General features: G+C 47.0%; 10 non-coding genes across 10 annotated transcripts; all 10 read right to left on the reverse strand.

The window, feature by feature from the left end:
* Window positions 1-9,550: 9,550 nt before the first annotated feature.
* Window positions 9,551-9,622, reverse strand: TRNAW-CCA (transfer RNA tryptophan (anticodon CCA)). Its single transcript has one exon. It is a non-coding gene; the product is annotated as a tRNA-Trp (tRNA).
* A 5,458-nt stretch (window positions 9,623-15,080) lies between these two features.
* On the reverse strand, window positions 15,081-15,152 carry TRNAW-CCA (transfer RNA tryptophan (anticodon CCA)). Its single transcript has one exon. It is a non-coding gene; the product is annotated as a tRNA-Trp (tRNA).
* A 1,286-nt stretch (window positions 15,153-16,438) lies between these two features.
* On the reverse strand, window positions 16,439-16,510 carry TRNAW-CCA (transfer RNA tryptophan (anticodon CCA)). The gene has a single exon. It is a non-coding gene; the product is annotated as a tRNA-Trp (tRNA).
* An 18,205-nt stretch (window positions 16,511-34,715) lies between these two features.
* On the reverse strand, window positions 34,716-34,787 carry TRNAW-CCA (transfer RNA tryptophan (anticodon CCA)). The gene has a single exon. It is a non-coding gene; the product is annotated as a tRNA-Trp (tRNA).
* A 278-nt stretch (window positions 34,788-35,065) lies between these two features.
* TRNAW-CCA (transfer RNA tryptophan (anticodon CCA)) lies at window positions 35,066-35,137 on the reverse strand. The gene has a single exon. It is a non-coding gene; the product is annotated as a tRNA-Trp (tRNA).
* A 10,127-nt stretch (window positions 35,138-45,264) lies between these two features.
* Window positions 45,265-45,336, reverse strand: TRNAW-CCA (transfer RNA tryptophan (anticodon CCA)). The gene has a single exon. It is a non-coding gene; the product is annotated as a tRNA-Trp (tRNA).
* A 13,892-nt stretch (window positions 45,337-59,228) lies between these two features.
* TRNAW-CCA (transfer RNA tryptophan (anticodon CCA)) lies at window positions 59,229-59,300 on the reverse strand. Its single transcript has one exon. It is a non-coding gene; the product is annotated as a tRNA-Trp (tRNA).
* A 5,069-nt stretch (window positions 59,301-64,369) lies between these two features.
* On the reverse strand, window positions 64,370-64,441 carry TRNAW-CCA (transfer RNA tryptophan (anticodon CCA)). Its single transcript has one exon. It is a non-coding gene; the product is annotated as a tRNA-Trp (tRNA).
* A 280-nt stretch (window positions 64,442-64,721) lies between these two features.
* On the reverse strand, window positions 64,722-64,793 carry TRNAW-CCA (transfer RNA tryptophan (anticodon CCA)). The gene has a single exon. It is a non-coding gene; the product is annotated as a tRNA-Trp (tRNA).
* A 5,691-nt stretch (window positions 64,794-70,484) lies between these two features.
* TRNAW-CCA (transfer RNA tryptophan (anticodon CCA)) lies at window positions 70,485-70,556 on the reverse strand. The gene has a single exon. It is a non-coding gene; the product is annotated as a tRNA-Trp (tRNA).
* Window positions 70,557-72,089: the final 1,533 nt, after the last annotated feature.

A 72,089-nucleotide genomic window follows, 5' to 3' on the forward strand; every position in this document is an offset into this window, starting at 1 on the left:
GCTTGGCTTGGCTGGCAGCTGCGACTGCGATAGTGGCGCTAGTGTATCTGTGGCGCAAGTGTGGCGCAAGTGTATAAAAGCGGAGTACGAGAATAAACGGGGGTTCATTTCGTCGCTTGGGAGCTCGGTGTCTGAACTGCTTTCTCTGGCAGCGTTCCGGCGCGGGTGCAACGGCGCCCCCCCCTGCCTGGGCGAACACGACATGGTGTCAGAAGTGGCCGTCTACGACATGATGTCAGATGGTCAAGAATCTTCGCACTGAGCCAGGCACCTTCCTTCCACGATGTCGAAGACGCCTTCAATACGGCTGCATGGACTGCAGCAACCGCCACCGCTGGACTTTGACCGCACGTCAGAGTGGCCGGCGTGGATCGAACATTTCGACGACTTCCGATATGCAACGGGACTCAACGAATGCTCCGGGGAGGCTCAGGTACGAACGCTGTTGTACACAATGGGGAGGCAAGCTCGTGACATATTCAAGACGTTTTCTCTATCTGACGAAGACGCCAAGAACTATGAAACCGTAAAGAAAAAGTTCGACGGGCACTTCGTAAAAGAGAGGAACATCGTGTACGAAAGCGCCTGTTTTCACAGACGCGTACAAATGCCAGGAGAGTCGGTAGACCAGTTCGTCACTGCGCTACACGGCTTGGCGAAACGTTGCGACTACGGTGAACTAAAAGAACGAACGATCCGAGACAGACTGGTTGTCGGGCTCCGCGACGCAAAGCTCTCGGAAGCTTTGCAAATGGATTCTCAGCTAACGCTGGCTTCGGCGCTGTCGAAGGCTCGCTTAAAGGAAAGCGTCCAACAGCAGCAAAGTACTCTACGAGGACAGCACAGCCATCAGTCATCGGAAATTCGTGACCAGGACCCCAATGTGGACGCGGTGGTTCAACAGAGGCACAAGGGACGTCTGCATGGGCAACGAACGCCGGAGGTGCGGCAGCATGGGCAACGAACGCCGGAGGTGCGGTGTCCTTTCTGCAGTGGCGACGCCCACCCCAGGACAATGTGCCCAGCCAGAGCTGCCAAGTGTCTTCACTGTGGCAAGAAGGGACATTTCGCAAAGGCCTGCTTGAAGAAAGCAACGGCTTCCGCTCAACGAAAGGTACGCGTCTCAGCGGTCAACCAGGAAACTGGAGAGCTACGCGTCTCAGCGGTCAACCAGGAAACTGGAGAGACTTTCGTGGGATCAATAGATGCATGCAGAAAAGCGCGATTTGTTCAGGTGCGCATTAATTCTGTGCCCATTTTTGCAAAGGTTGACTCAGGTGCTGAAGTGTCAGTATTACCAGCAACGTTTCCGGGATTACCGTCCCGACTGGTAAAAACCGATGAAATCTTGCTAGGTGCAGGAGGCAGTAAGCTTAACGTACTAGGCAAATTCGTAGCAGAGATCGCATGGAAAGAGAAAACTGTGTATCAAACATGCTACGTTGTCAGTCCGTTACGCGACGTCCTTCTAGGATTACCTGCACTTGAGGTCTTAGGTATCGTGAAATTTGCAGACGCGGTCGAGTCGGGAAACCTGCAGTACGAGACGCGTTTTCCAGAAATGTTCCGCGGTCTAGGTACGATGCCAGGGCAGTACACCATCAGGCTACAAGCTGGCGCTATCCCGCATGCCATAAGCGCTCCACGCAGGGTACCAATTCCCCTGAGGGAGTCCCTGAAGTGCGAAATAGATAAAATCGAGCGTTTAGGCATAATCAGGAAAGTGGATGGGCCCACCGAATGGTGCGCCGGAATAGTTCCGGTAGTGAAGCCCTCAGGAGACCTGAGAGTTTGCGTAGACCTCACTAAATTGAACAAATGCGTAGTTCGAGAGCGATTTACGTTTCCAACTGTGGATCAAGTTCTAGGGTCACTGTCGGGAGCGAAATGGTTTTCAAAGCTCGATGCCAACTCAGGCTTCCACCAGGTGCGACTCAGTAAAGACTCGGAAGAGCTAACCACGTTCTTAACACCCTTCGGTAGATACTGTTTCACGCGACTACCCTTTGGAATTACCTCCGCTCCGGAATACTTCCAAAAGAGAATGTCTGAGATACTAGGTGGCCTGCCGGGGGTCGTTAATTTCACGGACGATGTCCTAGTGTTTGGCGAAAGCAAAGCTCAACACGATGAGCGTTTAAGTAACGTGATCACACGCCTAGCAAGGGCAAATGTGACATTAAACAAAGAGAAATGCTTATTCGGGGTTAGGCAAGTGCGTTTTTTGGGTCACATTTTGAATGAGGAAGGTATTCATCCTGATCCAGCGAAGGTCAGTGCTATGAAAGATTTGAGAGCACCCAGAAATGTTACTGAGCTTAGAAGCATTTTGGGCATGGCGAATCATTTGGGCCGCTTCCTGCCACATTTAGCCCAAGTGACTGCTCCCATGCGTGTTCTTTTGCACAAGGATAGGGACTGGGTCTGGGACAACAATCAGGAAAAAGCGTTCCAAGAACTCAAAGAGCTCATTTGTTCAGCGCAATGCATGGCTTTGTACGACGCTTCGCTACAAACCACTCTTTCAGCTGACGCATCGTCTTTTGGTCTGGGAGCAGTTTTGTATCAAAAGCAAAAAGACGGGCAACAAAGACCAGTTGCATTCGCTTCTCGTTCGCTCACCAAAACCGAGCAACGGTACTCCCAGATCGAAAAGGAGGCGCTGGCGTTGACGTGGGCAGCGGAAAGGTTTGATGAGTATATACGTGGTCTGGAAGTTGTTTTTGAAACTGACCACAAGCCCTTGGTGTCGCTGTTGGGTCACATGGCAATCGACGCTATGCCCCCAAGAATTCAACGTTTTCGTCTGCGCCTGATGCGATACAGTTTTTCTGTATTATATGTACCAGGCAAATCGCTAACCACTGCTGATACTCTTTCACGTTCGCCGTTAGCTCGTACGAAAGTGGAAAGCTGTTTAACTGTCTCAGAGGTAACCGCTTGCTCGAAAGCTTGTTTACTGGGTTTAGAAACATGCGACGATTTCTTGAAAAGAGTAAAAGAAGGTCAAGCAAAAGACGAAGTGTGTCGAAGCTTACGCACAGTGTGCAAAAAAGGGTGGCCCAGGAAACAAAATGTTCCCTGTTATCTTCTGCCATACTGGCAGGAACGTGCATGCATTACTTTGGTGAACGGGTTTCTGCTCAAAGGTATGAGGCTTATCATTCCTCAGACCCTTCGCAAGGAAGCGCTAAGGAAACTGCTTGACGGTCACCAAGGCATCTCGCGATGCCGCAGTGTGGCTAAAGGTTCTGTCTGGTGGCCGGGACTTAGCACTGAGATAGCGTCATTCGTGAAACAGTGCAGCGTTTGCGCGAGGCATGCGCCAGAACAGATCGAACCGATGATTGCATCGCCAACGCTCTCTTTTCCTTGGGAGAGAGTAGGGGTCGATCTGTTTCAAATTCAGAGACGGCAATATCTTGTCGTAGTAGACTATCTTTCGCGATACCCAGAGATTGCCATTCTTCCGTCAACAAAGTCTGCTACCGTGATAAGCCGAATGAAAAGCATTTTTGCGAGACATGGCATTCCCGAGTGTGTGGTGACCGACAATGGTCCCCAATTTGTCAGTGCCGAGTTCGAGAAATTTGCAAAACTGTATGGCTTCCGTCATGTCACCTCGAGTCCGAGGCACCCCTGGGAAACGGGGAAGTCGAACGTATGGTAAAGACGGATAAGAATCTCATTCTAAAATCGGATGACCGTTACTTAGCCTTGCTGGCTTATAGGGCCACACCTGGTGTTCTGAACGTCAGCCCAGCGGAGATACTGATGGGTAGAAGGCTTAGGACGAGAGTCCCAATGCTGCCTTCGCACCGCAATCCGGGACAATGCTGTCTGCAAGAAGCGGCAGCCAAGGACCGTAAAGTCAGAAAGGAGCAAAGCCGCCACTTCGACCGACGTCACCGGTCTAAAAATCTCCCAAAGCTGGAAGCAGGTGATGTGGTGTGGGTGACTGATCTCCGTACCAAAGGTACAGTGCTCGGAGCAGCACCACAGCCGCGTTCAAACGGAAAACGGGGTTGAAGTCCGTCGAAACAGGAGAATGCTTAACCGTCTCCCAAAAGACCGGGTAGATAGCGGGAACTACGAATTTCCGGATAGTCAGGAACAGCCCAGCAGGGCCGGATTGGTAACTGGAGTAGACAACCAATTTGACGAAGCTCCGGAAGCTTTGGTGCCTCTAACTCAGACGGAGACTGACGGTGGCAATTCTCAAGCTAGAATTGTAACTACGACCAGATTTGGAAGAGTTGTTCGCAAACCCATAAGGCTGGGCGTGGACGACTGATGCTGGAGTGACTGTGTTCTGTCGTGTTTTCTTGGGTGTGTTCCAATGTTATTTTGAAGTGTATGCATGTAAAGTTAATAGTGCTTGAAAAGGGGGATGTGCTGTTATCATCTGTTTTGGTTTGGTTTGGCTTGGCTGGCAGCTGCGACTGCGATAGTGGCGCTAGTGTATCTGTGGCGCAAGTGTATAAAAGCGGAGTGCGAGAATAAACGGGGGTTCATTTCGTCGCTTGGGAGCTCGGTGTCTGGACTGCTTTCTCTGGCAGCGTTCCGGCGAGGGTGCAACGGCGCCCCCCCAGCCTGGGCGAACACGACACTTGACAGGGGTATAACATCTGTAGTGTTTTCTGCAGTTCGTTTTCTTTAATTTTTTGTGAAATCGAATCGAACTGGTCCTATCAATCGCTGTGATTTTGATTTGCTCTTAGCATAGTTCCCACTGCAGTCCCAATTTGCAGTAATCGTTCAGATTTATCCTGTTGGTTTCTTCTGTCACTTTTGCTACAAAATATTCATCGTCAAGAAGCTGAACGTTCATTTTCCACATATCCCAAGCAAACATCCTAACTTCTTTCTTTGTTCCTATTACGCACTTAACCAGACAGTGGTCAGTAAAACACAGCGTTAGCACGGTATAAGTGCGCCATTTTGGGATCAAGTCGAGGGCTACATAAATCCGATCTAGGCGTGCGTGGCTTGTCCCCTTGAAATGAGTGTACTTCACTGCCTTTCACTCTCTAGGACTTAGGCCACGTCGACTAATTCGGCTGCTGTAACAATATCGGCTAATAAATCTGTGCTCTTATCTCGGAAAGCCGTGCCGCTGGTTTTGTCTGTAGAATTTAGTACACAGTTATAGTTCCCCAAAATAACGAGGCATTTTTCAGGGTCCACATATTGCTGAACCATAGCGAAAAAATTATATCTCTCATCCACTGCATTTGGTGCGTATATGCAAATAACCCGATATTCCCTTTGACAATAAATAAAATCACAAATAACGAATCTTCTAGAGGAACTTGATATGATGCTCTGCACAGTAAGACCCGGTAACTTTTTGACAAAGAGTACGCATCGTGCTGACAACCCAACAGCGTGGCTAACCACTGCCGTAGTACCTTGAGGTAAAACGCAGCACCATGCTCCCGGTCTCCTCTTATCCCTCGACTTTTGTCTCCTGAACAGCTAGTACGTCAATGTCATAATCTGTTATCAGCCGATACAACTGACTTTGTTTTCGTTTGCTCGCTAGTCCTCTGACATTCAACGTGGCTACACTTAGGGACAGTTCAGGTGCTATTTTTGCTCTATAAGGTAGGCCTAGAAGCATGGTGCTTACCTTTAACGTCTAGAAAACCGCTAGACGCCTCCGGAGCCGGCCGGTCTCGCTTTTCGGCGAGGGTGGCTTGTCGACAGGTTTTTTTTTTCCGCTGCGAAGTTAGGTCGCGGCTTGAAGGACGGCCGCCGTCCTTGCACCGCTTTCACAGGCGGCTTGTCAACACTGCTTGCATACGGCATGTCGTCGAGATCGCCGGCTGCGTCATGGGGGCGTTTATTTGCAGTTCCAGAATCCACTGAACTGACACTGCCTGGGGATTCCTGGCCCTTCACTGCTGCTGGCTGCTGCGCTTGACTGGATCCATCTTCGTTGATGTCCGACTCTGCCGATGATGGGTTTTCCACCACTTCACTTGCCCTGTCCGTGCTTTTATCCTGGGCTCCTTCGCTAAGGAGAGGAATTTTTGCTCCCGAAGAAGTCGCTATCTCACCAGTCCCCTCCGCAGCCTCGTCCGCCTCAGTCTCGTCCATGAGCTGCTCGGTGTCATCACTCGCCGCAGTTTTCGTCGCCGCGACGTAGGTACGGATGCACTGAGAGTCCTCATGACCAAATCGCCTGCAGATCGAGCAACGCGGAACATTGCACTCTCTTCTCACGTTGCCCGAGCCATGGCATCGCAGGCACTGCATCGGGCGACCAGGTGCGACCACTAATGCCAGTTTTCCACCGACCCATAACTGGTGCGGCAGGTCTTCTATTTTCATGCCGTTCTTCAGCTTCAAAAACACTGACCTCGTTGTGGAGCCCTTGTCACTCACCCCTTGCACTCGCCAGCGCTCTCGTCTGACATCCATTACAGTCCCAAAGGCCGCAAGTGCGGACCGGACGTCCTCGTCCGCCACTGCATGCAATAGCCAGTGAAGCCTCAGCTTCACCTGCTGTTCCTGCGGGACAATGACGACACAGCGTCGCATCTTCACCGTTAGCTCCTTCACGCCAAGCAGCCGTTTTCTAGCCTCGGCCCCATTGCGGGTGACTGCCCAAGCATGGTTAACCTGGTAGGCTCCCAGGGCCACCACATCCGGCAGTACGCCTGAAGGTACGAGATCATCTCGTAAATCTTCAACCCTGTAGCATAGAGAAAGAGATTGGTAAAGAGCGGACACTCCCATAGGGCCCAGCGGCCCATTTGACTGTAGTGCACCAAGCGGCCGGCGGCAACTACTTCCGGTCTTGCTGAAAGGCGCGTTATTTGAATGCTAGCATGGGCTGCGCCCTTCCCTGCCCTTTTGGTGCATTGTTTTGGTTTTACACGGTCTGCTAGTGTTTCTATTTATTTTCAGCATGCATAACATGAAAAATAGATTCTCAGTTCTCTAAATTGGCCATCAATGCAGCTGCGCCAGAGCTTTTGCAAAACAGTATTGCAGAAAAGACTCCAAGTGCTTTGTGAAATGAACATTTATTTTGCTGCGTATAAAACACACAAGAGACTCAACAGATATAGACGGATGCATTGACAAAACTTGGCACACATTAGGCGATGTGCAAAATACAGAAAAATAAAAATACATAAGGCGAGAAACAGCACTTAGGTAGACACAAAAAAAGCATAACATTGATTTCCAAATTATGGTAAATGATATGTAACAAAACAGGCATTATACATAAACTACACAGTCTCAGTCGCGGCTACCTTAGCAAGGGTAACTTGTATTGTTCAGGGCAGAGAGAAGTACTGACGCTTGGGGGAAGGCCACTCCGTTCACTCGTCGCATCTGCCGCGCTTCGGCTGCAGTCCGTGGGTCCATTCAGTGCTGTTGGAAAAGGAATGAACATGATGCAGAAGGTTGCAATTAAATGTAAGGCCACTGCACCGCGCACACAACTGTGCATGTGGGTGCGTACTGAAGACTTGGTGAGCAGCAGTTATGGTCCAGAACAGAAAAGCTGTGATTCGTAAAATTGTGACAAAAAGCTACTGTTGCAACGTAGAGGTCAGGAAATACATGCTAACCGAACCTATCTGAAAACGCATTTCTACAGTGAGTGAAATAACAGCCACTAAACTAACAACATTCCTCAAGAGCACTGAACAGCTGAAGCAATGAAGCTTGCTGCCTAATAAAACATTACTCACTTTAACGTTGTCCCGTTACATGCAACGCGACACCACGCAAAACTAGCCGTTTGCAAAACCGCGGCCGGCGGGCACGCCATGTTGGCTTGCCCTTCATACGCGACTTTGTGAAGCGCAGAAAACGGTGCTGAGCTAAACTACCCGAAATGCCTCGCAGTTTGACAAGAATGAAACATTTCACACTTCCGGTTGGCCTGTTAAACGCGACACCACGCAAAACTAGCAGTTCGAAAAATCTCCATGTCACGTCACCGCGGCGGTCAGCACGCCTTGTCATGCCGTTAGCTTGCCCTTCACGTGCGACTTTGTGAAGCGCAGTCGCCGCCGTACTGAGCTAAACTGCCTGAAATACTGCACAGATTGACAAGAAAGTCAAGAATGAAACGTTTCTCACTTTACCGTTGCTCTGCTAAACGCGACACTTAGCAAAACTAGCCGTTCGGCAAACTGCATCAGCATGGCCGCACCGGCCGGCGAACACGCCATTTTGGCGCAACGGCCTGCCTTGGTGCCTTCACATGCCACTTTGTCAAGCGTGACGATCTGAACTGTTAGAAATGAAGCTGTTTGCCGGGAACACAACATATTACACCTTGCCGTGGTTGGGAACCGCCAGAATTACGGCGTAACGAACTGCGCCTGAACAGCCGGCGCGCCTGTTCACGAGCTGCGAGACTTATTGGCACCGGCCGGCATGGTCAGCGTAAACTGCTTGAAATGCAGTGTAGTTAAGCAAAAAACGTTGCTCACCTTGCCGTCGTTCCGCGCAGCAGCCCACAAGAGGTCTGTGCCGCACAAGCGCGGCGAGGCACGAGCACACAACCGCTCCCTTCGACTTCTTGTCGTCTGCTAGTGCTCCGGCGGGCTACCGCTGCAGCGAGTGCCGTCGCGCGCGCGTCCGCGCATGCGCACGTTGGTGCCGCCATCCATCAATCGGCGGCAGCGCAAAAAGTCGCGCGTCATCTCCTGGGGCCAGTTTTCGCCGAGTGACCGCTCTTTACCAATCTCTTTCTCTATGCCTGTAGGGCCTTGCTAGCACGTCGCCGTACAAAAACACGGTGTTCTGAACGATGCGTCCGGTTGACAGCTGAGGCAGAATAAGCTGATAGTCGCTGCCTTCGTTATCTGAGATCCTGTTTCCGCGGCCAGTAAAAGCCGCAATCGCCGCTCCGTCGGAGCACATGATTCCGCGTCCCTACACGGCGGTGTCCGGAAGTAGAATGGTGCGCCACCGAGTCTTTTTTACATTTCTCAAGCGCAGAACACCCTCAGTGAAATGTTCGCGAACCGTGCGAACACCGACGTAAGCGTGTTCGAACTGTATTCGAGTTTTCTAATCAGCGTGGAGGCCCAGGATCATAATAATTTGCGCAGCCGAGTTTGGCTTTTTGCCTACCTCTGCGGAGTAGGTGTAGGTCCCCATATAGCACTCCGATTTTATTATATGCCGCATCTGAGGCAAAATTTAGAGCGCTGAAAGGATGACGCAAAAAAGAAGTGACCGCGGACGTGATTCGAACACGCAACCTTCTGATCTGGAGTCATACGCGCTACCGAGTCTCTTTTTCAGGCAGTGCGCTGTACACATTTCTCAAGCGCAGAACGCCCTCAGTGAAATGTTCGCGAACAGGGCGAACACCGACGTAAGCGTGTGCGAACTACATTCGAGCTTTCTACACAGCGTGGAGACCCAGGAGCATAATAATTTGCGCCACCGAGTTTGGCTTTTGCCTAACTCTGCGGAGTAGGTGTCAGGTCCCCGTATAGCACTCCGATTTTATTATATGCTGCATCTGAGGCAAAATGTAGAGCGCTGAAAGGATGACGCAAAAAAGAAGTGACCCGGACGTGATTCGAACACGCAACCTTCTGATCTGGAGTCAGACGCGATACCGTTGCGCCACCGAGCCTTTTTTTTCTTTATTGCCGGTCTACGACACAGTAAAATAAAACATGAAGGCTATGTCCATCACTTTTACAAATGTAGCCGAACCCAGGCTAGTGGGTCTGGCTTTGTCACATTAAAATTCTCCAAGTGTTACCAAGGGTTCTAGCCTTGGTAGCCACTCAGGAACACTGTCCTGCAACGTTTGTATTTCTACATAATTATGCATACTTTCCCGAAAACACATTCGCGTTGGGCGTGCGTCCGGATCACCATGATACCCAGCCATACGAGAACGCCAAATACTGTGGAGGCCCGCCAGCATGACTAAGTCAAACGGGAAATCATTCTCATTTTCTGTTGGCAAGAACCTTATCCCATATGAGTCTAACGGAAGCTCTTTTTTGATCGTCCTTTGTAGCACATCCCAAAAATAGACCCCTTCCCAGCAGTGCAGAAATACAGGGTCGATTGTTTGCGGTTGCTTGCATATAAGACACTGTGACCCCCATGGCCGAAACATCTGTTTTGCCGCCAGAAAGGTTTTCACTGTTAAAGTCCCGGTATGTAGTTCGAAAAAGAAGAAGTTCTTGATACCCGGTGACAGCTTCACTTGCTTTACCCTTTTCAATACGTTGCCCCCCGGGCCTCCACAGTACAAAGCTCTGTACAAGGGAGTAGGGAAAATAACATCACACACAGTCTTATATAATGTCTTTCTGGTCACTGCACTCAAATATTCTTTTGAAAACCGGGCGTTTAAGAATTTACCGTTGGAGACTATCTCCTTAAAGAAACCAAATGTGGGACCGGCAATGAATTCAGTAGCAATCACAAAATCTGGCAGAGCCCTCCCAAGCCTTGCTTAGCCCACTGTGCGCAAAAACGGATCTTGCACGTCCCGAAAAAACATAAACCTACTGACCAGCTGCTTTACAAATAAATGCCCCAGTCCCAGTCCCACATCCTTGACTCTCCTGAACAAATTGGAACGCGTACACCTCTCTCAATTAGAGGCCCACACAAAAACGCCAAAAATACGATGTAACTTTTGAACATTAAGGCGAGAGCAATGCAGAACTTGCATCACGTACCAAAGTTTACTAATGAAAACCAAACTGCACACGGTGGCTCGCGCAAATATGGATAGGTGTGACCCTTTCCATTTTTCAGCTTTTGCCCTGATTTCTTGCGTTTGCTGTGTCCAATACGATTGACTGTCTCGGTAACATTCTAATGGCACCCCCAGGTATTTCACCGGGGTCGTGTACCAGGTGACATTTGCAAAAATGTCTGGCGTCGCTGGCCACTGTCCATGCCAGAACCCCACACACTTTGCCCAATTAACTCTACTGCCCGTTGTCTTACTGAATTGTTTTACCCCCTCAACAACCCTACGTATGCTGTCCTGACTATCACCAAACACCGCCACGTCGTCAGCATATGCGAGAACCTTTACCTTCACCGCATGTAACTTAAACCCTCTAACAGCATCATTCCGTATTATGTGCATACACAGGATTTCTATGTAAATGCAAAAGAGGAGAGGACCGAGGGGGCAACCCTGGCGCACAGAACGTTGCACGTTGATGGGGGCCCCCAACGATTTATTAACTACTAACCTCGGTGTACAATTCCTGTACGCCAAAGCCACGCCCTCAGTGATCACTTCGCCAACATTAACATGATGAAGAATACAAAATAAAATATCATGCGCCACACAGTCAAATGCTTTCTCTAAGTCTAACTGAAGAACAGCCACACAAGCACCAATGGCGTCACAGCACTCCAACACACACCTTGCCTTGTGAATGTTAGATGTTATTGACCGTCCCTTAATCCCACAGGTTTGGTGAGGTCCAACAATTTCTTTAATTACCATCTGAAGCCTTGCAACTAGCACTTTCATAAATATTTTGCAATCGACGTTGGTCAGTGATATGGGCCTATATGGTGTAACCTGTTTGAGTTTTTGTACATCGTCCGTTTTAGGGATTAGTACAGTGTGAGACACCCCGCAAGATGGAGGCAACGCCTTACGGTCGAGGCTTCATTAAATAAAGACGTCGGCGTAGGAGTTATTTCTCTCTTCAACATTTTGTAAAATGCAGCATTTAAGCCATCTGGGCCTGGGGATTTCCCATTGTTTTAGTTTTCGATAGCCAGTTCCACTTCTGTTTGGGTAATCGCCCCCTCTAAGCTCTCTTTACGCTCGTCATTTATCCATGGCATAGCTTGCAAAAACTTGTCTTTAAATCCAATCACATCCGCAACATGATGGGTAAAGAGTGCCTGATAGTGTTCGAAAAAGGCATGCTAGATGTCATCCTTATCTGTTGCTACAGTACCAGGCCATTCTATCTCTTTCATCTGATTGCGTCGAGCGTGCGCTTTTTGGAAACCTAGCGCGCGCTTAGTGGGTGCTTCCCCTGCACTCAGACCTTCCGCTCTCGCCCGCACAAGCGCACCTCGATATCGCATTTCTTCAATAAGCTCCAACTTTTGCTTTGTTTTACGGACGTCTTCGATGCATGTGCCAGCATTGTGCATTCTTGCGCAGTTAATTTTTCAAGCACATCCCTTAGCTGTCTTTCTTGTACTCTTTCCTGGCGTCGCAAACAAGAAGACCGTTCAATAGCCTTCATTTTAATTTCTTGCTTAGCCAGTTCCCACTACAGCCCAATTTCACTGTTCCGGCCTTCGCTCTTTATGTTGTTAATAATTCGGACTACACCCTCGGTGAAGGTTTCGTCGCTTAGCAAGTTTGAATTTAATTTCCACAAGTCCCACGAAAAGCTTTTACTTTGCTTCCTTGCCCCTAAAGCACATTCAACAACGCAATGATCAGAGAACGACACAGGCGTAACACTATATTTTTGACATTTTGGTAGCAACTCCAACGTCATATAGATTCGAACGAGACGGGCGTGACTCTTACCCTGAAAGTGCGTGTACTGAACACCTCGTTCACCCTCCAAACACTCAGCCACGTCTTCCAGGGCATATTGGTCTATTAGACGAGACAACACATCCGTACTTCTATCTCTGAATGCTCTACTGCTGCTCTTGTTACGGGCACTCAAAACACAGTTAAAGTCTCCCATGAGCACTCTCTGCTTATCAGAATTAAGATATTACTGCAGGTTGTTAAAAAAAGGACTCCTATCATCTACCAAGTTTGGCGCATAAATACACATTGCGCGCCACTGAATATTGCAGAAACTATAATCGCAAATTACAAACCGACCCGACTGACAAGAACAATACCACTGTATATCGAGTTCAGGCAACTTTTTAACCAAGAGAACGCACCCAGCTGATGCGCCAATCGCATGACTGACAACAGCATAATACCGTGGCGTGAAACGTTGCACCATACCTCCGGTCTCCTCCTCACCTTCGACCTTGGTTTCTTGTATAGCAAGAAGGTCGATGTCTTTCTCCGTTAGCATGCGGAACAACTGGCTCTGCTTTTTCTTCCCACTTAAGCCCCTCACAGTGGCAAAGTTGAGGCCTGGCTCCGGATCCATTTTAACCAGGTAGGAAGTGACCGGAATCATGGTGCTTACCTTTCGCGCCTAGCGATTCGCTAGACACAACATTTGCGCCTTGGTCAATGTAGGGCCCAATGTCTCGCTGCTGCGGTGGGGGCTTGTCGGCGAGCCTCCTTTCTGTCGCGACATTAGGCCGCGGCTTGAAGGACGGTCGTCGCCCCTGCAGTGCTTTAGCGGGCGGTTCCTCGGCGTTACTAACGGTCGCGTTGTCTCCCTCGTTGCTGGTCTCTGCATAAGTGCGTTTTGCCGGACCGCAAGCACTGATTACACTGTCGTCCTTTCGCATGGCACCACTGCTGTCCTTTAATTCGGGATACTTGTGTCCAGGTGGGCTTCCGCCTTCCTTGGACGGCTTCACAGCATTCTCTGGCATCATCCTAGATGTCACAGGTACCGTCTCGCTGTCCGTCACCTTAGCGTCTTGTCTTGAAGGCACCGCTGAAAATTCCTTCTCTGCCGTCGCTTCATCACCACCTATATCCATAGCAGCGTCTTCAGCCTCTGCTGCATCCATCCGCATATCCACCGGCTCTTCCCTCACTACTGGTGTAGTTGCCGCATCGTAGGTTCGCACGCAATCGGCATCACTGTGACCGAACCGTCTGCAGAGGGAACACCGCGGCACCTTGCACTCCCTGCGGACGTGGCCCGTGCCTCGGCAACGAATAGACTGCATTGGCCTTCCAGGAACCACGACGAGGGCCAGCTCTCCCGCAACGCGTATCTGGTGCGGCAGATCCTCAACTTTCACTCCCGCCTTCAACTTCAACAACACTGACCACGTCAACGACCCCTTTTCTTGCACTCCTTGAACGCGCCAGCGCTCGCGGGAGAACTCGGCGACCTTTCCGTAAACGGCGAAGGCAGTCTTGATATCCTCGTCCGCCACGCCGTGAAGCATCTAATGCAACCTTAGTCTCACCTGTTGGTCTTCCGGGTCGACAATGAGACAGCGCCGCGATTTCACTTCAACCTCCTTGAGTGCAAGGAGGCGCTTAGTAGCATCCGAACAGTTCAGTGTCGCCGCCCAGACGTGGTTAACCTGATACGTCCCCAACGCAACGACGTCGGGGAGCGTACCGGCTTTGGCAAGGACATCCCGGAAGTCTTCCACCCGAAACGGCCTAACACGTAGATCACAATGCAGAAAAACGGTATTTACCACTACACGTCCGGTGGGCAGCCGCGGCAAAATAATGTGATAGTCGGTATCATTTCCATCTTCCCTGTTTCCGCGGCCTGCAAGGGCCGCAATCGCCGCTCCGCTGGAGCATATGATTAACGTCCGGACTCGCCGGTGGCCGGAAGTCGAATCCCTTGCGCCACCGAGTCTTGAGGGCGCACAACGCCCTCAATGAAATGTTCGCGAACAGGGCGAACAACCACTTCAGCGTGTTCTAACCGGATTCGAGTTTTCTACACAGCATGGAGGCCAGGAGCATAATAAGTTGTACCACCGAGTTGGGGTTTTTGCCAACCACTGCGGAGTAGGTGTCAGGTCCACGTATAGCACTCCGAGTTTATCATTTGCCGCATCTGAGGCAAAATGTAGAGCGCAGAAAGGTGGACGAAAAAAAGAGTCACCCGGACGTGATTCGAACACGCAACCCTCTGATCTGCAGTCAGACGCGCTACCGTCCCGCCACCGAGTCTTTTTTTCAGGCAGTGCTCTGTACACATTTCTCAAGCGCACAACGCCCTCAATGAAATGTTCGCGAACAGGGCGAACAACCAAGTCACCGTGTTCGAACTGCGTTCGAGTTTTCTACACAGCGTGGAAGCCCAGGAGCATTATAATTTGTACCACAGAGTTGGATTTTTTGCCAACCACTGCAGAGTAGGTGTCAAGTCCACGTATAGCCCTCCGAGTTTATGATTTGCCGCATGTCAGGCAAAATGTAGAGCGCAGAACGGTTGACGAAAAGAAAGTGACCCGGACGTGATTCGAACACGCAACCTTCTGATCTGGAGTCAGACGCGCTACCGTTGCGCAACCGAGCCTCTTCTTTTCTTTGTTGCTTGAATTCGAACAAATACATCAGTAAAAGATCGTGGTTGCCATGCCCGTTGGCTAACAACCGTGTCTAATGGACTTTCATTAACACAAGTTCGCCCATCAGACTCAAGACCTCCTCCGCAGCGTCTTGCTCCTTCAAAATTTCGTTTAGTTTATACACTTGTTCAACAAAATAATCACATACGATCGTGCATCGACATCACAGTGTCTATAAGCCATCCTACTCCTCCAAATACTGTGAAGGCCCAATAGCATGATGAGGTCATACTGAAAATCCTCATTAACAGTTGTCAAGTACCGAATTCCACGTGGCGTCAAAGGCAGGTCTTTTTTAATTCTCCTTTGTAGCACATCCCAGTAAAACACCGCATCCCAACAATCCAGTAACACGTGCTCAACTGTTTCAGGTTTCCTACATAGTAGACAGTTTGAGCCTCAAGGTACAAAAAGGCCCTTTTCTTCCATCCATGTTTTGACTGGGAGGGTTCCTGTATGCAATTTAAAAAATAATGTTTTTACGCCCGGTGCACCAGTCATGTTTTTAACTCGTTTGAGCACATCTTTCCCCTGGCCTTCACAGTATAAGGTTCTGTACAATGGAGCTGGGAACAATTGTGAAATAAGATCCTTGTAGAGTCGCTTAGGTGGTACCGTCGCTAAATACTCTACAGAGTACCTCACGCGCAAAAACTTGAACGACCACACCACTTCTCGCAGGAAGTGTGACACAGTGTATCCCCGAGCAGAGCATGAAGAGACTATAAACTCTGGAATTGCACTGGATAGCATGATTTGCATAAAGGTTCTCAGGAATGCATCTTTTTGGTCACGTAGGAAACAAAACCTTAAAACCATCTGCCGCACATATAGATGGATTAGAGACAACCCTCCGTCTTTAACTCGCCGAAAGAGATTATCTCTGCTAATTCGTTCCCAGTCGGACGACCAAATGAAGGCCGCAAATACACGATGAAACCTTTGTATATTGCTTCGATTTTTTCAGGCATTGCGCTGTACAAATTTCTCAAGCGCACAACGCCCTCAATGAAATGTTCGCGAACAGGGCGAACAACCAAGTCACTGTGTTCGAACTGCATTCGAGTTTTCTACACAGCATAGAGGCCCAGGAGCATAATAATTTGTACCACCAAGTTGGGCTTTTTGCCAACCACTGCGGAATAGGTGTCACGTCCACGTACAGCACTCCGAGTTTATGATTTGCCGCATGTGAGGCAAAATGTAGAGCGCAGAAAGGTTCACGAAAAAAAAGTGACCCGGACGTGATTCGAACACGCAACCTTCTGATCTGGAGTCAGACGCGCTACCGTTGCGCCACCGAGTCTTTTCTTTTTTCGTTATTACCAGGCTTATGAGAAGTACAAAACACAAAATCAATAATAAAAGTGTCGCCAATCCTTCGGCTGACACATACGGTTTAAAATTGTTTGATTGCAACCAACTGGTCAAGTATATTTGCCCGTTCCGGTGGATCAGGTTCGCTTTTGTACACCTCTCGGATATACGCCACGCTCTCGACGGCATTTTCTCTAACAGGTCACATATTGACGTCCGCATGACGCACTTGCATTCGTCTTCCTTATACTATGGAGGTTAAGGAGCATTATCATATCGTATGGAGTTTCTTTAATTTCATTTGGTAGGAAGCGTATACCGTAGGGATCTATTCGGAGTTCCTTTTTTATTGCTCTTTGAAGAACATCCCAATAAAATATCGGGTCCCAGCAGTCTATAAAGACATGCTCAACAGTTTCGGGTTTCTTTCAGAGAAGGCAATTGGTTGTCCACGGAACAAATATTCTTTTTTTCCAGCCAAACTTTGACTGGAAGCGTCCCGGTATGTAATTTGAAAAGAAAAAACGTCTTTGTCGTAGGCTTAACTGGCATCCTCTTTACTCTCTTCAAGACGTCCTGTCCTGGGCCTCTATAGTATACAGTACGGTTCACAGGCACAGGTAGCATAATGGTCAATAAGGTCTTTATAAAGTTTGCGCCTTCAAACTTGAGAAAGATATTCCATTGAAAATCGGACAGTCAGCATTCTAAATGCAAGAACAACCTCACGTAAGTAACCAGAGGTCATGGTACAGGGATCTAAAAATGACGTCACAATGAATTGCGGTAGCATATTGCACATTCTTATTTGTAAAACAGTTCGCAAAAATGGGTCTTACTGGTCTCGAAGATATATTAACCGAGATGCTATCTGGCGTAAAAACAAATGAACGAGACCAAGGCCTCCGTATCTAACATACCGAAACAAATTTGTGCGGCTTATTCTTGCGAGTACGCTTTTGCAGGCTAGTTGGTGCCTAAGCATTCTGTTATTTTGCGCAAAAAACACGACACAAAAGAAACGAGGTAGACAGGACAAGCGCTTAGTAACAACTCAGGTTTTTATTGACGGAACATTTGCTTAAATACAGCAGCTGCTCTTATCAACAAGGAGAAGAAAATAAGGGACTTCGCATACTATCAGATCAGCACAGATCCCATCATCACACGAGTGAATGCATGCTTCGAGTTTTTAATTCTGCGCAAGATAACTGAATTCTTTTTTTGAGAGCAAAATTGAAGGATTGCTGACACACGAGTTACCCGATTTTTCTATCTCATTAGCCTTAATTATCTCTCTTCCAAGTTGAGTGTTGTACCGGCGCAGTACTGACGTTTTTTCGAGCGCGGGAGTGCAGTTGCGGCAATTCCGAATATGGTCAATCATTTTGCTACCCGAATTGTTCCTGACATCTCTAGCGTACTCCCTCAGCCTATCATTAAGACACCTCCCAGATTGGCCAATATACTGCTTACCACAGGCAAGCGGTATCGAGTACACAACGCTCTTTTTACAGGCCACGAAGCGCTGCTGGTGGCGCTTCGAACAAGCGACGCCCTCCTCCTCCGAATTCACTGTCTTGCAGATCCTGGAGAGCTGGAGGACCAAATAAACACAGAAATGTGCAATGTACTTTCTGTACACGGACCCGTGACATAGATAAGACACTCATGATATACCGTATTTTGGAAAGCAAGAAAACGCGCGAACATAGATAAATCCCTTCCTTGCCATCCATCCGCTTTTTCCCGTAATAGGTTGGTTTGCTTTGCCCACTGTCGGCCAGTGTCACGATAACAGCAAAGCGGCACGCCAAGGTACTTTGTAGGTAATTCCGCCCACTTCAGGAAAGCGAAATACTCGGGTTTATTGTCCCATTGTCCGTGCCAAAAGTCTGAGCTTTTTTCCCAATTTGGCAACCTCTATGTTTACAATATTTCCCAAAGGTAACAACTTCCCTAACGCTGTCTTTATCTGAACAAAAGACGGCAATATCCGCATAAGCTAGGACCTTAACATGAGCGTCGTAAAGATTAAAACTGATCACCTTATCGCTATAAAGCAAAGTTAAACACATTGGTTCGAGGTAGATTCCACATAGCAGGGGCGACAGCGGGCAGCCCGGTCTTACCGACGAGCGCACTGGCACGCTTTCAGTAAGATTACCACTTACAATCACATGTGTCGTGCATCATGCGTATGACATCTTAACGCCTTCTAGTATGACTCGACTGACGTTGGTGTGCTCAAGAATACTAATTAAAACCGCGTGTGATATGCGGTCAAAAGCTTTTGCTAAATCGAGTTGCAGCATAGCAACACGGCCTTAACAAGCATCGCAACATTGCAGAACATTACGGGCAACATGAATATTTGTAGCTATTGTGCGGCCTTTGATGCCACAAGTGTGGTGTGGGCCTAACAAAAGCTTTATTGTGGTTTGTAGTCGGTGTGCTAAGACTTTAATGTAGATTTTGTAGCGTGTGTTGGTGAGGCTAATTGGACGGTACGACCCCACCAACAACCGCTACTCGGGATCATCAGTTTTGGGTGTCAAGGTAATATAGGAAGTGCCGAAGGACAGTGGCACTCTGCTTTTCATACGCTTTCGAGACCACACGGCGTAACAGCCCTCCACTGGTGTTCTAAACATTATTAATATAAATAGCGCGAACACGAAGACAAAGGACACGATAAAAGAAAGCCACAGTACAAGCGCTTGTACTGTGGCTTTCTTTTATCGTGTCCTTTGTCTTCGTGTTCGCGCTGTTTATATTAATAATGAATAAGTACCAACTCGCCTAACAAAGTATCTTGGTGTTCTAAATGCCTTGTAAAAATTTGCAGTTAGCCCATCTGGTCCAGGGGCTTTTTCATATTGTAAGCCATCGATTGCACTTTCAGTTTCGCTAATACTAATTGGTTCTTTAAGTCGCGCTTTTGTCTCATCATCAAGCGATGTCATAAGCGGTAAAAAATCTTTTTCAAAACAGACTTGAACATCTCTTTCATGGCCTAACAACTCCATTGAATATTCAACAAAAGCTTGCTCTATGATTTTACTGTCTGAAATTACCTCGCCTTGGTATCATATCTGTTTAATTTCTTTTTGACAAGCGTACCTTTTCTCGTCCGATAAGGCGCGTTTTGTCGGCGTTTCGTCTGCCCACAGCTTTTGAGCTCGCGCTCTTATCACCGCCGCTTTGTACTTGTTCGTGTCAATCTGTTGCAAGCGGCTCTTTACCTCTCTCGTTTCCTTCGAACAGTTTCCTGGCTTGTCGCTTTCAATGCCCAAAAGAAATTCAAGACGTTCATGTAATTGCTTTTCTTCCATGTTGTGACTGAACTTATTGAGGCAGCTTCTCACAATAGCTTTTATTTTTACGGTCTGCTTGAATTCATCCCTTTCGGCAACAGCGTTTGCCGAATTAGCCTGAATTATAACTTTTATTTGTTCATCTACGTAGTTAATAAATTCTTCGTCCTCTAAAAGCTTGTCATTCTGCTTCCATAGATACCAGCTGAATTTAGGTTTTTCCTTCCTTGTTCCGACAGTTGCAATTACTAGGCAATGGTCACTAAACTGTACAGGTACGACCTCATATTTGGTACACAGCGGCAAAAGCTCGACAGAAACATATTCTCTCATATCTTGCATGACTTTCATTCTGAAAATCCTTAAATAGTGGACACATACCATCTGTTAGAGCTGCCCCCACATCTCCCAAATTGCATTCTTGTACAATCTGATTAAGCGCTAACGCACTCTTGTCCCTAACAGGTCGCTTTTTTAAGCGATCAGCAGCGCTACAGACACAATTAAAGTCTCCTAACAGGGTCACTTGTCGCATGAAGGATACTGCTAAAGATGATCATAAAACACTGCGCGGTCAGCCTCAACGTTTGGCGCATAAACACAGACTGCTCGCCAGTGGCACGTAAGGAAGAAAAAATCTACAAGAAGAAAACGCCCATTTTCAAAAATGACGACAGACTTAGGAACTGTTATATCGTTGCGAATAAAAAGAACGCAACCCCCTGATGCACCAAGAGCATGGCAAACACATACTTTGTAGCGGGTCTGAAAGGGCGCCACCATACGATCTGTTTGCTCAACACTTTCGATCTTTGTTTCTTGGACGGCTATTAGGTCAAGTTCCTTTTCCAAGAGCAGTCTTTTAAGCTGGTACTGTCTTTTTCTTGCTCCCAGTCCTCTTACGTTTAATGTGGCATTACATAGCACTATTGTATTGCTAGGATCCATGATTTAGATTGAATATTGGAACGTATGGTGACGGCCATTGCTGGTAAAAAAAAAGAACACTTACTGAAATTAGTTGCATATGGTCTTCGTGATACAGACACATAGTTGCACCAGACAGTAGCTAGAAACTGTCCTCACAGAGTCCCCTCAGCACTTTGCAACGCAGCCAGCACCAATGCACAGGTTCACGATAGTTACGGTGGCGGTTTTCCCGCCGACCGTGTATCAGACGGGATGTTGGGGCGCGGCTTAAAACTCGGCCGTCTGGTTGAAGCCGCTTTTGGTGGCGGTTCATCTCCAATGCTGTTTCCTGGCGTCTCCGATGCGTCGCTTGTTGCATCCCGTGGACGCTTTCCCGCTAGACTACCGGTTGCATCTTCCATGACGTCCATGGTTTCACCTTGCTGATGCATCTCGTGTGATGAATTTTCAGCAAGTAGCCTGTCCTTTCCTTCTTTTGAGGTTGTTTCGTAGGCAGAAACTACCGTCTGCTGAATCGCGGTTGAATTATCAATTTCAGGGGTCGTCTTATGCTCAGATCCTGAAGCAGCTGACTGTGTTTCGTCCACACCAGTTACAGTTTTTGCTGCCTCTTCAGATTCAACCTCATCCATGACCAGATCAGACGTATCTATTCTGCTCACGGGGCCTGCAGCGCAAACATATGTGCGGGTGCATTTGGTTCTGTTCGTCTCCATTCCTTCGGCAAGCACCGCAACGTGGTACTTTACACTGTCGCCGAATGTGACCAGTAGAATGGCACCGGAGGCAGAGTGGCGGTCGACCCGATATAACCACAAGTGCCAACTCGCCTGCAACAATGACTTGGTGCGGAAGGTCATCAAGCTTCACCCTTGGCTTGAGCTTGGGGGACACCAACCTCGTAATCGAGCTTTTATCGGCGACACATTAAGCGCGCCACCACTCCTTCGTGACATCACTGACTGTCCCGTATGGCGCAAAAGCTAGCCCCACGTCTTTGTCAGTCACACCATGAAGAAGCCAGTGAACTTCATATGCACGCATTCGTTCACCGGGTCAACAACAAGGCACCGATGCTCTTTAACCTTCAGCTCGCCCGCACTCAAAATCTTCTTCCTACCTTCCGCATACTTGAAAGTTACCGCCTATACATGGATCATTCGATACGCCCCCAAAAGCGATAACGTCTGGCAGCAGCGACATTCCGGCAAGCGCGTCGCGAAAGTCTTCCACACTGTATGGGCGGGCCCTTATGTCAGCGTGCAGAAAAATACAATCCAAAACAACTCGCCCGGTTGGCAGACTTGGCAAGGTACATCCGCCTTGGACTTGGTAGGATAACCTAGTATTCCTTGTCAGATGCAAAAACCTCGTTTCCGCGGTCAGACATGGCCGCTGTAGACGTTCCGGCGGAGCCTTGCATCCTGCGCCCAATCACTAGCGCGGCCGGAAGCAGAATCCTTTGCGCCATCAAGTCTTTTTTTTTCAGGCAGTGCGCTGTACACATTTCTCAAGCGCATAATGGAATCAGTGAAATGTGCGCGCACTAGGCGAACAATCACATCAGCGTGTTCGAACTGCATTCGAGTTTTCTACACAGCGTGGAGGCCCAGGAGCATAATAATTTGTACCACCAAGTTGGGTTTTTTTGCCAACCACTGCGCAGTAGGTGTCGGGTCCACGTACAGCACTCCGAGTTTATGATCTGCCGCATCTGAGGCAAAATGTAGAGCGCTGAAAGGTTGACGAAAAAAAGTGAATCGGACGTGATTCGAACACGCAACCTTCTGATCCCGCGTCAGACGCGCAACCGTCGCGGAACAGAGTTCTTTTTTTTTCTGGGATAGTATTTATTATACAGAAAGGGTTATGTACATAGACTATTCACAATTCCCTCAACCATTGCTGAGATGCACAACAGAAGACACAACTTCTTAAAAGGCAGGCAAAAATAAACACCGTGTCACCAGCAGAAACCAATCAGGTTGAAAGCCATTTTCATCATAAGTGTCCTTCAGTTCCAGCATCATTCTGCTAAAATGGCGTACAGGTGGAACAACAGGTTCAGCGTTGCGATCCGACATGCGTGTCTTCCACAAGCTATGAAGTCCAATAAGGAAACAAATGTCATATGGTTCGTAATCAGATTGCGTAACAGCAAGATACCGCACACTGTACGAATATAGAACAAAGTATTTCTTTAGAGTTCTTTGCAGCACATCCCAAAAAAGAATTGCGTCTTTGCAATTATTGAAACAGTGCTCAATTGTTTCAGGCACATCACACAGACGGCAGTTTACAGAAGATACAAAAATATTTTTGCTATGGAGCCATGTGTTAACAGGTAGAGCTTCGGTGTGTAATTTAAAACAAAATGTTTTCGTACAAGGAGAAATCTGCATTTTGCGCACCCTTTTTAACACATCATGACCCTTAAAACTAAAGTATAAAGATCGATACAGTGGTGGCGGAAAAAGCATTGCTACCAAATCATTGTATAGTTACTTGCGCGAAACAGAATATAAGTACTCATTCGAGAATCGTATTGTCAAAAGCCTCACCGAAGCATAAACTTCCAGCATAAATCCTAGTAACTGCGGGCGGTCAGTAAAATCTGAAGAAACCACTAAGTCGGGAAGTAGAATTATGAAATTAACTTGTAGAAATGCTCTAATAATCGGATGTGAACAATCACGAAAAAAGAAGAAACGGGCAACTAACTGCCTTACATACAGATGCACTAAGCCGAGACCCCTGCACAAACAGGTCTGAATAGGTTATCACGTCGAAACGGTTCAAAATCGGATGACCAAATAAACGTCGCAAATATTCGGTGAAAACGCTGGATGTAATGCCCAGCACAGTGGAGGACCTGAAGCACATAATAAAGCTTTGTCGCAAAAACATGTTGCAGGAGCCCGACCGAATATTGAAAGCCGATAGGGGACAAATGTATTAGCATAACGCCGGACTACTGGAACGCGCTCTTTCCAGTAATTTGAACTTGACTTAAATGCATGCAGTGGAACGCCTAGTTATTTAGGGGGCACACATGACCATTCAACCCCTGCATATAGGTGTGGTGTTGAGCCCCACGAACCAAACCAAAGGCCGGCATCTTGGAGTGATTCATCTGAGCACCATAAACAACGCCAAATTCTTCTATGCTGGATATAACATTTTCTATGCTTGGTTTGTCAGTGCAGAAAAACGCAAGATCAGCCGCTTATGCAAGCACTTTAACCTCATTTCCAAGGAGAGGGAAGCCAAGGATGCTACTGTTATGTAAAACACTCTTTTCCCAATAAAAAGGTATTTAAAAAAAGAACTCGGTGGCGTAAAACTGTTTTTGCGCCACTGAGATTCGCCACCGAGTTCTTTTTTTAAAATACGCTTTTATTGAGACAAGCACGATACATTGTTAAAAGCACCCGGGCTGCTTCAGCCGGTAACAAGTTAAAATAACTTGAGTTGAATCAATTCATCACGCACACTCATCCATGCTGGTGGGTCTTTCTGCGCCCGGTACACATTACGTATATAACATACACTTTCTACAAAGTTTTCCCTTGTAGAACGGACGGTTACATCTGCATTGCGGACCGCCATTCGAGATTTCCATAAACTATGGAGGCCGAGGAGCATAATCATCTCGTAAGGGACACCTATGTCATCTCTGTCTGTTGGTAAATAGCGAATTCCAATCGGTGTTAAGGGTAGGTCCTTTTTTAGTATAGGCTGCAAGACATCCCAATAGAAGAACGGGTCCCAACATTCAATGAACACATGCTCAACGGTTTCTGGCTTTTTGCACAGCAAGCAGTAAGTTGTTCATGGCACAAAAAATTCCTTTGTCAGGCAGGAACCTCTGATCTCACACCAAGAATTCAGTGCCCCATAGCAGGAACAACACGCATCTAGATGTGCCAGGTAATGTAACTCGTAAGAAATGTTATGCTAACTCTTCTTTACCTACTAAGAGAGCAAACAGTATTTCTGTCATCGAACCTTCTTTTAAACACTATTTCACGGCAGTGGCAAAAGGCATTTCGAGTCAACTGGAAGTCTAACCTAGTACAGTGGCGATGAAAGAGCTCCTGAGCCTGCCATGTGCCAAGGCGTAAATGCGCTTCACTGCAATGTACGAGTAAACAAGCGGAAGGCTGGAAGCTTGAACAATCTGTTTCCAGTGACGTTTGGGTGGTTAGGTTGGAATACCAAGCAAGCACTCTGCCCTTAGCTTCATCTACTAGATTTCCTCTCAAAGGTATAACCAGCAAACAATGTCTGCAACTTAAGCCAGGAGTACAATCACAGCATGTTCTGAAGACTTCGATCATCACATTGTCTTTTTAATCATGCCAGTCACCTCAACATCAAATCAAAGCAATATATGTGGCAGCTTATGGAACCCTCACACATACAAAACACACCGAGAAATGCAAGCCAGTCAGTCTAAAGACAGCCTATCATCAGCATATTGTTCATGGCCTTCAAAGTGCCACCAAGTTTACTCCCTCACCACCCTATGAACATGCAGTGTTCGCACCCCAACTCGGGTTACACAAAATGTGGCGGCTCTTTAAACGAAATAGGAGCACTGCACCAAGAAAGGCAAAAGTTCGTCTCTAGCTCCCATTATGTCAACTGAAGAATGTGCAAAGTCGGACCAGAAATATGTATTTCTGAAAATATGTATTCTGTATAGAAATATGAGTGATATCTAGGAATCTAGGAAGATAGTGGTACCAGTGCAGTAAGCAGTCTGCCCCTTGTGCATCATGAAGGGCCAATGCTCTCGAATTTTCAAACCTTTTATCATGCCAAAACATGCTCACCCGATCAATTATGAATTGTGAAAGGCTACGCACTCTATAGTGAAACACTTCCATGCAAAAAAGTAAACAGAAGCCAAATGCGGAATGTGATGTGGCTGTTCAAACAACGTCTGTAAGTTCATGTGGCAGCCAAGCAATTCATAAATGTGGTAGCCATTCATAATCTAGATCCAGACACAACACTAATTCCATGTCAACCTCTACAGTTGCTTCTACAAAACATGCATAAATTTAAACAAAAACACCACAACTGAATGATACTTTAAGAAGCAAAGGCTTGTTTTGCTTGGAATTCTGCATGCACTCTTCATTTTGAAACCTGCATGAATTTCATATTCCCACATCTGTGATGAATCAGTGCTATACTGAGTACGGAAAAAACTGCACACATTTTGATTCACATTTCATATCAGAGCGGATGCCAATGGGGCATCTCAGCCCTAAGTCAGATTTTTTTCGCTTCATTTGCAGATAGTTAGACAAGAAAATCAATAATATTGGTACTGTTGAATGCACAATTACCTTTACACCTTACGACATTTCTGGACTGAAGGTCTGAGTTTGGTGTCCGTCATTTATATGCGCTTAGTAGTTTTTGGGGATTACTTCAGTCACGACCAAAGTATGAAAAAGAAAATATCAAGCCCAATACAGGCGAAAAAATTCAAAATAGCTCAAAACTTTTTTTTTTTCCTTCTGCTACCCAAGGCTCGACAATGGAGTTTAAGTACGGTTGCTGCTGAATCATACTGCCGTCGCATGTTCGCCGGCTCCATATCTCGTCATCCGCAATATTTATGGAACATAAGAATAATGATCTAGCCCTGTTGTAACGCAGGTAGGTTTTACCACTTATTCAATCCGTGTAGTTGCAACTGCACAAGCGCCGGATCTTCAACTGCAGCGCAACATAAGGCCGAGGTCGAGGCACTTGGAACTGGCCCATTCTAAATTCTTGCCGAAGGCTGAATTGCCGTAGGCTCCAGCATCGTGCACCCCGCAATGGTCTTACGAGTGATGATTTGTACGGCATATTCTACTCTGACCGTGCAGCCCCTGGCACTGTCTCTTTTCCAAGACACTGCAAACGCATTCACCCTTCCCTCGTCAAAAGCAAACAACCGTATGTTATAATGGCATGCGCGTCTTGATGTTTACGAACTAGCGCTGTGTTGGCATGCATCATCAGTTCTGCGCAAAGTTTTTAAGAGAATGTACAGGAAAGATGGTAAGTGGATGCAGCTAGCACAGAACCGGGTTAAGTGGAGAAATATGGGAATTGCCTTCGCCCTGCAGTGGGTATAATCAGGCTGATGATGATGATGATGACGATGACAGGAAAGATGGAAATTAACGTACCTCCGAGATGTCAAATGTATGCCGGGTGGTGGCTGTTCTCCAATAGTCCCGCCGTCAGCGTAGAGTTTGCAGTGAAAGCGCACAAAGGAAACGCACTACCTGTCGGGCACGCCAGCACACTTTTTGCACAGGTATACACACAACCTGACCACATCGCACGAGCTATTTTGTTGCGTTCTGTGCCTCGTATATCTCGAAAGAATGAAGCCGCCAGCAGCAAGGCCCCCAGCAGCACAGAGAAAAAGGCGCGACGCCACCAACTCATAATGGCTATGGCTAGCACTTCGATCCGCTTCGGCTGCTTCGTCTGGTTTCGACTTGTTTCGGTTTCGGAAGTCGCTGACTTAACGGCTTTGCTGCTCGCCGAACAGTGGCAAGCACGATGTCGGGCGTCTACGCGCTAGCGCTGCATGCTTGTCGTGTACGCGCGCCTGTAGTTTGTACGTTCAGAAATTTAGTAGTGCTAGCGAAAGACCACCGTGAGTTTCGCTTCTTTTCTCGCGATTCTGGACAAACTAACTCGTGCTTGTCATAGACGTAAGGTTGACCGCGGTCTGTGGTTCGGCGAATCGGAGCTTTGGCCCAAATTCATTGCCAAGTTGCTGGCGAAAACTCCTGTTCATAAACAGCTACAGTGGCGATTGTTTGTTTGTTCATCATCATCATCATCATCATCATCATCATCATCATCATCATCATCATCATCATCATCATCATCATCGTCATCATCATCAGCCTGATTATACCCACTGCAGGGCGAAGGCCTCTCCCATATCTCTCCACTTAACCCGGTTCTGTGCTAGCTGCATCCACTTGACCCCTGCGAACTTCTTAATCTCATCCGCCCACCTAACTTTCTGCCGCCCCCTGCTACGCTTTCCTTCCCTTGGAATCCAGTTTGTTACCCTCAGCGACCATCGGTTATCCTCTCTTCGCACTACATGTCCTGCCCATGTCCATTTCTTCTTCTTAATTTCCACTAGAATGTCGTTAACTTGAGTTATTTCTCTGACCCACTCTGCACGCTTTCTATCTCTTAATGTTACCCCTACCATTTTTCGTTCCATAGCCCTCTGGGTTGTCCTCAACTTAAGTAGAACTCTCTTGGTTAGCCTCCACGTTTCAGCCCCATAGGTGAGTACAGGCAAGATGCAACTGTTGTATACTTTCCTCTTGAGCGATACCGGTAAGCCGCTAGTCATAATCTGCGAGTGCTTGCCAAATGCGCTCCATCCCAATCTTATTCTTCTTGTTATTTCCTTTTCATGATCCGGATCTGCGGTTACTACCTGTCCTAAGTAGATATATTCGTCTACTACTTCCAGTATTTTGCTACCTAATGTAAACTCCTGTTCCTTCCCGAGGCTGTTGAACATTACCTTAGTCTTCTGCATATTGATTTTCAAGCCTACCTTTCTACTTTTCCTGTCTAGGTCATCAATCATTATTTTCAGTTCATCTCCCGAGTTGCTTAGCAAGGCAATGTCATCAGCAAATCGCAGATTACTGAGGTATTCTCCATCTACCCTTATCCCTAACTGCTCCCATTCCAAGTCTCTGAATACTTCCTCTAAACAAGCTGTGAATAGTACTGGGGAGATTGTGTCTCCTTGCCTAACACCTTTCTTTATGGGAATTTTGTTGCTTTCTTTATGTAGAACTATGGTTGCTGTGCAGCCACTATATATATCTTCCAGCACTTTCACGTACGGCTCGTCTACCCCCTGATTTCGTAATGCCTGCATCACCGCCGAGGTTTCAACTGAGTCAAATGCTTTTTCGTAATCAATGAATGCTATGTATAAGGGCTGGTTATATTCCGAGCATTTTTCTATCACCTGATTGATGGTATGGATATGATCGATAGTAGAGTACCGTTTCCGAAACCCTGCTTGATCCTTTGCTTGATTGCAGTCTAAGGTTGTCCTGATTCTATTAGCGATTACCTTAGTAAATACCTTATACGTAACAGACAGTAAGCTGATTGGTCTGTAATTTTTAAGGTCCTTAGAGTCCCCTTTCTTGTGAATGAGGATAATGTTTGCATTCTTCCATGCTTCCGGTACCGTCGATGACACCAGGCACTGCGTATACAGGGTGGCCAGTTTTTCTAGCACGATATCCCCCCCGTCTTTCAGCAAATCTGTAGTTATCTGATCCTCTCCAGCTGATTTCCCCCTTTTCATAGTTTCTAGTGCTTTCTTGACCTCGTCCTTCGTCACTGGTGGAACGTCTGACTGTTTTTCCCTACCGCCAATCTCATTACGGTCCTGACTACTTTGGCTACAGTAGAGATCTGTATAGAACTCCTCGGCTACTTTGACTATCTTGTCCATATTAGTGATGACGTTGCCCACCTTGTCCCTTATCGCATACATCTGGTTTTTGCCTATGCCCAATTTCTTCTTTACCGCTTTAAGGCTTCCCCCGTTCTTTACAGCATGCTCAATTTTCTCCATGTTATACTTCCTTATATCGGCCACTTTGCGCTTATTGATTAGCTTTGATATCTCGGCCAATTCGATCTGGTCTGTTGGATTGGAAGCTTTCATGCTCTGCCGTTTCTTAATCAAATCTTTCGTCTCCTTAGACAGCTTACCGGTATCCTCTCTGACTATCCTACCGCCTACTTCTACCGCGCACTCAGTAATGATCTCTCTGAAATTATTGTTCCTTGCCTCTAGGGTAATGTCGCCATCCTCAGTTAGAGCTGAATACCTATTATGTAGCGAGATCCTGAACTCTTCTGCCCTCCCCATCACCGCTAATTCATTGATGGGTTTCTTTCTTACTAATCTATTGCGTTCCTTCGTCAGATTTAGGCTAATTCGGGACCTCACCATCCTGTGGTCACTACATCGAACTTTCCCGGTTACCTCTACATCCTGCACAATGGCGGGGGTTGAACACATTATGAAGTCGATTTCATTTTTAGTCTCTCCGTTAGGACTTTTCCATGTCCATTTTCGGTTCTTCCGTTTGCTTCCGTTTGCTGTTTGTTCATATTGGAAGACTATACGGCCTTTTACAGATCAAGTGATTTGTTTGGAAACAGATGATGCTGAATTGTGCTCGCCCATAAAGAACAGTGGGATAGCCCGGCTCGCCCGCTTTTCCTTTATGGGCGCAACATCTGTGACTGTCAGCTCAAACTGGTCACCTGAGAGCGATCGTTTCTTGTGTGATATGCGCCTCACTACTTCAGTGTTTAACTCTTGAATGGTGACGAAATTTTTTAATGCCTGTAGCTTTAGCAAAAGCAAGGACAGTTTTGTGAAAGCCTAAGCTTTCAGCCAGGAAAGATATGCGATATGCAAAAATAGCTTACCGGTTAAGTTTCAAGTGAAGGCAGTGTAGGATGTTTGCTTTACTTCAATTAAGAAACTGACCATACAAAACATTTCAACTTATCTCTGCGGTCTACAGCATAACGTAAAGGAGCTAAAGCAACCAAGCTGCTCTTTCCATGCAGCATAATAATTATGCACTGCTGGTGGAAACTGCACAACATATATTCGTGGAGTTGCACGTGCAGCTTTCCTCAATGCATCTCGCGTGACGCAGCATCTCGCATCTCGAGTGACGTCACTGAAAAATATGCCATCTAAAAGACATTTCCTTGCAATATGATGATTCAGCATATATGTGTATAGTATGCGTAGCTTCAATATGCAACTCATACTGTTGGTATCACCTCTCATAAAGTACTAGGATTTGTGTATCTCTTCAATTAGTCTAAGATCACGGATTCAATCCTTTCTTTTTTTCTTTTTATTTGACAATGAGACGGACAACATTTGCAAGTGTCATTATGCAGCAGAAAGCTTCAATTCAAAGTAGTGCAGTTCAGCAAATGTTTGTTATAGTCTCATGAAACTTAAAAATGGTGTATATAGATGTAGATGTGCAAGTCAAAACTCAAAAGGCGGTAGCAGTTGTTTTGCTCATCCTATCCCTTTGATGAAAAAGAGAGTCAGGCTGGTTGGTTATAATGAGTCAATTGAGTGAACAGTGCTCTAAAATAGTAAGGGAGATAAAGAAGCAGAATTGTTGTCATCTTCTCTCCCATCGCATCTGTTAGTGCTGTTCAGTCGTTTGAGAATTGTCTTTCTGTGGTCTTTACAAGTGAATATGAGCTCGTGAAGTCCAGTACTGGAGTTGGCTTTCACATTTCTGCTATCACATTTACTTTTCCTTCTACAGATGAAACTCCAAGCCAGTTCTTCATACAAACTCGTGATGCCTGATGATGGTAATAGTGTGCAGTTATAGTGCGTTGCCTCCATTCATATGCAAAACACATTGTAAGGGGGATTTTTATCGTCAGTTTGACTGTCATCTGCTTGGCAGGCAACAAATCAACGTTGTGCACACAGCCCTTGTCGTGTATCTATGGCAGCGTCCAACTTTCAGAAACAAATGGTTGAAAGAGAACCAAATGATGCTATTAGATCTAGTTATAACTCGCTTTTGACATTGTTTTACAGTGAGCTCGATATGTCGAGTAGTTGTTTCTCAGCGTGCATGTTGTCATATAAAGATTTCTGCATAATGAAATGAAGCAAGCACTTTTCTACTAATGTTGAAAATATGCTGCAAGCCAAGACCAAAATTGTGAAATATGAAAAAGTGTACCTGTCCCAAATAATCATGAAGTAATCATTAGATGAAAGCTCTAACTTTGACCTCTTTCATTTTGGAAGGACCTACACAGTCTCAACGACTAATTTTTTAGCATGCAAGCATGCACATGGCCACACAGTTTGCATGCTCTCGCAGAGCATCTGTTCACGCACTGGCTGCATGTGCTTCTACAAGCTCGCACAAATATGTGACCAGCTCATTCTCATTCAATCTTGTACAGTGGTTGTGCGTGCTTCTGTGAGCTCGCTCATGGGCACATTCAATCTCACAAGAACTTGTACAATCTCATTCATTCCTGCACAGTGGCTCTACGTGCTCTCATAAATCCACGTTTAATCTCCCAAGAATTCACATATTCTTATACATTCTCATTCACTCTCACACTTTCTTGTACAGCTCACGTACAGTGTTTTTGAGTAGCGTACCGAATAACACTGCTTCTTTCTATTGCTTTTAACTTCACCTGCTCTTTAAATCTTTCCCACTTATCTGCATAGCTTTCTTCACGCCCGTTAAGCAAACAGTCCAAATTGTTCGTGATTGCCGTAACAAACTCTTCATCCTCCAAAATTTTCTCGTTCAGTTTCCATAGATACCAGTTGAAAACAGATTTCTTAACCTTCATTCTAAAAGTCGCACTAACGAGGCAATGATCACTAAACGAAATAGGCTTTACATTATAGTCGGTACAAATTAGAACGAGATCAATAGATGCATACAGCCTGTCTAGTCTCGCATGAATATCGCGTTGAAAGTGCGTGTATTCGAGACGGGTTCCACGAGAAAACACATTTCCAATGCCTTACAAGCAATAGTAAGGCACAAATACATTCAACAGTTCAGCGCTCTTATCTTTCACTGATTTATTCTTCACTCGATCAGTAGCATCACACACACAGTTAAAATCGCCCAATACAAGCAACATTTTGTCACATTTAGAGTATGGCTCGATCGAATAAAAGAAGTTTTGACGATCACTTTCAACATTGGGAGCGCACATACAAGCAGCACGCGAAAATAAATTTGAGAACGAAAAGTCAACAACCGAGAGTCGTCCACTTTCGCATGCAAATACGCAGTGTACGCTTATACCCAAAGTATTGCAAACAAAAAGAAGGCACCCGCCTGATGCCCCCACAGAGTGACAAACACGCACATCAAAGTTAGCACGAAAAACAGACACCATACGGTCTGCATGGTCCTGAGATTCTATCTTCGACTCTTGCACGGCTAATACGTCGATTTCATTACCTAGCGGCAGGCGATTCAACTGACACTGCCGCCTTGGCGCACCAAGCCCTCTAACATTCAAGGTTGTTACATGTAATGGGAGATCTAGCTTAATTGCCATGCGTCTAGGGAAAACGGCGACCGATTCATGAGGTGCCTACCTCAATCGTCCATGTGGCTTTGCTTGTCCGAGGTTGCGAAGCGTACGCGCTCGTATCCGGCCTCCCAACGGGATGTCTGAAGGCGTACTGAAGCGTGCCTGAACACCGCACTTGCCACCTTCCATAAACACAGTCAATGAGCCACAGTCGAAAACAGGCTATAATGGCTGACGCACAACCTGCACTCACATGCATCAGGTCACGTCCAAACTACGGAGGTGGTTTCCCCGCCTGCCGCGTCTCGGACGAAAACTTCGGCCGAGGCTTCAACATCGAACATCGAACCCCCGGTGCTTTCGATGGCGGCTCGCCACTGCCACCACCAGGCTGGAGATGCTCACCGACGCTCTCATCATGGGGCCGCTTAGGCCGCTTACTCCTTCGTTGAACTCCATAACGTCGGGGTTGAGGGACTCCGCGCTGCCTTGGCTTTCGAGCACAGGTTCTCTGGCGTCCGCCACGCTATTACTAGCGTCTGGTTGAGAACCGTTCTATACTGGTGCAGAATCCACTGCCGCAGCATCAATGGATGTCCTCCGCTTTGTCAAAGGTGTCAACACAGGACCATCATTCCTTGCCGGTTGCCCGATTGTTTTGGCTGCCTCTTCCGCGTCCGCCTCATCCATCAGATGCTCGGAAGAATCTTCGCTGTTCCCAGGACCAGCGATACTCGCGTAGCTGCGAGAAGACTCCCCTTCTTCGTGGCCAAAACGACGGCATGTACCACAGCGCGAAACTTTACACTCTTGGAAAATGTGGCCGGTACTTCGACACCAGAGACATAACGGAGGCCTTCCAGGTACTACGACGAGCACCAACTGACCATCGACGTTCAGCTGGTGCGGCAAGATGTCCAGTTTGACCCCAGCTTTCAGCTTCAATGTGACAATCCTGGTAGTCGAACCCTTATCAAATATGCCATGCACGCGCCAGCGCTCCATGGCCACTTCGGAAACCTTTCCGTACCGCGCGAAGGCCACACGCCACGCACATCTCATCCGGAAAGTTGTGTGGAACTTCAGCCTCACATCCTGTTTTGCCGGATCAATAACGAGGCAACGACGTTGCTTCCCACAAAACTCACCCACAACTGCAATCTTTTTCACAGCATCAGCGTCTTTCAGGGTGATGGCCCAGACGTGGCTCATGCGATACGCCCCCATGGCGATAATGCAGTCAGGGAGCAGAGAATTTTGAGCAAACGCGTCACAGAAATCTTCCACCCGGTACGGGCGGGCCCTGATATCCGCGTGCCCAAAAATGTGTTTGACACAAACGCCCTGTTGGAAGACTTGGCAGAACAACCTGGTATTCATTATCCTGTTCCACAGCCCTGTTGCAACGGCCAGACATGGCCGCTGAACCCGCTCCTGCGGTGCCCGTCATTACACGTGCGTACGCTGTGGCGGCCGGAGGTGGAATCGCTGCTCCACCGAGTCTTCTTTTTTCAGGCAGTGCGCTGTACACATTTCTCAAGCGCAGAACGCCCTCAGTGAAATGTTCGCGAACCGGACGAACACCGACGTAAGCGTGTTAACTGCATTCGGGTTTTCTACACAGCGTGGAGGCCCAGGAGCATAATAATTTGCGCCACCGAGTTTGGCTTTTTGCCTACCTCTGCGGAGTAGGTGTCAGGTCCCCGTATAGCACTCCGATTTTATATGCCGCATCTGAGGCAAAATGTAGAGCGCAGAAAGGATGACGCAAGGAAGAAGTGACCCGGACGTGATTCGAACACGCAACCTTCTGATCTGGAGTCAGACGCGCTACCGTTGCGCCACCGAGCCTCTTTTCCAGGCAGTGCGCTGTACACATTTCTCAAGCGCAGAACGCCCTTAGTGAAAAGTTAGCGAACCGGGCGAACACCGACGTAAGCGTGTCCGAACTGCATTCGAGTTTTTTACACAGCGTGGAGGCCCAGGAGCATAATAATTTGTGCCACCGAGTTTGGCTTTTTGCCTACCTTTGCGGAGTAGGTGTGAGGTCCCCGCATAGCACTCCGATTTTACGATATGCCGCATCTGAGGTAAAATGTAGACCGCAGAAAGGATGACACAAAAAGAAGTGACCCGGACGTGATTCGAACACGCAACCTCCTGATCTGGAGTCAAACGCGCTACCGTGGCGCCACCGAGTCTTTCTTTTTTCTTCTTTATTGCCTGGCTTTGACACAAATACACAGCACTGGAACTCAAAACAACAGGAAAAAAAGGAATAATATATGTACACAAAGGTAGCTAGCGTTGCCTAACACCCACTGAGGGGCAGGCATTGTCATGTTAAAATTCCTTGAGCACCGTCAAAGGTTCCAGCTTTGACAGCCACTCGGGAGCACATGGTTGCAATTTAAGCACGTCGAGCCATCGCTGCACACTTTCACGGAAATACATGCGGGCTGGCCGTGCATCTGGATCGCAGTGATAACCAGCCATTCGTGCGCGCCATATACTGTGGAGGCACATTAACATAACCTGGTCTAACGGCATATCATCGTGGTTATCCAATGGCAAATACCTAATGCCATGGGAATCAAGTGGCAACTGTTTTGTTTATTGTCCTTTGCAGAACATCCCACAAATATACCCCCTCCCAGCAATGCAAAAACACGTGATCTATTGTCTCTGGCTGTTTGCAGATGAGACATTGGGCCCCCCACGGTAGGAACATACCCTTCTCCTCCATAAATGATTTTACACTCAAAGTACCGGTATGTAGCATAAAGAAAAACGTTTTAGCTCCCGGGGCAACTTGCATTTTCTTTACGCGTTTTAATACATTACTTCCTGTGCCTCCATAGTATAAAGCTCGGTACAAGGGCACCGGGAACACCACTTCACAAACATCCTTGTATAATGTTCTCCTGTTAACATTACTTAAATACTCTTTCGAAAAGCGTGCACTTAAGAATTTCACGCTCAAAACAATTCCCCTAAAGAATCCAAAGAGATAACCAGGCATACATTGAGTATAAACTACGAAATCAGGCAACGCTCGACCAAGTCTTTGTTGACACACTGTGCGCAGGAATGGATCGCTGGCATCCCTAAAAAACAAACCGGTTGACAATCTGTCGCACAAACAAATGACCCAGACCAAGCCCCCCATGCTTCACCTGCCGGAACAAATTTGTCCGACTGCACCTCTCCCAACTCGAGGCCCAAACAAACACCGCAAAAACTCGATGCAATTTTTGCACATTTACACGGGAGCAATGCAACACTTGCATTACATACCATAGCTTACTAATTAAAAACAGGTTGCAAACTGCGGCTCTTGCAAATATTGATAATTGAGCGCTTTTCCATTTCTCCGCTTTTTCACGGATTTCTTTGACCTTCTCTAGCCAGTATGGCGCACTTTCCTTGTAAAATTTCAAGGGCACACCCAAGTACTTTGCAGGCGTTGTAACCCACGACACATTAGCGAAAGTGTCGGGGGTCAGCTGCCATTCACCGTGCCAAAATCCCAAGCACTTACCCCAGTTAACTTTACTCCCTGTGACTTTGCTAAAATGTTTTACCACATCCACTGTCCTCTTTATACTCTCTTTATTCACACAAAAAACCGCAACATCATCTGCGTAAGCCAGCAATTTGACTTCTGACTCCTGCAGTCGAAAACCATCAATGTCATTGTTTTGTAGGGTGCTTAAACACAATGTTTCAATATAAATGCCGAACAAAAGAGGGCTGAGGGGGCAACCTTGGCGCACCGAACGTCGTACGTTGATGGGGGCCCCCAGTGACTTATTGACAATTAATCTCGTAGTGCAGTTACGGTACGCCAAGGCCACTCCCTCTCGAATAACAGAGCCGACATTAACATAGTCTAATATACTGAACAGAATAGTATGTGCCACACAATCAAAAGCTTTCTCCAAGTCCAACTGCAGTAACGCAACACATGCATGAGTTGCATCGCAGCATTCGAGCACACTCCGCGCTTTGTGAATGTTCTGAAAGATAGATCGCCCTTTGATACCGCACGTTTGGTGAGGGCCCACTAGTTCGCATATAACCGTTTGTAGTCTGCCAGCAAGCACCTTCATATAAATCTTGTAATCAACGTTTGTCAGAGCAACGGGCCTGTAAGACGACAACTGCCTAAGCTTATCTGGTTGGTCAGTTTTCGGAATAAGTACTGTGTGCGACGATCCGAAAGACGCAGGCAGTGCCTTCAGTTCATACGCTTCATTAAATAAGGCACACAACAAAGGAGATAGCTGTTCCTTGAACGCTTTATAAAAAGCCGCACTCAGGCCATCAGGCCCGGGTGATTTCCCTGGGTTTAAATTTTCTATTGCCTGCTGCACTTCTTTTTCGCTTATTGGCCGCTCCAGTCTTTCTTTTTGTTCCTCGTCAATTTTTGGCATCGCGTCAAGAAAGGATTCTTTAAAACGGTCGAAATAAACCTCTCGGGACGAAAATAGATCTTCATAATACTCCCGGAAAGCTTTAGCGATTCCTTCGTTATCGGTTTCTGTGCGTCCTGCCCAATCTACCTCTGCCACGTGATTTCGCCTTGCATTTGCTTTTTCTATTCCCAACGATCTTTTTGTCGGCGTCTCATCCATGGCCAATTTTTCCGCTCTTGCACGCACTAACGCTCCTTGGTATCTGTCTTCTTCTATCAAGTTAATTTGTTCTTTTATTTTTCGAATATCCTCTATCCATCTGCAGGGTGCCTTACATTCCTGTTCGTGTAGTTTTGCAAGCAAAGCCTTAAGCTGGGTTTCTGTAATTTTCTTCTCGTACACCAGGCAACTTGATCGGTCAATGGCTTTAATTTTAATCTGTTCCTTGCACAACTCCCATTGTTTCCAGATTTCGAGCAAAGTCCCTGGCCTCACTTTAATCAATTCATTCAATACCACGCGTCTAAAAGCATCATCATTAAGCAATTTATTGTTCAATTTCCATAACTCCCAGCTAAATGCATTGCTTCGTTTTTTGGTGCCGAATAAGCATTGCACCAAACAGTGATCCGTGAATGTCATAGGCACAACTCGGTATTCATTGCATGAATGAATCAAATCCAGCGACGCGTAAATTCTGTCCAGACGCGCGTGGCTAGAACCTTGGAAGTGCGTGTACTGAACGGCACGCGGTCCTTCCAAGCAATCAGCCACATCCTCCATATTCCATTCGCTTGTTAACTGGCATAACATTTCCGTGCTCTTGTCTCTGAATCCGCGTGTGCTGGTTTTGTCTCGAGCATTCAGCACACAGTTAAAATCGCCCAGCAATACTACCTGCCTTTCCGTACTTAACTGCTGCATAAGATTCTCGAAAAACACTGTTCTTTCCTCCACACAGTTAGGAGCGTACACACAAATAATGCGCCACTCAACACCGCTGTATCCACAATCAGCCACAACCCACCGTCCAGAAGAGCATGAGGAGTAGCCTTTTACAACCAGACCAGGCAGCTTTTTGACAAACAATACACACCCGGCCGATGTCCCAACTGCGTGGCTAACAATGGCGTAAAATCTAGCCGTGAAACGTCGCACCATGCTCCCGGTCTCTTCATCCCCATCAACCTTAGTTTCTTGCACGGCAAGCACGTCAGTATCGTGGTCAGTTAAGAGCCGGTGCACCTGGCTCTGCTTCTTTTTGCCTGCCAATCCCCTGACATTTAACATGGCTACTCTTAAGGTGGTTTCAGGCGCCATTTTCATCAAGGGTGAAGAGACCGAAAGCATGGTGCTTACCTGTCCCGTCTAGCGCGTTGCTAGACGCCGTCATTGGATCCATCCCCGTCCGGTGCGAGTGGCTGACCCGGCAGCGGGGGCACTTTATCCGCTGCCCGTTTCTCTGATGAAATGTTTGGCCGCGGACGTAGCGTGGACCGCCGGGATTGCCCCGTTTTTGCTGGTGGCTCGTCGACGCTGGGGGCTGACGCCTGGTTACCTTCGGGTTCGGACTGCGTGTGGGATCGCTTGGCTGGGGCTGGGACGCCTGGCTTACGAACACCGCTGGTGTCCGAGTGCTCCTCCGCATTATCCTGTTCCATACCGTTCGCCGGCTCCAGTGACGTGCCTTCCTCATTGCTAGGGAGCTCAGGTTTCGAGTCTGCTCTCCCCACCTCTCTCGCAGCATTGCTGTTTTCTGCCGAGTCCACCGACGAATCTGTCTCCCGTGTCTGCGTTCTCACTTCTCCGGCACCTTTCGCCGCCTCCTCCGCTTCGACTACGTCCATGGTGAGCTCTGCCGACCGTTCCGTAGTTCCATGTCCCGCGGCCGAAGCGTACGAAAGCACACAGGCAGCCTCGTCATGTTCGTAGCGTCTACACTTTGGACAACGCGGTACCTTACATTCTCGTCGAACATGACCGGTACCGCGGCAGCGCAGGCACTGCATCGCTCGCCCAGGCATCACGACAAGGGCTAGCTCTTCGGCTACTCGCAGCTGGTGAGGTAAGTCGTCGACCTTAATGCCGGGTTTCAATTTCAGGAGCACAGTCCTCGTGGTGGACCCCTTCTCCCTGACGCCTTGAACTCTCCACCTCTCCCGGGTCACCTCGGTCACCTTCCCAAAAGCCGCGAAAGCCGTCCGGATGTCGTCGTCTGCCACACCGTACAACATCCAGTGAAGTCGCAGCTTCACCTGTTGGTCCTCGGGATCGATAATTAGGCAACGGCGTCCCTTAACTTCGAGCTCCTCGAAAGCCGCCAATTTCTTCGTTGCTTCTGTGCTGCTTAACGTGACCGCCCAAACATGGTTGATCTGATACGCCCCCAACGCCACAACGTCGGGGAGCGCACCAGCGTTGGCAAGGGCGTCGCGGAAATCCTCGACCCTGTATGGCCAGACTCGCACATCGCCGTGCAAAAAAAGCGTGTTAAAAACAACGCGTCCGGTGGGCAAAGTCGGCAGAATAATCTGATACTCGGTATCATCCATGTCCTCGAGCCTGTTTCCGCGGCTGGAAAGGGCCGCTATCGCCGCTCCGCTGGAGCACATGATTCTGCGACCGTTCACTACGGTGGCCGGAAGTAGAATGTGGCGCCACCGAGTCTATTTTTTCTATACTGCTGATTCAGACGTTCAACTCAAGAGGTTACAAAAAATAAAACATGCTGGCCACACTTTGGCTAACAAGACTTTAAAATGTTTTGAGTGACATCAGTTCTTCAAGTGCAGATACCCAATGTGGTGGATCAGGCAGTGCGTTTCACACATTTCTCAAGCGCACAACGCCCTCGGTGAAGTGTTCGTGTACCGGGCGAACGACCAAATCCGCGTGTTCAAACTGCATTCGAGTTTTCCACACAGCGTGGAGGCCCACGAGCATAATCACGTCAAACGGTATTTTCTCTGCGTTATTCACCGGCAAGAAACGGATGCTGTATGGATCCAGGGGTAACTGTTTTTTTTTTAAGTTCTTTGAAGGACACCCCAAGAAAAGATCGGGTCCCAGCACTCTAGGAGTACGTGTTCTATTGTTTCCGGGTTCGTGCATAAAAGGCAGTCGGTGTTCCAGGGAATGAAGAATCCTTTGTCTTGAAGTCACTTCTTAACTGGGAGGGTGTTGGTATGGAGTTTGAAAAAGAACGATTTGGCTGATGGTAGTATAGGCATTTTTTTTTCACTCTGTTTCGGACGTCCTGTCCGGGGCCTCCGCGATGTGTGGAACGGTACAAAGGTACAGGCAACATGGCGTTTACAAGGTCCCTATAGAGTTTTTTTCCTTGTAACAGTGGACAGGTACTGCTGGGAAAAACGTACATTCAAAAGCCTGCACGACAAAATTACTTCACGCAGGTACCCAGTCATACCTTCGCACATATTCTCAACAGTCGAAACGATGTATCCAGGGAGAAATCTACCCAGCCTTACTTGCATAACTGTGCGGAGAAAGGTATCATTTTGATGGCGTAAAAAACCAAAGCGTGACACGATTTGTTGCAAAAACAAGTGAGCTAAGCCAAGGCCACCTTTCTTGACAGGCAAAAACAAATTAGTTCGACTGGACCGCTCCCAAGTCGAGGCCAGGATAAAAATAGCAAGAACCCGGTGTATCTTTTGAATTCTCACCCTTGCAGCACACAACACATTCATGACGTACCAAAGTTTTGATACCAGGAAATGGTTTCAGACAGTGGCTCTTGAAAACATGGAAAGTTGCTTGCCTTGCCACCCGTCAGCCTTTTCCTTTGCTCTGAATGCCTGATCTGCCCAGTATGGTTGAGGCTCGAGGTAATTTCCGAGAGGCACCCCTAGGTACTGTGTTGGTAAGGTTGACCAAGTCAGCCGGGAAAACCTTTCTGGTGCTTCTACCCATTCACCGTGCCAGAAACCGCGACTCTTATCCAAGTCTATCAGGGCTCCAGTCGTATCACAAAACGTTTCGACCACATTAGTTGTCTCGGTTATACTCACTTTGTCTGCGCAAAACACCGCGATGTCATTCGTATACACCAGAATTTTAACTTCTGCTTCCTGCAGCTTATATCCTATAATGCACGCATTATGTTCAATGGCCAAACAGAGTGGTTCCAGATAAGCGACAAACAGCAGTGGTGATAGCGAGCATCCCTGTCTCACTGACGACGGCACGCACAAGCTATCAGTGAGCTCACCGTTAACAATAATTCGCGTTGTGCAATTTTTGTAAGCCATCTTGACACCTTCCGTAATGACACTGCCCACGTTCGTGTGTTCAAGTATGCAGTGCAATGCTTTGTGCGAGACACGATCGAAGGCTTTTGCAAGGTCAAGCTGTATCATCGCGACGTGACCGCCAAGTGCATCACAACACTCGAGCACGCTTCGAGCCACGTGAACATCTGTCGTGATACTGCGGCCTATAATGCCACAAGTCTGGTATGGCCCAACCAATCTTTTAATAACGCCTTTCAGTCGCCTTGAAAGAACTTTGGTGAGTATCTTATAATCGACATTAGCAAGACTTATTGGGCGATATGACCCCGGCAACAAACGTTTCTGAGCATCATTGCTCTTTGGGATTAGCAAAATATATGAAGTTGTGAAGGACAAAAGCAGACTTTTTCGGTCATACGCTTCGTTAATGACATGACAAAGAAATTGGGCTAGCTCAGAGCAGAATGTTTTATAGAAAATGGCCCCTAAGCCATCAGGTCCAGGTGCTTTCCCGGCAGCTAGGTCATTTATTGCACATTCTATCTCATTTGGTGTAATTGATTGTTGTGGTTGTGTCTGCACATCTTCGTCTAGCTTTGGCATCAGTGGGAGGTATTCTTTCTGGAACAAATCTTTAAGGTCCCGTGGATGACTTCGAATTTTTTTAAAGTGCTCTGCAATTCGTGGCTTAATTTTGTTTCTGTCCGACGTTATATAGTCACCTACAGCTAGCTGGCGGATTTTCTTTTGACATGCGTATCTCTTTTCGTCTGATAGAGCGCGTTTGGTTGGCATTTCATCAGCCCAAAGCTTCTCTGACCTTGATCTCACTACCGCCGCCTTATATTTCTGCGTATCTATTATTCAAGCTCAGTTTTCACTTCCTTTATTTCGTTAACATACAGACCAGGTTCGGCAATCTCCATGCTAACAAAAAACTTCAGTTGATGGCGAAGCTTTGTTTCTGCTTCTTTCTGCTCGCGTCGGATGACACTACTTCTTTCAATAGGCCTTGTTTTTACTTTCTGCTTAAACTCTTCCCAACGAATGGTGTAGCTTACTGGCTGGCCTGCCACATTTTTCAGTTCTTTCGTTACTTTGTCGACGAAAGCGTCATCATCAAAAAGCTGCGCATTCATTTTCCACAAGTCCCAGCTAAAGGTTCGTTTCCTCTGCGTCTTACCAAAGGTGGCAGTTACCAAGCAGTGATCACTATATGAGACGGGTTTCACTTCGTACTCACTACACCAGGGCACCAATTCCGCAGAGACATACAATCTGTCTAGCCCTGCGTGGCTGTCTCGCTGGAAATGGGTAAACTGCGGACGAGTACCGCTGGTGAAAACGCTACCGATGTCTTCAAGGTCATATTCATGCACCAACGTGTTCAACAATTCTGCACCCTTGTCACGGACACGCGAACATTTTGCGCGGTCGTCAACATTGCACACACAGTTAAAGTCGCCTAGCAGTATAACCACTTTCTGACGGTTTATATACGCCTCAAAGCGTTCAAAGAGGGATCGCCGCTCCATGTCAATATTCGGCGCATATACACAGTTAACGCGGCAGTCCAATTCGCCAAAGACTACATCAGCCACTAAGAGGCGCCCACTGTCACATGAAAACACAGACTGCACTGTGATGCCAGAGCTTTTCCGTATAAATATGGCGCAACCACCTGATCCACCAATCGCGTGAGAAATACACACATCGAAATGAGCTTGAAAATTGGACACCATTCGGTCCGTGAACTCCTGGCTGTCAATTTTTGTCTCTTGAACTCCCACTATATGCAAGGCATTATCAAACAGAAGGCGACTCAGCTGACATTGCCGTCTTCTTACTCCGAGGCCCCGTATGTTTAACGTCGCTACCCGTAGCGCTCTTTCGATACTAGCCGCCATGACTACACGTTAGAATGATGCCCGTTACAACAGCCCGAGGGTGTGTGTTCATGATACAGTAGTGATAAACACGTCGTCGGACAGCAAAAACATTAAATGAAAATAAACCCGCCCGCACAAAAACTACAATCAAAGTAACCTTGACGCCCCTTTCCTGGTACAAATACAAATAAAGAACCGATTAGGGTGACAGCCATGGCATTTACGGAAGCTCCCAACAACCTAAGCTATCCAGAACACGCTTACGGAGGCGGTTTGCCCGCCTGCCGAGTTTTGACCGGTATGTTCGGTCCCGGCTTCAAGGTATGCCTCCGCATACCTGTGGCTTTGGTCGGCGGCTCGTCTCCGCCCCCACCGTCCTCAGGCTTCTCCATGCTGAGGGTCTTCTCGCGTGGTCGTTTCCCCACCGGCGGGCAGGCTGAACTTGGGGTTTCCATAACCTCAGGTTCTGAAGTGCCGGGAGGCGGCTCAGAACCAACTGAGGTTTTCATCTCGGCACTCGCAATGGTCGAAGAGTCCTGTGAAGGAGGTCGTTGGTGCTCTGCCGCGACCGCTTCAGCTCCGGGCCGTTCCTGCTGCGGCAGTGGTACCGTTGCCCTTCCGGCGACCTCCGCTGTTAGACTTGCCGCCGATGCTGCCTCCTCCATGTCCACCTTGTCCATGAGTAGGTTAAGGCGTCTTCGCTGGTTGTCGTTCCTGCTACGTTGGCATATTCCGTTCACACTGGCTGCTCTCATGACCAAATCGTCGGCACGCACTACACTTGGGAATGCGACAGTCACGACGAATGTGGCCTGTGCCGTTGCACCGAAGACGGAGCGGAGCACTGCCAGGCACGACCACGAGGGTTAACTCGCCGGCAACGCTCACCTTGTGCGGCAGGTCGTCGAGCTTCACGCCCGGCTTCAACTTCAGGGTGACCAGTCTTGTCGTTGAACTCTTATCAGCCAGGCCATGCACACGCCAGCGCTTTCGGCCGACGTCTGTGACCTTCCCGTAAGGCGCGAAGGCAAGCCGTACTTCTTCGTCTGGAATGCTGTGCAGCAGCCAATGGACTTTCATGCGAACGTCCTGTTTGTTAGGGTCAATCACAATACATCGGCACTTTTTAACTTGAAGCTCACCCTTGTCGACTATCTTTTTTCCCGCTTCTTCGTCCTTGAAAGTCACCGTACACACATGGCTCATGCGGTAGGCTCCGAGGACAATCACATCCGGCAAAAGCGATAACTCGGCGAGCGCGTCGCGGAATTCTTCCGCCCTTTACGGGCGGGCCCTAACATCACAGTGTGGAAAAACCGTGTTCAAAACTTAACTCCCTGTTGGCAAACTAGGGCAACAACTCGTTGTCCGAGGCAGTATTCCTGTTACCGCGGCCCTGCTGGACCGCTGAAGCCACTCCTGTGGAGCCCTGCATCCTGTTTCCGTTCACTAGCGTGGCCGGAAGCATAATCCGGCGCCACCGAGTCTTTTTTTTCAGGCAGTGCGCTGTACACATTTCTCAAGCGCAGAACGCCCTCAGTGAAATGTTCGCGAACCGGGTGAACACCGAAGTAAGCGTGTTCGAACTGCATTCGAGTTTTCTACACAGCGTGGAGGCCCAGGAGCATAATAATTTGCGCCACCGAGTTTGACTTTTTTCCTACCTCTGCGGAGTAGGTGTCAGGTCCCCGTATAGCACTCCGATTTTATGATATGCCGCATCTGGAGGCAAAATGTAGAGCGCAGAAAGGATGACGCAAAAAAGAAGTGACCCGGACGTGATTCGAACACGCAACCTTCTGATCTGGAGTCAGACGCGCTACCGTTGCGCCACCGAGTCCTTATTTTTTTTTATTTCGGAAGTATACATGAACAACAAATGGTCACACTTAATAAAACACTTCAGCTGCCCTTGAGCTGACGCGTGTGAGGTTAAAATTTCTTCAATTTTACCAGGTCATCCAGAACTTCTGACCACTGTGGTGGGTCAGGGAGCGCGCAGATACATTCCCGTAGATAAACAGCACTTTCAACAAAATTTTCACGTACACTGCGAATGGTAATATCTTCATGCCTTACTTGCATTCGTGTTTTTCACAAGCTGTGGAGGCCTAGAAGCATTATTAAATCATAGGGTTCGTCTGCGTTCTCCACCGGCGAAAACCGGATGCCATAAGGGTTTAGTGGCAGCTCTTTTTTAATTGTTCTTTGTAGCACGCCCCAATGAAATACTGCATCCCAGCAGTCCAAGAATATGTGTTCGATTGTCTCTGGCTTCTTGCAAAGCTGGCAGTTTGTCGTGCAAGGTTTCTTTTTCTTGACTGCCGACCGGGCAGGAAAACAAATTCAGACAATAAAAGGCGCTATCTTAAGGAAGACAGCACTCGGAGATTAAAAGCGCTTGAGGTCAACAAGTTCACATAACAGAGCGTACCATTCTGGTCTCTCAGCTTTCTCCTTGTACACATCTCTGAGGTATACAACACTCTCAACAAAGTGCTCTCTAGCCGGCCGAAGGTTTTCATCTGCGTGATGAACACCCATTCGTGTCTTCCATACGCCATGAAGAACCAACACCATGAACAAGTCATTTGGCACACCATCTTCGCTGTGGATCGGTAAAAAACGGATACAGTATGGAGTTACAGGAATATCTTTCTTTATTGTTCTCTGCAGGATATCCCACAGGAATATCGCATCCCAACAATTCAAGAATATGTGATCTACAGTTTCAGGCTTATGGCATATTGAGCAGTCCATGGTCCACGGGACGAACAGCCCCTTTTCCACTAACCAGGGTTTAACTGGCAGTGTGCCAGAATGTAAGTGAAAAAAGAAAGTTTTTACCGAAGGCCGCACGGCCATGTTTTTCACCCTCTTAAGGACGTCATCACCCTGGCCCTCACCGTTGAGTGATCGGTAAATGGGCACTGGTAACATGATATCGATAAGGTCCGCAGACAACTTCCTTTGTTTTACATTACTTAGGTATTGCACAGAGAATCGTACTTTCAATATCTAAAATGCTCCTACGACCTCGCGCAGATATCACTGCACACTACTTTCATGTGTCATATAGTAACAAACAACGAATTCGGGTAGAACATTTTGAAGCCGAACTTAGATCATAGTACGAACAAAGCAATTCCTTTGGTAGCGCAAAACGGTATACTGCGACACAACTTGCCTTAAGAGCAAATGTACAAGGCCCAAACCCCCACTGCACACTGAGCGAAACAAGTTCGTGCGGCTCGTGCGTTCCCACGTTGAACCCCACACAAACACAGCTAACACTCTTTGCAGCTTCCGAACACACATTCTTGTCATGAACAGCGCCTGCAGCACATACCATATTTCTGCGACTAGGAAAATATTTCACACTGTTGAGCGAGCAAAAATAGAAAAGTCTGTGCCACCTCATTGTGTTGTTTTCGGACATACTTGCTCGATTTCAGCTTGCAAATACTGTGTCGTGTCCCTGTAGTGCAGAAGTGGCACGCCAAGGTAGTTTGTAGGCATATCTTCCCATTGAACATTGTGAAATAAGGCAGGAGTGCTTTCCTATACGCCATGCCAAAAACCTAAGCACTTGTTCCAGTTTATAACACCCCCGGTGCATCGACAGTATGCAGCGGCATCATCAAGAGCCTCATTGACACTTTCTTTATCTTCACAAATGATAGCAATATTGATACGGGGCAGAAGGCCTTTTCGGTGGCATATACGTAACATTACCCCGCCACGAAAAGCACAGTCCCGGTGCGCACTAGGACAAACTACTGCAGGGGTAGTACGGCTTCATTCTGGCGACATGAACAATCTCGATGAGTGGCATAGAGGACTGTCGCGGCGGATGTACAGGGGTGACCTCATATGTCACAGGAGTGACTGGCCGTAAAACACGGTAGGGTCCTGCGTAGCGTGGCAAGAGCTTCTCACACTGCCCAACTTTACGAGAGGGAGTCCAGAGCAAGACGAGGGAGCCCGGAGAGTAGTGGACATCCCGGTGGAGAGAATCATGGCGTATTTTTTGAGAATTTTGGGAGGAGGCCAGTCGGCGGCGAGCAATAACACGGGCGACGTCAGCTCGGGAGATGGCGTCACGAACGTAGCAACTGGCGTTAGCGGTGGGAGGCAGTACGCTGTCAAACTGAAGGGGAGGGTCGCGGCCGTATAGAAGATAAGTAGCCCATTGTGTCGTGACGAGAGGAATTGTACGCGAACGTTACAAACGGCAATGTGATATCCCAGTCACAGTGATCATCCGAGACATACATTGACAGCATGTCCGTGAGCTTGCGGTTGAGGCGTTCGGTGAGGCCGTTCGTTTGTGGATGGTAAGCGGTGGTAAAATAGCGCTTAATGGAGCAGTACCGAAGTATTTCGTCGACTACTCGAGCAAGAAAGCAACGGCCATGGTTAGTGAGCAGCTGGCGTGGAGCACCATGGAGCAGAATCACGTCATGGAGAAGAAACGCAGGCATGTCAGTTGCACAGCTGGTGGGTATCGCTCGGGTGACTGCGTAGCGCGTAGTATAATCTGTGGCCACCGCAATCCATTTATTTCCCGACGCAGAGAGTGGGAAAGGCCCGAGGAGGTCAAGGCCAACTCGGGAAAACAGGTCTACTGGGATGTCGATCGGCTGGAGGGACGGACCCTTGAGACGGCTTCGGTGTGAGGTTCATCTGGGTGAGAAGGAAAGTGTCCAGGTCCATCATATGCGGGGCGGAGTTGTTCAGGTTTAGCAGGGAAGCGTCGAGGTCCGTAGTAGTACCGACGGTCAGCGTTGTAATAAGGTCGAGGGGTGGGGAAGGCACGAGTGCGGCAATATCGTGAAGTGTGGCCAGCTCGACAGCAAATAAAACAAATTGGCCTGTCGTCTGAGCTGCGCCACTCTGCAGGATTGCGACTAACGTAGCGATGTGGGGAAGCTTGGTTAGTGGTTGCAGCAGCCACTACAGGAACAGGATGCGATGGTGACGAGGGCGGTACGAGGTTGGAGGAAAGACTCACGTTGGCAAGTTCCTGGCGGACAATAGACTGTATCATGGCCACGGTGTCTGGCAGTGGAGTTGATAGTGGTGCAGGAGCTAAGGCCTCGAGTTCTCGACTAACGATCCGAGTCAAGGTAGTGGACTGAGAAGGCTGTTGCAGAGGAGCCAGATCATCGCAGGATGTAGTAGCTGCCGTGTTCGGAAGGCGCTCAAAGCGATGTACCAGGCGTCGTTGCTTAGCCTGCTCGAATATTCGGCAAACTTGAAGTACCGACTCGGCTGTAGAGCAATCCATGCAGAAGAGGATGTTGAACGCGTCATCTGCGATGCCCTTTAGGATATGCCCTACCTTTTCACTTTCCAGCATGGAGCGGTTCGCCTTGCGACACAACGCGAGCACGTCTTGTATATAGGCGAGGTATGACTCCGTGGTAGATTGGGCGCGAGAGGAAAGTTCGCTTTTAGCTGCGAGGGCCTGTCCAATGGGCTTCCCGAACAAGTCGTGAAGCTTTTGCTTGCAAATTTCCCAGGTCACCAGCTCGTGTTTGTGATTTTGGAATCACGTGCGAGCAGTTCCCGCCAAATAGAAAATCAGATTGGCCAGCATGATGGTCGCGTCCTAGTGATTATTCCTGCTGCATCGCTCGTATTCGTCCAGCCAGCTGTCAACGTCTGGGTGGTCGGCGCCATTAAAGATGGGAGGGTGGCGAATTTGTGTGAGTACAACATCGATGGCGGGAAAACGATCTACCAGTGACTGACAGGTTCCCTCACTGTGAGACTCCACCTGACGTCTGCGATGTGCGTCACTTGATGTGGACGTGTCCATGAACGACGCACATTAGGCAACGGATAATCATGAAGGTGGGCCTGCGGTGGAATCGCGATAGTGATTATGAGAAATGGACAATGGACAATCGCTATACTGCCAACCTTCTCGAATACATAAGCACAACTGGACTTCACTCCTTCTTTTAACTTTCTATCTCCTGCATCCTATTCCCCCTTTCTCAACTTATGCCTCGTGGCACACTCTTCGAAAAAAAAACCGGCTGAGGCGATGTTCCCATGGTGGTAGGGGCTGCTTCAGAGGTCATCGTGGCTGTTTGTGGCGTCGTTGGGATCCCAGGTAGGTGGCGGCCGCTGCGCAAATCCAGCTTTTTGCAGCTTAAATGGGCTAATCGGTGCGTACGTGGACCTTGATTAACCTCCACCAAGATGATACGGGGCAGAAGGTAACACAGGAAACCAGAGCAGGTGATGAGCAAGTGTTCACAGCACAGCAGAGCAGAACACAGCAGGTTGTTGTTGTTGTTGTTGTTGTTGTTGTCCAAATAACTTATGGCACATACCCACAGAGGGGGATCGGCCAAGAATTGGGTAGCAAAGAATTTTTTTTTAATATACTTGCATAAAAAAAATGATTTGAGGGGTAGAGCAAAGGAAACAAAACGGGAAATATGTGAAATATAAAATGAAAAGTGGTAACACTCACGGGAGATTGACACTACAATTTTAGAACAAGTGATGTTTAAATATTTAGCAAGGCAAACGATTTGAGTCCAGTAAAAAATTTTGCATGGCGGTAAGCACAGACCTGTGACTGTGCCCAAGGATTGTGGCGCCAAATGATAACAATGTTGGGCTGCTTAAACTAAGGCCAAGCTGTTGCAATGGCCTTTCCATCAACTGCTTTCTCAGCGTAGTAAAGCGGCGGCAAAACAATAAAAAGTGATCTAATGTTTCTTGTTCACCGCAAAATGCGCAGACGGGAGACAGTGCCAAACCAGACCTGTAAAGATAGAAATTTAAAGGTGGGATACGGCATCGCAGCCTTGTTAGTGAAATCTCGAGTTGCCGTGAATGACGTAATTTTCTATTCCAAGAATAATTTAGATGCAGGTAGTCATCAGATCTTAAAAGATGTCCATTTTTCATATTTAATAGGACGTTTCTTCGAAACCTCGCTGCGGTGATGTACGCGGTCGCCGGAAGGATAGATAATACGGGGCCATTAAGGGACTCTTTTGCCAAATTGTCAGCATATTCATTTAAAGTCACATTGCTGTGGCCTGGAACCCATACCATATGTACAATTTTCAATTGTCTAGGGATCAGGGAGACAAAGGTTTTTACTATTGCAGAATCCACCGACGAAGAGAGAGATGAACACAAGGATAGAGAGTCGGAAATTACTGCCACTTTAGAAAAAGAGGAGTCTAATTTTCGTAAAGCGAGTACCACCGCCAGATAATCTGCCTCAAAAATTGGGGTGAAGTCCGGAAGCCGGACAGAAAAAGACCAGTCTAAATGTGGACAATATATACCCACACCCGCCTTTTCATTACTTTGAGATGCGTCAGTAGCTACAACTAAACTAGCAGAAAGACTTCATAAATGGTCTTCTAATAATCCGTTTAGAATAACGGATGATAAGTTTTTAGCATTATTCGGGAATATGTCGTCAAAGACAATTTTAATAGATGAACCGATGGTTTGTATGGGTAGAATACTAGGAAGGGAAACATTTAAAGGGTCCAGCAAATTTTTGACCATAACAACCTGCGGGGTGTGAAATTTAGACCAATGGACACCGAAAAAGGAGGTCGGTTGACAGCAAAAAATAGACATAGATCGGTGAAACTCTGATTCATATATCCTTAAGTACGTCTGAACGGTTAGAATTTGTAATCTATATATCAAGGGTGGAATCCGGGCTTCAAGGTAGAGCACATTGTTGGCAACAAATTTTGGAAGTCCCAGACACAACCTAAGTGCTTCTCGCTCCAACAGAACAAGCGGTCGAATTTTATAAGTTGCTGATCCAGAAAACAAGACTGAACCAAACTCTAAAATTGGACGCACATACATAATATAAATCATTAAAAGGACATCTCTCCGCATTCCAGACCTGGAACGACTAATTCGGCGCAACATGCCCACGGCCCGAGCCCCTTTCCTAGCAATATGGTTAATGTGAGGCTGCCATGAAAGATTATCATCATAAGTGACCCCTAAATACTTTAATGATTTAACCTGTGGTATTATTTGCTGCTGATACATTACAGACAGACTTACAGAATCTTTTATGTTAAATACGAGGACTGCGCTTTTGTTGACATTTAATGTGAGACGCAAGCCACACAACCAATTCTCAATAGAGTTTAGGTACGTTTGCAAGTGGAGATAAAGGGATTGAATATCCGATGCAGTTGCAAAAAACGCAATATCATCCGCATATACGTAAGTGCGAACGTCATAATTAACTGGTATTGAGCTGAGTAGTATGTTGAAAAGGACTGGTGAAAGGACTGCTCCTTGCGGCACTCCCCTGGTTTGCTTATATCTGCCAGAATGGACGCCATTTAGTGCATAGTAATACTCTCGGTTTTGGAGGAATTCAGATATCCAGGCTACTAAATAATGTGGAAACTGAAGAGATTTCAATTTTTGCAATAGAATGCTATGCTCAACGCTATCATAGGCCTTGGCTATATCTAGCGTTATCAAGGCAGCGTACATTTTTTGGCGTCGCGCTAAAAGAACTCGACTTTCGAGATCAGCATGCGTAGTCCAGATGGAAGACTTTTGACGGAAACCAATTTGGCAAGGGCTGAGGATATTTTCTTTATTCATGAATTCCGAAACACGTATGACTCTTTCAATTAATTTTACAATGTTTGATGTTAGTGCAATTGGTCTAATATTATCAATGGACAAGGCACCGCCTTTATTCTTAAGTAAAGGAATTATTTTGGCAAGTTTCCATTCTGGGTGTATCCAAGCATGTTTGATGGAATAATTTACTAGCTCTAATAACGTCTGAGGTGACTCGTCAAAAAGAATTTTTAACATTTTTGAAGTTACTTTATCAGGACCGGGAGCAGCGGCTGGTAATCTCATAACTATAGGAGAAAGCTCAGAAACGGAAATTTGGGGATCATAATTAACTGGTTCCATTGGCATTACAGGTATCGAGCCCGAAGGAAGTGCAGACGAGAAACGCTTCTCCAGTCCTTTGGCAATTGTTTCAATTGTGTCTATTGCTTCATGTGGAGTCAAAATAAAGGAATGTAGATTTTGTGCTTGCGGAATCTTTTTCCGCGAGCGTAAAAAACCAAAAAGAGCAGTTCGATTGCCAGATTTAGAGAGGAAATCAAAATGCTTAGCATCATACTCGTCCTTCGCTTTTGCAACTGTACGTTTAAAAGTAGCTGCAATGAACTTGTAATCCTGCCAGTTTTTCGGGCACTGGTTGTGGAGAAGCTTTTTCCATGCCGCCTTTCTACGTCTGTAATCTCGGGAGCAATCAGCATTCCACCAAACAGCTGAAGTATTCCCCTTTGAGCTCCGTACCAAGATCTCAGACTTCTTACGGCAATCCTCAATCACCGAGCATAAGCGTTTTGATTTTTCTTCTTCATCCGTGTTAGTCAATGACTCAAGGTTAGAGCGTAACGTTGACTGAAAGTTATTATAGTTGATAAATGACTTCAACTGAGAAGTCGCTGGAGTTACAGGGTGATTAACCTCAAACGCAATCGGCATGTGGTCACTAGAGGTGCCACAATCAAGTGTCGACCAATTATTAACGAAGAGACTGGGAGAGGTAAAAGTTAAATCTAACACAGATTGACTGTGTTTTCTTATAAATGTGGCCGAACCCGAATTTCTACAGGAAAAGTTATTATTTGTTATCCAATCCCAAAGACGCTTGCCACAACTATCTGTCTTGTAGCCCCATGACACATGATGCGAATTAAAATCACCAGCCAGAAGAACTGAGTTTCGACAATTAACTAATAGCAGATCTAGAGGTTTTGTATCTTGTACACCGCTAGGGAAATAAGCATTCACTAAGGAAAACGGACAGTGCCCTGTAATTTCAAAGTCTAGGGCCAATAACTCACAATCTATAGAAGATAACTGGAAAGAAATCTTAGCCCTGTGACAGAATTTTGTACAGACAAATATAATTAAACCTCCTCCTTTTGATTGGCGATCTTGTCGGAATGAATGATAATTTTGTAAATAGAAATGCTTTTCGGCTGTTAGCCAAGTTTCTTGCAAAATAATTATGTGTGGATTATATTGAGAAGAAATGTAAACTAAATCTGTTGAAGCTGTTAGAATTGAACGACAGTTCCACTAGATAACTCTTAGTGCCCCTATGATTGTGAAATCTTGGCAGCCGCAACTGCCTGCCCCAAAATATTATCCTTTGGCTTTAATGTATGCTGATGTTTCTTTGATTTTGGTTGGGACCGCGGAGAAGAATGATTGGACATGGGAGACCCACACCGTTTTAGAATTCTCACATCTGATTCTACCATCTCTGCGTCATCAATGTTTTCATCGTCATCTGGGAGAGCAGCCCTGTTAGGCGAAGCAACAGTGCTTTCAAGCAGTTGAGAGCTTTCAGAGGGCATATTTGCTATGAAAGGGGCTGTTCCTGATTGCAGGGCTTGCGTTAGCTGAACTGCCAGAACGTTAGAAAAACACTCTGTGACAGTAGCAACTATTCGGTCGACCATTTTATTCATTGATGCTTCCACTGCAGTCATTATCGCCTTTGAGATTTATGCATCTAGAGGCATACCTGATCGGGCTGACACACCTGCATAACCGTGTAATCGGTCCTTAACCTCTATTACAGCGTCACGACGCGAACAGCGTTTTCTATCTATTACCTCTAGAATTTGCAGCTCCTGTTTTCGAGATGGACACTCCAAGGAGTTTGCAGCGTGGGCTCCACCGCAAAGGCAGCATTTGTCGTGTTGTTGTGAACATGATGACGAATGATGACCATCGCCACATATGGAACACCGCACGGAGGACTTACAACCACGAGCACTGTGACCATATCGCCAGCAATTAGTGCACTGCAGTGGCTTAGAATCAAGAGGATCCACACGGAAGATCAATGGCCATGCTTTTATCTCTGACGGGCATGAAGTTCCCGCAAATGTGGCAATCACCGACTCTGTTGGTACCCGCGTATTATTAACCTCCCGGCTGAAACGGTACACCGCTACCACACCAGCCGCCGAAAGAAGGTCGAGGGTCTCAGCTGGAGTTAATGAAGAGTCTACTCCTCGGACTAATCCCTTTGTGCATGCAAGATGAGTAGGGATAAAGCTGCTCACCTGAAGTGATCCAAATGAATTGCATTTAAGCAGATCCTTCACGCAATTGAGGTCTGGAGATCGGCACAGTATCCCGCCACGCCCAAACTGCCTCACTTCTGTGATCGAGTCATACAGGGTAGAGGCTGCCTGGAGAGCAGCTCGAACAGTCCCAGGGTTATTCATTTTAATAAATCCGCCATCCTTGGGCACCAGCGCCACAGGAATGTTTGGAACGCCAGATCGTTGGAACGTTTCCAGAGGTAGATCGTGAGGAGTAATGAAAGCCGACCAGGGGGAGCGCCCCTGGCCGGGAGACTGCGTAGACATCACTTTACAGTTACAATCTCTCTGCGAGCGTTATCAACTCGGTGAAAAGCGCAAATGCGCAGGGGAAAACAGAAAAAAGGTGTTCAGGCAAGCCCCAACGGTTTCTTCAGCTTCGTCGTCTCTCACTCTATTTTCTATCGTCGTCCTCTTCGGTGGCATATACGTAACAATATCATCAGCATATGCAAGCTCTTTAACTTCGGATGTCATTAGCAGGAAACGTCTTATGTTTTCATTGTAAAGCACTTTCAGGCAAAAGGGTCCAAGGTATATAACAAACAGCAAGGGCGACAAGGGGCCAGCCTTGCCTCACAAAAGATAGAATCCCGATACGATCGTTGATTTCTTTGTTGACCACAATACTTGCAGTACACCCTTTGTATGCCATTCTCACACCATCTACAATGACTGCGCCTAAGTTGACGTATTCTAATAAAGTAAAGAGTATGTCGTTCGTGACGCGATCAAAAGCTTTTTCTTGAACAACTTGCAGCACTGCTGCTCTGCATAATGTGTATGTTGGTCGTTATTGTCCTTCCTTTAATGCCACAGGTCTGATGAGGCCGCACAATTTCTTTAATCACAGTTTGCAATCGTCTAGCTAGCACTTTCATATATATTTTATAATCCACATTTGTTAAAATTCTAGGCCTGTAAGATGAGACAGACAGTTGTTTCTCACGGTCACTGCTTTTGGAAATCAAAACTATATGCGATTGTCGGAAAGAAGGTGGCAGCTCTTTCTTTTCGTAAGCTTCCATTAACACTCTGTGTAATGCCTGTGCCGCATCTTTTCGGAAGGATTTATAAAACACCGCGCTTAATCCGTCTGGTCCGGGTGTCTTTCCAGGACAGATCATCTATGGCCTTTTCAATTTCTTGGACACTAATGGAATGTTCCAGTGCTGATTTTCTACCATCAACGAGTTTCAGCAACAGTGACAGGGAAGTGTTTTCGAATCCTTCCACTTGTTTTTTGCTTCCAAATAAGTCGCGGTAATGGTCAACGAACGCCCGTTTCATCGTTTCCTCATCTCGGGTTATTGAATTTAACACCAGTATCTCTGCGATATCGTTTTTCACCGCATAGCTCTTTTCCGCTAACGCCCGCTTTGTTGGCATTTCATTCACCCAAAGCATTTCCGCACGCGCCCTTATTACTGCTCCTTTGCACCTATCTTGGTCTAGCGCTTCTAACTGCCGCCTAACATCTTTGATTTCTTTACTGCGTAGTCCAGGCTGTGGGCATTCTTGGCTCGGTAAGAAGTCTAGCTGACATTGCAGTCGTTTTCCTGCCTCCTTTTGTTCGCGCTGCTTCATCGTACTACGTTCAATATCGGTTATTTTAACCGTTTCTTTGAAACACTCCCACGCGTATATATAGCATTGTGCCGCACCTGTCGTGACTTCCTTAATGTCATCTTGCGTCTTAGTAACGAAGGTGTCATCTTCAAGTAGTTATTAATCTTCCACAGGTGCCAGTTGCAGTACGATTTCATTTGTTTTGTTCGAAGTGTAAATATTACCAGACGGTGATCACTTAATGAAACATGTTTCACCTTATAAGTGCTACACAATGGAACGAGTCCGAGAGATATGTATGCCCTGTCAAGTCTAGCGTGTGAATCGCGCTGAAAATGGGTGTATTGCGGCAAACTGTAATTTGACATCAAACCTACGTCTTTCAAACTGTGCTCTTCAACCATCGCATTCAGGTAAAGAGCGCTGTGATCACGCACAGCGTGCCTTGTTGCCCTATCTTCGGGCACACAAACACAATTGAAATCACCAAGTAGAACAAGAGATCTTTCAGAATTAACATGAGGCACCAGTACCTCAAAGAAACCTCGACGCTCTTGCGGCTTGTCAGGGGCATACACACAGATTATTCTCCATTTCATCTGGCAACACAAAAAATCACATACTATCGGACGACCATTTGCGTCTATCTTTAAACACTCTTCTTCAATGTGAATGGAATTTCGAATTAAAAGTAAAACGCCCCCGGATGTACATACTGCATGACTCACGCATATATTATAACGTGATCAAAAAGGCTGCAACATGCGCTCAGTTTGCTCTTGAGATTCAACTTTGGTTTCTTGTATAGCTGCTATAGCGATATCGTTTTCAAGAAGACGACGACTAACTTGGTATTGTCGGCACTTTGAAGCTAGACCTCTCACGTTCAACGGTGATATACGTAACGCTACGTTTTGTAATGCATTCATTTTCATTGAGAAAAGGATCACGCATATTGTTGACCTTTGTAAACAGTAAGGCTAGTTACAAAAAACTCCACACAACTGACAGCAGTTTATAGTTGCGTTGACTGGGCAACTTGAAAATGATTTCTGCCAGCAGTTCGTTGTCGCTCCGCTTAAAAACGGAGCCTCCCAGATTTCCCAGGTTGCAAGCACTAAGGAGGCGGCGGCTTGGCCGCCTGCCGCGGGCCGGGCGGATTGTTCGGCCGCGGCTGAAAGACGGACGTCTAACACTAGGAGCTTTCGTCGGTGGTTCACCGGCACTTTCTTCCGGAGTCTGCTCGTCGTCAGCGTTCTTTTCTCACAGTCGCTTTCCAGCCTGGCTGCCGCTGACGGCTAAAACGACCGTAGCCTCCTCCTCGCGGATTTCATCACCCTTTGATGCTTCATCAAAAGCGTTGTTCGCGTCTTCCGACTTGTTCGCCTTCTCTTTGGGTGCGCTTTAGTCAGGGATATCAGCAGGCTCAAACTTTCCGCTCAGCTCTCCATCACACTTTGGGCGAGACACTAGCTTCACCATGCTGCTGTCCCCCTATTCTCTCGCTGCATCTTCTGCGTCAACCTCATCCATTAGCAGCTCGGATCTTTCTTCTGCTGAAGCGTTCCCGGTGACGCTGGCGTATGTCCGCGTGCACTGGCTCTCCTCATGCCCAAAACGGCAGCATGCCCCACACTTCGGTACCCGGCATTCGCGTCGGACGTGGTCCTTGCCACGGCACCGCAAGCAGAGGGGAGCCCTGCCTGGTACCACGACGAGAGCAAGTTCACCAGCGACGCTAACTTGATGCGGCAAGTCTTCGACTTTGACACCTGGCTTTAATGTCAGGGCCACTAGGCGCGTTGTCGAACCTTTGTCGGTCATTCGATAAACACGCCAACACTCGGCCTTAATATCAGTCACTTTCCCATATGGGGAAAAAGCTTTTCGCACATCTTCGTCAGGCACACCTGGAAGCAACCAGTGCAGATTCACTCTGACGTCTTAGTTTGCAGCGTCAATAGTCAAACAACGACCCTCCTTCACTTTCAGTTCACCAACGGTGAGGATCTTCTTGACAGCTTCCGCATTGTCGAAGGTCACTGCTCAAACGTGGCTCATCCGATACGCCCCCAAGGCGGTTACATCGGGGAGCAGCTTAAGATCGGCTAATGCGTCGCGAATATCTTTGACACGATATGGTCGGGAACGGACGTCAGCGTGAAGAAAAACAGTATTAAAAACAATACGGCCTGTTGACAGGCTGGGCAGGATCACCTCGTACTCATTTTCCAGGTGCAAAAAAGCCTGTTACCGCGGCCTGATATGGCCGCTGAAGCCGCTCCTGAGGAGCCCTGCATCCTGCGTCCGTTCCCTGGTGTGGCCAGAAGCAGAATCGCCACCGCGTCTTTTTTTTTTTCAGGCAGTGCACTGTACACATTTCTCAAGCGCAGAACGCCCTGAGTGAAATGTTCGCAAACCAGGCGAACACCGACGTAAGCGTATTCGAACTGCATTCGAGTTTTCTACACAGCGTGGAGACCCAGGAGCATAATAATTTGCGCCACGGAGTTTGGCTTTTTGCCTACCTCTGCGGAGAAGGTGTCAGGTCCCCGTATAGCACTCCGATTTTATGATATGCCGCATCTGAGGAAAAATGTAGAGCGCAGAATGACGCAAAAAAGAAATGACCCGGACGTGATTCGAACACGCAACCTTCTGATCTGGAGTCAGACGCTCTACCTTTGCGCCACGGAGCCTCTTTTTTCCAGGAAGTGCGCTGTACACATTTCTCAAGGGCAGAACGCCCTCAGTGAAATGTTCGCGCACCGGGCGAACGCCGACGTAAGTGTGTTCGAACTGTATTCGAGTTATCTACACAGCGTGGAGACCCAGGAGCATAGTAATTTGCGCTACCGAGTTTGGCTTTTTGCCTACCTCTGCGGAGTAGGTGTCAGGTCCCCGTATAGCCCTCCGATTTTATTATATGCCGCATCTGAGGCAAAATGTAGAGCGCAGAAAGGATGACGCAAAGAAGAAGTGACCCGGACGTGATTCGAACACGCAACCTTCTAATCTGGAGTCAGACGCGCTACCGTTGCGCCAGCGAGTCTTCTTTTTCTTTATTTTTCTGACATGGTTTTTATTATACAGAAAGGGTTATGTACAAATACTATTTACAATTCCATCAACCATTGCTGAGATGCACAACAGAAGACACAACGTTTTAAAAGCAGGCAAAAATAAGCACCGTGTCACCAGCGGAAACCAATCAGGTTGAAAGTCATTTTCGTCATAAGTGTCCTTCAGTTGCAGCATTATTCTGCTAAAATGGCGTACAGGTGGAACAACAGGTTCAGCGTTGCGATCCGACATGCGTGTCTTCCACAAGCTATGAAGTCCAATAAGGAAACAAATGTCATATGGTTCGTAATCAGATTGCGTAACAGCAAGATACCGCACACTGTACGAATTTAGAATAAAGTTGCAAGAGTGGAAGCGTGGGCGAGTTGGTGATGGTTCGATTGGTGCATAGCGCCAAAAAGACAAGGACACAGCGAGACACACCTGTGCTGTCCTGTGTGTCTCGCTGTGTCCTTGTCTTTTTGGCGCTATGCACCAATAGAACAAAGTCTTTCTTTAGAGTTCTTTGCAGCACATCCCAAAAAAGAATTGCGTCTTTGCAATTAATGAAACAGTGCTCAATTGTTTCAGGCGCATCACACAGACGGCAGTTTACAGAAGATAAAAAAAATATTTTTGCTCTGGAGCCATGTGTTGACAGGTAGAGCTTCGGTGTGTAATTTAAAGAAACATGTTTTCGTGCAAGGAGAAATCTGCATTTTGCGCACCCTTTTTAACACATCATGACCCTTAAAACCAAAGTATAAAGAACGATACAGTGGTGGCGGAAAAAGCATTGCTAGCAAAAACTTGTATAGTATCTTGTGCGAAACAGAATATAAGTACTCATTCGAGAATCGTACTGTCAAAAACCTCACCGAAGCATAAACTTCCAGCATAAATCCTAGTAACTGCGGGCGGTCAGTAAAATCCGAAGAAACCACTAAGTCGGGAAGCAGATTCATGAAATTAATTTGTAGGAATGCTCTATAATCGGATGTGAACAATCACGAAAAAAGAAGAAACGGGCAACTAACTGCCTTACATACAGATGCACTAAGCCGAGCCCCCCTGCACAAACAGGTCTGAATAGGTTATCACGTCGAATTGGTTCAAAATTGAATGACTAAAACGTCGCAAATATTCGGTGAAAACGCTGGATGTAATGCCTAGCACAGTGGAGGACCTGAAGCACATAATAATGGTTTATCGCCAAAAAACGTGTTGCAGGCCTGAGCCCGACCAAATATTGAAAGCCGATAGGGGAGAAATGTATTAGCATAACGCTGGACTACTGGAACGCGCTCTTTCCAGTAATTTGAACTTGACTTAAATGCATGCAGTGGAATGCGTACATATTTAGGGGGCGCACTTGACCATTCAACTCCTGCATATAGGGGTGGTGTTAGCCCCACAAACCAAACCAAAGGCCGGCACTCTTGCAGTGATTCATCTGAGCACCAGAAACAGCGCCAAATTCTTCTATGCTGGATATAACTTTTTCTATGCTTGGTTTGTCAGTGCAGAAAAACGCAAAATCATACGCATATGCAAGTACTTTAACATCATCTCCAAGGAGAGGGAAGCCAGGGATACTACTGTTATGTAAAAGACTGTGACAAAGTGGTTCTAAGTAATGAGCAAAAAGCAGTGGAGACATCGGACAGCCTTGCTTCACAGAAGAGTTGATTGGTATGGCGCTTGATAGGTGGCCATTTACAATTAGGCGAGTCGAACAATTTCTATAGCAAAGTTGAACCCCTTCATTACTACAGAACCAATGTTCGCTCGTTCCAGAAGAGAAAACCAGAAAGAATGATGAACTCGATCAAATGCTTTTGCGAGGTCGACCTGAAGTAAAGCAACCTGATCATGAGAGCAGGAGCACGATTCCAGGATTGTGCGCGCAATATGTACATTACTTTGTATGGCTCGGCCCCTCAAGCCGCACGTCTGGTGAGGGCCAATTAGAACCGACATTGCGAACTGTAGGCGATTTCATAAAATTTTGGCGAAAATCTTGTAATCCACATTTGCCAGTGTGATAAGTCTACAGCCTTCCTCTGAGCGTAATTTTTCTTCATCAGTACTCTTTGGAATTAGGACTGTGTGGCATTTTGTAAAAGTCTCGGAAAGGGCTTCTAGATCAAAACTTATAGCAAAAGACATCTGGCTGGATTGGAGCAAGAACAGTTTTAAAAGCTTTCTTAAATTCAGAGGAAATGCCGTCAGGATCAGGCGTTTTTGATAGAGGTAATTGATCAATTGCCACTTCTACCTCTTGCTGCGTGAAAGAGCTACTAATTACAGAACAATCATCTTCTGATAAAGCGGTCACCAGGGATGTGAAACGCGAGATGTCAGACTTTCTTACAGGAGGAGTGGCACTAAACAACATTCAGTAATAATGCACGAATGCGGACGTAACCTCATTCGTACTCGTAACCAATGTGCCATTACGCATTAATCCCGGAATCAGCTTTGCAATCGCATGATGACGTTCATCACCAAAAGCTTGCCGCGTCGGCCGTTCGCAGTGCAAAGCACGCTTGACACGAGGTCGAATTAAGGCACCCCGGTATCGTTCCGCAACATGTGTTTGTAACTCACTTTTGACACTAGCAATTTCGACGTATATGATCAAGGGGATTCACATTCAAGCTCATACAGGTTACACAAGTTTTTGTTTAGTGTCTCCTCCTGGTGTTTCGTGTAGAAAGATTTAATTGAGCCAAGTTCAATTGCTATCGCACGTACGTCCTGCTTGAAGATTTCCCAAGCGGCGAACAATGGTATATTTCTAGAAAAACGTGATTGGAGCTGTGAGCGCACACGAATGATAAATTCTTTGTCATTTACCAGCGATGAGTTTAACTTCCAAAGTTCCAACTGAAGCCTAAACTTTGAATGGTCATTGCCACCGAGCCGGGTTACTACCATGCTATGATCAGAAAACGAAACCGGTATAGTTTCGCAAACAAGCCAGCGGGAAACTAATGTACAAGATGCATAGATCCGGTCTAGACAAGCGTGAGGATGCCCCTGAATGTGGGTGAATGATGTAAAAGCACGGCAGGACGTCCCTGTATCAACCAGTCCCGCACCTTCTGTAACACGGAACAAACGTTCCCCACTCCTGACACTGCGCGCGTCTGGACTAGAACGATCTATGGGGTTGCAAACACACTTGAAGTCGCCCATTAGCACAAGATGTCGGTCACAGTCAAGTAAGCTGGCTATTTGTTCAAAAAAATCTTATGCGCTGTGTTGCAATATTAAAAGCATAAACATTAATTATCCGCCATGGCTTACTAAAGAGTAGAAGATCGCAACATATCAACCGACCCTCGGCGTCGATATTATAAATTAGGCCAGTACAAGGCAGCGTCTTTCGCAGAAACAGAAAACAACCTGCCGACAAGCCCAGAGCATGCGCAACAATGGCATTAAAATCTGCCAAAAGGGGCTGTAGCGCCCTCTCGGTTTCCTCCTCTTTCTCTATCTTCGTCTCTTGGACTGCCACGATATCTAGACGCCTGCTGTGCAAAAGTCGGCAAAGTTGCATCAGTCTGTGGCGAGACCTAAGACCCCGTACATTGAGAGTTGCAAGCACTGTCTCTTCAGAGTACGCCATGGTGACAGCACACAGTTTTGCCTACAATTCCATTGGCCTTTCGGAAGACGGCGAAGCCGCTCCAAATTACCGCCAGGCCTCATCGACCGCGAACGCCGGCACTTCCCTTTGTGCTTCGACGCTGAACCGTGACGACGATGCTTGTTGCCAGCTTGATCGTCCTCCTCACTGGACTCGGAGGCACATGATGCACAGCGTTTCAAGACTGGCTCGTCGGCAGCCGCGAGCCAGTCAGCCACAGGAACTTGGCCCTGGTCTGGACGTTGTTGCACAGCAACGGCCACAGGGATCACAATATCCGCGGTGGCACTCGCTGGGCGTTCGGGAACGATTGGTGGATCTTCTGCGGTTGGCTCCTTGTCCGAAGCTTGACATGATATCTCGTCCAAGGCCTGAGACGCTGAGTTGTTCCCATTAACCTCGGACACATGAGCAGTATTTTGTTCCTTAGTATCCTGTGGAGTAACACTTGAGGACTCGGCCACAACGCCGACAGGAAGGTCACCAGACGCATAAATTATGTCAGACGCGTCTATGATATGCTCCCGTAATGCTTCGTCAGGGGGCCGGACTCGGTGCCGAAGCTTGCCCGCGTATGTAACCACACACTCTTCTGCTGTGTGGCCGAAACGCCAGCAATCTTCGCAACGCGGCGTACGGCACTGCCGACGAATGTGTCCTCTACGGTTGCCGCGGAGACAGAGAGGTGGTCTGCCAAGTATCAAAACGAGGATCTGCACTCCACACACAGTTAGCTGATGTGGAACGCCACCAACGCTAAACCCCTTCGGCAGTTATCAAAGTCACATCTCGGGTGAGCGTCTTCATCTGTTCCATATCGGCAACTTTCCAGTTTTCCCTCGAAATCGAGGTGACTTTGCCATAAGCTTGTAGAGTTTCATAAATAAAGGAGTCATCCAAGCGTTCAGGCAGCCAGAGAAGTTTCGCCTTTATCACCTTTGGTTCTGGATCCACAACAACACAGCGACGGTTCTTAACCAATAAATCTCCACATGAGACTAGTTTTGCTTTAGAGTGCGCAGATTAACATGCAACCAACCATCCAGACATGCGACATTTCAAATTTTCCGATATAGCTTATTTCTTCAAAATTCATCACGCTCCGAAGGGCGTCTCTGAAGTCTTGGGCACGGTAGGGGCGACCAGCGAGGTCAGCATGCAAGAAAACAGAGTCGACGACAAGCTTACCAGTTGGGAAACGTTGAAGGACAACATGGTAATCATTACTGCTGGCATTAACCTGAGCAGTACCTTGGCCAGAGGCCGATTGAACCTTTGTAGCGGAGAGCATCGTGAAACGCTAACATGCGGTACGGCGTCTTCGTCGTATAGCACTCCGATTTTATGATATGCCGCATCTGAGGCAAAATGTAGAGCGCAGAAAGGACGACGCAAAAAAGAAGTGACCCGGACGTGATTCGAACACGCAACCTTCTGACCTGGTGTCAGACGCGCTACCTTTGCGCCACCGAGCCTTTTTCCTCGGGCAGTGCGCTGTACACATTTCTCAAGTACAGAACGCCCTTGGTGAAATGTTCGCGCACCGGGCGAACACCGACGTAAGCGTGTTCGAACTGCATTCGAGTTATCTACGCAGCGTGGATTCCCAGGAGCATAATAATTTGCGCCACCGAGTTTGGCTTTTTGCCTACCTCTGCGGAGTAGGTGTCAGGTCCCCGTATAGCACTCCGATTTTATGATATGCCGCATCTGAGGCAAAATGTAGAGCGCAGAAAGGACGACGCAAAAAAGAAGTGACCCGGACGTGATTCGAACACGCAACCTTCTGATCTGGAGTCAGACGCGCTACCGTTGCGCCACCGAGTCTTTTTTTTTTCTTTATTTCCTGACCGAGGACGTACAGAAAAAAGACACATGTGACATCAATAACATGACAAAATAAAAGATCAAGCATTGACTTAAAGCTTCAGCCTTCCTTAGCTGAAGTTGTCGGATTAAAAATCCCTCATATGTGACAAACCTTTAAACCTAACTAACCATTCTGGCTCTAGTTTTAAAGCTTTCTGTTCGTCCACATATGCCCTTATGCTCTCTCTAAAGAGCTGTCTCGCTGAACGTGCATCGACGTCACCGTGCTCTACAGCCATTCTGCTTTTCCATATGCTGTGGAGAGCCAGTAGCATCAAAAGATCCAACGGTGTATCATTGTTCGCTTCTACTGGCAAGAATCGGATACCAAGTAGGCTTATGGGTAGTTCCTTTTTAAGCGTCCTCTGGAGCACGTCCCATAAAAATACGGCATCCCAGCATTCGAGAAACACGTGTTCAATCGTCTCCTCTTTCCTGCATAGTATGCAGTGGACACCCCACGGTACAAAAAGCCCTTTCTGTTACTTCCATTTCTTTACCTCCAATGTTCCAGTGTGCAGCTTAAAAAAGAACGTTTTCACCCTCGCCGGCACCATCATCCTCTTCACTCTTTTGAGTCTTTTTCTTCTGTTTTTTTTTTCTGACATGGTTTTTATTATACAGAAAGGGTTATGTACAAAGACTATTTACAATTCCATCAACCATTGCTGAGATGCACAACAGAAGACACAACGTTTTAAAAGCAGGCAAAAATAAGCACCGTGTCACCAGCGGAAACCAATCAGGTTGAAAGTCATTTTCGTCATAAGTGTCCTTCAGTTGCAGCATTATTCTGCTAATATGGCGTACAGGTGGAACAACAGGTTCAGCGTTGCGATCCGACATGCGTGTCTTCCACAAGCTATGAAGTCCAATAAGGAAACAAATGTCATATGGTTCGTAATCAGATTGCGTAACAGCAAGATACCGCACACTGTACGAATTTAGAACAAAGTTGCATGAGTGGAAGCGTGGGCGAGTTGGTGATGGTTCGATTGGTGCATAGCGCCAAAAAGACAAGGACACAGCGAGACACACCTGTGCCGTCCTGTGTGTCTCGCTGTGTCCTTGTCTTTTTGGCGCTATGCACCAATAGAATAAAGTCTTTCTTTAGAGTTCTTTGCAGCACATCCCAAAAAAGAATTGCGTCTTTGCAAATAATGAAACAGTGCTCAATTGTTTCAGGCGCATCACACAGACGGCAGTTTACAGAAGATAAAAAAATATGTTTGCTCTGGAGCCATGTGTTGACAGGTAGAGCTTCGGTGTGTAATTTAAACAAACATGTTTTCGTGCAAGGAGAAATCTGCATTTTGCGCACCCTTTTTAACATATCATGACCCTTAAAACCAAAGTATAAAGAACGATACAGTGGTGGCGGAAAAAGCATTGCTAGCAAATACTTGTATAGTATCTTGTGCGAAACAGAATATAAGTACTCATTCGAGAATCGTACTGTCAAACACCTCACCAAAGCATAAACTTCCAGCATAAATCCTAGTAACTGCGGGCGGTCAGTAAAATCTGAAGAAACCACTAAGTCAGGAAGCAGATTCATGAAATTAATTTGTAGGAATGCTCTAATAATCGGATGTGAACAATCACGAAAAAAGAAGAAACGGGCAACTAACTGCCTTACATACAGATGCCCTAAGCCGAGCCCCCCTGCACAAACAGGTCTGAATAGGTTATCACGTCGAATTGGTTCAAAATTGGATGACTAAATAAACGTCGCAAATATTCGGTGAAAACGCTGGATGTAATGCCTAGCACAGTGGAGGACCTGAAGCACATAATAATGGTTTATCGCTAAAAAACGTGTTGCAGGCCTGAGCCCGACCAAATATTGAAAGCCGATAGGGGACAAATGTATTAGCATAACGCTGGACTACTGGAACGCGCTCTTTCCAGTAATTTGAACTTGACTTAAATGCATGCAGTGGAATGCGTACATATTTAGGGGGCACACTTGACCATTCAACTCCTGCATATAGGGGTGGTGTTGAGCCCCACAAACCAAACCAAAGACCGGCACTCTTGCAGTGATTCATCTGAGCACCAGAAACAGCGCCAAATTCTTCTATGCTGGATATAACTTTTTCTATGCTTGGTTTGTCAGTGCAGAAAAACGCAAAATCATCCGCATATGCAAGTACTTTAACCTCATCTCCAAGGAGAGGGAAGCCAGGGATACTACTGTTATGTAAAAGACTGTGACAAAGTGGTTCTAAGTAATGAGCAAAAAGCAGTGGAGACATCGGACAGCCTTGCTTCACAGAAGAGTTGATTGGTATGGCGCTTGATAGGTGGCCATTTACAATTAGGCGAGTCGAACAATTTCTATAGCAAAGTTGAACCCCTTCATTACTACAGAACCAATGTTCGCTCGTTCCAGAAGAGAAAACCAGAAAGAATGATGAACTCGATCAAATGCTTTTGCGAGGTCGACCTGAAGTAAAGCAACCTGATCATGAGAGCAGGAGCACGATTCCAGGATTGTGCGCGCAATATGTACATTACTTTGTATGGCTCGGCCCCTCAAGCCGCACGTCTGGTGAGGGCCAATTAGAACCGACATTGCGAACTGTAGGCGATTTCATAAAATTTTGGCGAAAATCTTGTAATCCACATTTGCCAGTGTGATAAGTCTACAGCCTTCCTCTGAGCGTAATTTTTCTTCATCAGTACTCTTTGGAATTAGGACTGTGTGGCATTTTGTAAAAGTCTCGGAAAGGGCTTCTAGATCAAAACTTATAGCGAAGACATCTGGCTGGATTGGAGCAAGAATAGTTTTAAAAGCTTTCTTAAATTCAGAGGAAATGCCATCAGGATCAGGCGTTTTTGATAGAGGTAATTGATCAATTGCCACTTCTACCTCTTGCTGCGTGAAAGAGCTACTAATTACAGAACAATTATCTTCTGATAAAGGGGTCACCAGGGATGTGAAACGCGAGATGTCAGACTTTCTTACAGGAGGAGTGGCACTAAACAACATTCAGTAATAATGCTCGAATGCGGACGTAACCTCATTCGTACTCGTAACCAATGTGCCATTACGCATTAATCCCGGAATCAGCTTTGCAGTCGCATGATGACGTTCATCACCAAAAGCTTGCCGCGTCGGCCGTTCGCAGGTGAAAAGCACGCTTGACACGAGGTCGAATTAAGGCACCCCGGTATCGTTCCGCAACATGTGTTTGTAACTCACTTTTGACACTAGCAATTTCGTCGTATATGATCAAGGGGATTCACATTCTAGCTCATACAGGTTACACAAGTTTTTGTTTAGTGTCTCCTCCTGGTGTTTCGTGTAGAAAGATTTAATTGAGCCAAGTTCAATTGCTATCGCACGTACGTCCTGCTTGAACATTTCCTAAGCGGCGAACAATGGTATATTTCTAGAAACACATGATTGGAGCTGTGAGCGCACACGAATGATAAATTCTTTGTCATTTACCAGCGATGAGTTTAACTTCCAAAGTTCCAACTGAAGCCTAAACTTTGAATGGTCATTGCCACCGAGCCGGGTTACTACCATGCTATGATCAGAAAACGAAACCGGTATAGTTTCGCAAACAAGCCAGCGGGAAACTAATGTACAAGATGCATAGATCCGGTCTAGACAAGCGTGAGAATGCCCCTGAATGTGGGTGAATGATGTAAAAGCACGGCAGGACGTCCCTGTATCAACCAGTCCCGCACCTTCTGTAACACGGAACAAAAGTTCCCCACTCCTGACACTGCGCGCGTCTGGACTAGAACGATCTATGGGGTTGCAAACACACTTGAAGTCGCCCATTAGCACAAGATGTCGGTCACAGTCAAGTAAGCTGGCTATTTGTTCAAAAAAACTTATGCGCTGTGTTACAATATTAAAAGCATAAACATTAATTATCCGCCATGGCTTCCTAAAGAGTAGAAGATCGCAACATATCAACCGACCCTCGGCGTCGATATTATAAATTAGGCCAGTACAAGGCAGCGTCTTTCGCAGAAACAGAAAACAACCTGCCGACAAGCCCAGAGCATGCGCAACAATGGCATTCAAATCTGCCAAAAGGGGCTGTAGCGCCCTCTCGGTTTCCTCCTCTTTCTCTATCTTCGTCTCTTGGACTGCCACGATATCTAGATGCCTGCTGTGCAAAAGTCGGCAAAGTTGCATCCGTCTGTGGCGAGACCTAAGACCCCGTACATTGAGAGTTGCAAGCACTGTCTCTTCAGAGTACGCCATGGTGACAGCACATAGGTTTGCCTAATATTCCATTCGCCTTTCGGAAGACGGCGAAGCCGCTCCAAATTACCGCCAGGCCTCCTCGACCGCGAGCGCCGCCACTTCCCTTTGTGCTTCGACGCTCAACCGCGACGACGATGCTTATTGCCAGCTTGATCGTCCTCCTCACTGGACTCGGAGGCACATGATGCACAGCGTTTCAAGACTGGCTCGTCCGCAGCCGCGACCCCGTCAGCCACAGGAACTTGGCCCTGGTCTGGACGTTGTTGCACAGCAACGGCCACAGGGGTCACAATATCCGCGGTGGCACTCGCTGGGCGTTCGGGAACGATTGGTGGATCTTCTGCGGTTGGCTCCTTGTCCGAAGCTTGACATGATATCTCGTCCAAGGCCTGAGACGCTGAGTTGTTCCCATTAACCTCGGACACATGAGCAGTATTTTGTTCCTCAGTATCCTGTGGAGTAACACTTGAGGACTCGGCCACACCGCCGACAGGAAGGTCGCCAGACACATATATTATGTCAGACGAGTCCATGATATGCTCCCGTAATGCTTCGTCAGGAGGCCGGACTCGGTGCCGAAGCTTGCCCGCGTATGTAACCACACACTCTTCTCCTGTGTGGCCGAAACGCCAGCAATCTTCGCAACGCGGCGTACGGCACTGCCGACGAATGTGTCCTCCACGGTTGCAGCGGAGACAGAGAGGTGGTCTGCCAAGTATCAAAACGAGGATCTGCACTCCACACACAGTTAGCTGATGTGGAACGCCACTAACGCTAACCCCTTCGGCAGTTATCAAAGTCACATCTCGGGTGAGCGTCTTCATCTCTTCCATATCGGCAACTTTCCAGTTTTCCCTCGAAATCGAGGTGACTTTGCCATAAGCTTGTAGAGCTTCACAAATAAATGAGTCATCCAAGCGTTCAGGCAGCGAGAGAAGTTTCGCCTTTATCACCTTCGGTTCTGGATCCACAACAACACAGCGACGGTTCTTAACCAATAAATCTCCACATAAGACTAGTTTTGCTTTAGAGTGCGCCGATTAACATGCAACCATCCAGACATGCGACATTTGAAATAGTGCGATATAGCTTATTTCTTCAAAATTCATCACGCTCCGAAGGGCGTCTCAGAAGTCTTAGGCACGGTAGGGGCGACCAGCGAGGTCAGCATGCAGAAAAACAGAGTCGACGACAAGCTACCAGTTGGGAAACGTTGAAGGACAACATGGTAATCATTACTGCTGGCATTAACCTGAGCAGTACCTTGGCCAGAGGCCGATTGAACCTTTGTAGCGGAGAGCATCGTGAAACGCTAACATACGGTACGGCGTCTTTGTCGTATAGCACTCCGATTTTATGATATGCCGCATCTGAGGCAAAATGTAGAGCGCAGAAAGGATGACGCAAAAAAGAAGTGACCCGGACGTGATTCGAACACGCAACCTTCTGATCTGGAGTCAGACGCGCTACCGTTGCGCCACCGAGTCTTTTTTTTTCTGTTTCTTTTTCTGACATGGTTTTTATTATACAGAAAGGTTATGTACACAGACTATTTACAATTCCCTCAACCATTGCTGAGATGCACAACAGGAGACACAACACAACGAAGACACAAGGCAGGCAAAAATAAGCACCGTGTCACCAGCGGAAACCAATCAGGTTGAAAGCCATTTTCATCATAAGTGTCCTTCAGTGGCAGCATCATTCTGCTAAAATGGAGTCTTGGTGGAACAACAGCTATCCGACATGCGTGTCTTCCACAAGCTATGAAGTCCAATAAGGAAAAACATGTCATATGGTTCGTAATCAGATTGTGTAACAGCAAGATACCGCACACTGTACGAATTTAGAACAAAGTCTTTCTTTAGAGTTCTTTGCAGCACATCCCAAAAAAGAATTGCGTCTTTGCAATTATTGAAACAGTGCTCAATTGTTTCAGGCGCATCACACAGAAGGCAGTTTAGAGAAGATAAAAAAATATTTTTGCTATGGAACCATGTGTTAACAGGTAGAGCTTCGGTGTGTAATTTAAAGAAACATGTTTTCGTGCAAGGAGAAATCTGCATTTTGCGCACCCTTTTTAACACATCATGTCCCTTAAAACCAAAGTATAAAGAACGATACAGTGGTGGCGGAAAAGGCAATGCTACCAAATACTTGTATTGTATCTTGTGCGAAACAGAATATAAGTACTCATTCGAGAATCGTACTGTCAAAAACCTCACCGAAGCATAAACTTCCAGCATAAATCCTAGTAACTGTGGGCGGTCTGTAAAATCTGAACAAACCACTAAGTCGGGAAGCAGATTCATGAAATTAACTTGTAGGAATGCTCTAATAATCCGATGTGAACAATCACGAAAAAAGAAGAAACGGGCAACTAACTGCTTTACATACAGAAGAACTAAGCCGATCCCCCCTGCAAAAACAGGTCTGAATAGGTTATCACGTCGAATTGGTTCAAAATTGGTTAACCAAATAAACGTCGCAAATGTTCGGTGAAAACGCTGGATGTAAAGCCTAGCACAGTGGAGAACCTGAAGCTCAAAATAAAGTTTTCTCGCCAAAAGACATGTTGCAGGCCTGAGCCCGACTGAATATTGAAAGCCGATAGGGGACAAATGTATTAGCATAACGCTGGACTACTGGAACCCGCTCTTTCCAGTAATTTGAACTTGACTTAAATGCATGCAGTGGAATGCGTAGATATTTAGGGGGACACATGAACATTCAACTTCTGCATATAGGGGTGGTGTTGAGCCCCACGAACCTAACCAAAGGCCGGCACTCTTGCGGTGATTCATCTGAGCACCAGAAACAGCGCCAAATTCTTCTATGCTGGATATAACTTTTTCTATGCTTGGTTTTTCAGTGCAGAAAAACGCAAAATCATCCGCTTATGCAAGCACTTTAACCTCATCTCCAAGGAGAGGGCAGCCATGGATACTACTGTTATGTAAAATACTCTGACAAAGTGGTTCTAAGTAATGAGCAAAAAGCAGTGGAGACATCGGACAGCC

Source organism: Amblyomma maculatum, chromosome 7, assembly GCF_055883805.1.
Source record: "Amblyomma maculatum isolate TAMU_Amacu chromosome 7, ASM5588380v1, whole genome shotgun sequence".
Lineage (NCBI taxonomy): Eukaryota > Metazoa > Arthropoda > Arachnida > Ixodida > Ixodidae > Amblyomma > Amblyomma maculatum.